Genomic DNA, 56,785 nt, shown 5'->3' on the forward strand with positions numbered 1-56,785 from the left:
GTGTTTTCCTTTAAATAATTGGCCATTCTAATCACAAATGTGTGCAAAAAGGGGCAAATTGTAGCATACAAAGTCACCAAAATGTACAAAAAAGACAAAATTTGGTGTCTAAGCTGGGTAATTGTGGCAAAAATCCTATTATTGACATTTTATCAACCAAACAACATAATGCATGAGAGCCTCACTGCAGTATATTCCATCATGCTTTGAATTATTTGTGTTTTCTTTACATAATTAGACATTTTGACCATGTGTGTGTGCAAAAAAGGGACAAATTGGAGCCTAAAAAGTCACCAAAATGTAAAAAAAAATGTCTGCATGAGTGCCTCACTGCAGTATATTCCATTATAATTTGAATTATTCATGTTTTCCTTCATATAATTACACATTTTCACAACTAAAAGGGACAAATCGGTGCATAAAAGTTCACCAGGGTGCAGAAAGCCAAGCGTCTGATCTCGTCCCCTCTGATAATAAAATGAAACCTACACCCAGGAGTCTCACTTTAACTCCGTCACAACGTTCATGCATGAACTAGAAGCCCTGAAACCTGCTGAATTTATCCCTAATCGGTCGTTTTTAACGGCTTGTGTGGAGATGCTCGTTGGGTTTGTTTACTTGGAGGCATTAATCCGGTAGTAAACACCGCTGGGTCCGGCCTCCGTCACCGTGGAGTCCATGTGACCGCCTCGCTCATCCCCACACCAGCTGCTCACTGCCACCTGGTGGAGCTGGAGGTTACAGCAGTTTAACCAGACCACAGAGGCAACAACAGGGCAGTTTAGTGTTCCTGAACGCACCAGTTACCCTGCAGGAATCTGTCCAAAAACACTTTAAATCAGGGGTGCCAAACTCATTCTAGTTCCACCTTCAGTCCAGTCTGATCTCCAGTAAAACCACAGCAGAATAATCTATGAATACCCACAACTCCTCATGGTTCCTTTGTTTTAGCGCAAAAAAGTTCACATTTAAGGAATTATCTTTTTACTAAACATCATGAACAACCTGAAACTTATGAAGAAAAATAAGTTCAGTTTCAGCAACATTCATCCTCAGCACTTACAAATACGGTGAACCTCTGACCTTTTTGTGTAAAAAATTTAAACAAAACTGTGAAATAAAACCCATTCATCCTCAGTTTATCATTTCCACATTACAACTTGCAGATCACAGAGTGTCTACAAAGGAACACAACATTTAGTCACCTGGAACTGAACCATGGAGGATTTACTTCAGGATCACAACCACAAAAGTCAGATTTAAAAAAAAGACAAAAAAAAGGAGACCCAAAATGATAAAAACAAGACCAAATACTACAAAAATCAGACATAAAGGGACAAAAATGAGACACATGACAAACAATGCTACAAACGACACAAAACAAAGAGGAGACAAAAAGGTTACAAAGTGACAAAAAAATGGACAAACAGCAAAAACAAGACAAAAATATTACACAAATGTGAGACGAAGACACGACGAGACCGAAAATGACAAAAATGAGACAAAAAACACAAGTGAGATAAAAAGGAGAAACAAAACAACAAAAACATGAGAAACAAGAACAAGTCAAAGTATTACAAAAACGAGACCAAATGACAAAAATGAGACATAAAATTACAAAAAAGAGATGCAAAATGACAAAAATGAGACATAAAATTACAAAAAATGAGACAAAATGACAAAAAATGAGAAAAGGAAACAGAACGAAAAAATGAGAAACAAAACGACTAAAATGAGACGAACAAGTCAGACAAAAAACAAGTCAAAAATATTACAAAAATGAGACAAAATGACAAAAACAAGACACAAAACAACAACAGAAGAATCTAATTTTTTACTTTATGATCCAAACAACTTGTCATGGTCTAGAAATGATTTTAAATTTATAGTTTTACTAATTTACAATCTGCAGTTAATGTCTTCTCTGTAATTTTTACACTTTGAGGACTGGATTGGACCCTCTGGAGGACCACTTTTGGCCCGCGGGCCTCATGTTGGACACCCCTGATTTAATTAAACTCACTGGTGCATCGACATTAAATCCACACAGGCGAAGCTAAATCTAAATCTACCTGGAATCAGAAATGAAAGGAAAGCAGGTGATTACACTTAAGGTTTATTCATTGCTGAAATATAATCAACTACTGACTTCTCAGTAAATAATGTGATAGAAATCTACTAAAACTATCATTTTTCTTTAGAAGAAAAACAAAAAACAAGGCTTGACAGGGGTATGAACATTTCATATGCGGATAAAGTGACAGGATGTACTTAAAACTCGTTTTTCTTTAGAAGAAAACAAAAAACAAGGCGTGACAGTAAGAACGTGATTGCGACTCGGCAGAAAGTAAAAGGTAGTCGGGGTGAGTATAAGATTGGCATGAAGACTGATTGGGTTACACACATAAATACATGGAATAGTACATTTGTTTCTATCATGATAGGTCCTTGTCTTTAACACACCGTGAAGTACTGTAGAAATAATCACTGCTAAAAAGAGCATACAAATAACATGAGATAAACATGTGTTACAGTCCACTTGTTTAACCTGTGTTCAATCTCTTGGTATAAAAGCTAGGAATATCTCAAATAAATGAACATCATAAGCAAGGCTTCTCGTAAGTTTCTTCATTTTGGCAGGAGAGGGATCCTTGTAATGCTAATTACCAGCAACTCTGACATTTTATCTATACGTGATTAAATCACTAGGGGATATAGAGCAACTTCCAAATCAAGTTTACACTACAAACGTTCTGGGGATATACTGAATAAACCATCACATACTGTAGGAGTGATTTCACAACCTCAGCAAAGAACTTGACCAGAGAACAAACATGCACTGACAAACTATCAACAAAGGTCTTTGTCCCCGTGTCCCTACTCCTAATAAATGCACTTTACAGTTTAAAAAAAATCCTCAGAGCCTCTAAGTGAACAACAACAAGACAAAAATACACAGCAGAGACGTTTATCATACAGCGAGAGGTGTAGCGGGGCGTCTAGTTATGGGGGAGAGATACATTAGCAGGTCATTTCACCTAAACTCGTCTAGTAACTGCACAGTGTCAGCCAAGCATAGTGTCAATGCACTTAAGGGGTTAATTAATGATCCTATGGAAACAGTCAAAACACCTTCCAATATAACCTGGAAGAAATTCTGGTGATATTTTAGAGGACGCTCTACAGTAGTTGTTAACACACTCACTCTAATAGTCAGATGCAACAGAGACACAAGGCGAATTCTCCCGCCTTTTCAAGTCCCTTTGTTTTCTCTCACTTTCCCGTTTCAGAACAGAGTATCTTCCCTCGTGTTTGAGATGCTCAGTATCTGTATGTTCCCTGCAGGAAAGGCATCTCCTCCGGACCCTCGCAGCCCTGCCTCTCTCCGGGTCTCTTCGCCAGCTTCAGCCTCTTGGCGTCTCCCCGCTGCAGCCCTTTGGCCCGGCGGCGGCACGACACCTTGTGCCGGCGGAGGAGCGCGGCATTCCAGAAGCGAGCGGAGCAGCGGCGGCAGGAGAAGGTCCCTCTGGCCCGGTGCGAGGCCCGGTGGATGAAGGCCGTCAGAGGCCGGTGAGACTGCTTCCCGCAGACGCTGCATCTCAGCCGCTCCTGAGCGCTCGAAGCTTTCCGAGGGTGTTTGACCGCCAAGTGGACCAGCAGCCCAGCTTTACGGGAGAACACCGAGTTGGGGCAGATGGGGCAGCCGAAGCGTTTCACAGGGACTTTGAGAGACGACAGGATCTGCACCTTCATCCCGCCGGTGTTGACCAGCTTGTAGCCGCCACCGCCCGATCCCCCACCTCGCCTGATCGTCAGGCGGAGCGAGCCTTGCTTTTTACTCAGCTGCCCTCGTATCGTACAACTTATCTTTTTCTTCCTTTTGACTCCATCGAATCTGACTAAATCTTGGGATTCCCACTTATTTTCCCTCCAATCTCTCCTGTCGGACTTTTTTTTTTCTTCTTGTGCCGCCTCATGTCGTCGTGCGACAGCTGGACGCCGCAGTCCAGGTGCTGGTGGGACTGGGTGCCTGATTGATGATGGGGATGATGGTGGGAGTGATGGTGATGGTGATGCAGATGGTGATGTTCGGTGGAGGGCAGCTCCGTGAGGGGCTGGAACGGGGCGGTGGTGTGCAGCGTGCGGCTACGGGATCCAGCCGGGTATATGTGCTCTCCTTTGACTCCGGCTGGGGAGTGCGGGTGCTGGGGGGCATGATGGTGGAGTTGGGGGGCAGAGGCTGGGAGTAGGATGGGGCGTTAGAGGCAGAAGACTGGGCCGCTGCGGCGTCGTAGAACAGCGGAGAGTAACCGGTTGGCGGTTGCGGCGGTGGCTGCTGGTGGCTGTGAGTGACCACGCTGAGGTTCTGCCCTCCGTGGCCTTCACCAGAGGGAGCCATCTGCAGCAGGGCGTTGGTGGCCGCCTCGCTCTCCGACGCCGACTGGTTCACATCGCCCCCACTTCGGTTGTGTCCGGAGCCGCCGCCGCCCTCCTGCGGGTTGGACGACTCGGCGCGGGTCATGCCGTGCTGAGACTGCCGGTGTCGGGTGAGGCTGTTGGAGTAAGCGAACGCCTTCCCACACACCTCGCAGCAGAAGAGCTTCTCACCACCGCCTTCGTGAACCGTCTGGTGGTGGGCCGTCAGGTGGAAGTGATGGCGGAAGGACTTCCAGCAAATGGCGCAGGTGTAGAGTCGAGGAGGCGGCGGCGGGGGCTGCGGTTGGGGCGGCGGCGGCGGTGGCGGCTGCTGCTGCTGGGGGTTGGTGTCATGAGGCTTGACGTCTTGAGAGTACGAGTAGTAGGAGGAGGTGCTTGGTGCTTGGTTCTGGCTCCGGTCTTGGGCCACGCTACATTGAGGATTTGGGTTAAAGCTGTTCATGTTCTCCGGAGCCGGTGTGGTGGGCACCTCCTCCAGCTCCCCTTTCTGGTGGAGTTTGCTGTGCCTCCTAAGGCTCTGCGAGTAGCCAAACTCCTTCCCACAGATGCTGCATTTGTAATTCTTCGCCCCCGAGTGGACTGTTTGATGCTTGCTGAGGTGGAAAGCCTCTCTGAAGTACTTTCCGCAAACAGTGCAGTGGTGGGGCTTCTCTCCGGTGTGGATGCGGTCGTGTCTGCGCAGGGTCTCGCGGCGTGCGAACCCCTTACCGCAGACGCTGCAGAGGTGGGTACGAGGGAGCCCGCTGGGCCCCATTCTGGGGGTGTATTGCCTACGTTTGGGGGGCTGATCACCGGCAGCGGGGTCTTTCTTAGCTCTTGGTTTGCGGGGGCGTTTTGGTTTGGCAGTAGGGTTCTGTGGGTTGCTGCTCATGGCCTCCTGACTCCCACCACCTCTGAAATTCTTATCCATACCGGAGGTGGATGAAGGCGAGCCCAGAGGTCCTAAACCGAGACCACCTAGCAGACCTCCTATGATGTCCCCCCTATCATCCCCTCTATTTCCACTGTTACTAGCCGCCGTTATAGCGGAGATTGCGTTATTGACAGAGCTAGTGACATCATCCTCTGAGTCATCCAGGAGGGAGGAGAGGGGCAGGTGGGGCTGCTGCTGCGGGTGGTGGTGCTGGTTGTGGCTCTGAGAGTGTGGATGCAGTGTCGGGGCCAGGGGTGCCTTTCTCAGAGCGGGGCCCGCCATCCCACTTCCACAGGGGGAGGCACCAGAGTAGCATGGAGATGGGTTACCTTGAGAACGGTGGTCATCGTGGTAGCCTGTGTAACGATTCCGAGAGTAGTCAGTGGGGTATTTACCATCTGTTCTGTCCCTGTCATTTGAATTCCCTCCCCTTCCAGACTGAAACAGACCATCACATCCTAAACCTGATTTTGGCTCTCCTTCCCCCACAATGATTACACCATCCTCTTCCTCAGTTTTCCCATAAATAACCCCTCTATTGCTCTGATAAGTTCCCCCTCCTCCATTACCTCCTCCACCCCCTCTGTCCTCACCATCAGTTCCTGTCTTGCTGCCCCGTTGTTTGGGTCCCCTACCTGGCTTGCCGCAGGTGCCTGAGGCAGCATGGTTCAGTAGAGAGGTGCTCTCACGGAAGGCACGACCACAGGCGGGACATCGGAACGGCTTTTCCTCATGTATCTTCTCATGCCGTGTCAGTGACTCTCTACGATTAAAAGCCCGAGAGCAGGTGGAGCAGCCGTACGGGCGGGCGGAGGAGTGTATTACGCCGTGCTGCAGGAGGTGCCCTTTTTTCTTAAAGCCTTTGCCACAATCGGGGCAATGAAATATTTTGTCTGGGCTAGGACAAGAATTGGACGAGGGTTGGGAGGGGGTTTCTTGGGTCGAATGGGGGAGGCTCGGGTCGGGCTGCGCTTTAATGTGAATGGGGTTTGGGCCGGTAGTGGCAGTATTGCTAGTACCTGCTGTGGTTGGCTCATGCATGCGCAAATGCCTGCGAAGGCTCGAGAGGTGAGGGAAGCTTTTGCCACACTCTCCGCAGCTATAAACGGGCTCTGAATCAGACTCTGCGGTGTTGGCTTGCATTGAGCTCTGGTTATCGGATTTAGAAAGGTGGGAATCGTTAGTAACCAGTACTGAGGCAGCAGTGGAAGAGGGAGCAGAGGAGGAGGAGGAAGAAACTACTGATGAGGATGAGGATGATGAGGCGAGAAGGGATGACGGGTCTCCACCCATGTTCGACATACTAACCCCACTACCGATCAAAGCCGGAGGCTGACCGTGACTAAGGCCCCCGTTACTACTCGTGCTGGGATTAGCGCTGTGGCCGTGGCCGCTACTGCTGTTACTGTTGCTTTCAGATTTTCTCTGAGGCAAATAGCCGGCCATAGCCTTTTTCCTCCTGCTGCTACTGCTACCACTACTACTCCCACCTCCGCTGTTCTCCCCTTTGCCATCATCCTTGGATAAGGATAGGTGCAGTGGCAAGGGGAGGGGCAGACCTGCTTCCTGCTGCATCAGGGACGCTATCTGATTGGACGAGAGCACGGGAATGCCCTGGAAGTCGAAGCCGCCCAGTGATGAGGGCTGGGAGCCCGGGTGGAGGGGATGATGGGGGTGGGAATGGGAGTGAGGATGGGACAGGGTGTGAGGTGGAAGCTGCTGCTGCTGGGGGGGCTGCTGTGGAGCCTGCTGTGGCTGGGGGGTGGAGTGGCCGTGGGAGTGAGACGAATGCAAGGCGGGAGGCGGAGCGAGGCTAGTGCTGGGCTCCCCCCCTGTCTGGCTCAACCCCAGCCCTAAGTGGTTATGGGTTCCCTGCTGCACCAGGAACTGCTCTAAGCTAGTGTTAGCAGGCACCCCGGACAGGAAGTACTGATTAGCGGCTAACATGCAACTAAACTGTTGGTGAAGGCTCCGTGCATCAGACTGGGCCCCAACCAACTGGTGTCCCAGAGAGCTGACTGCACTGCTGCTGGGAGGGTTGTTAGAGGTGGACACGGAGGTAGAGGGGGAAGGAGAGGAAGAGGAGGGGCCAGGTGATGCTTGGGGGACAGAGAGGCCGGGATGCAGAGGAGGTGGGGGTGGAGGTGCTGATGTTACTAATCCTCCTAATCCCCCAGCACTCCCACTACTGCTACTTCCCCCGGCAAAGTGCTCAAAGCGGCCTACGCCTGGGTGTAACTGCTCCTGTGCTAGTGCTGCCTCAGACGGGTGGAAAGAGCGCAGGAACTGTGGGTAGCCTGAAGAATGGCTTGAGCTGCTGCTGCTCATCTTGCTTGACTTTGAACGAGAGCTCTGAGATGAGGAAGGCTGTTGTTGTAAAGGTGGGGGAGGAGGGGCACTCATCTTGGCAAAAATGGAGGCAGAATCAGAAAAGGCGTTACCTCTAGACCCCTGCAGGGGGCCCAAGCCAAGTCCAGACAGAAGAGCTCCAGATGACTCAGCCTGCTGCTGCTGCTGCTGCTGGAGTTGATGCTGGTGAAGTTGCACTTGCTGCTGATGCTGTAGCTGTCGATCTAAACCAAGGCCTTTGAACTGGTGGGCCTGGTGCCCACTTAACATCTCTATAATGTCCAGATTGTATTTTCCAAATTGGAACATTTCCCACTCACTGGCACATGGGGGTGCAGGTGCCGAACCTCCAGCGCTTTGAGCGGCAACAAAGATCCAGCACTGACTGGCGACAGACAAACTTTACCCTAAGGGCAAAGGCTACGCTACTGGTGGTTTGAGTCCAGAACTTTATAACTGACGGCTTAACTCTAAAGTTCGTCTTTGCAGATAGTTTATGTCTGGTGCTGCTACTCCCTGTTGATCATCCGCCGCCCGCACTCTACTTCCAAAACGAGTGGGGAAGCTGATGATAAGCTGATGATCAAAGGGTAAAACCAAAGTCTTTTTAGCAGGCAGATGAGTTCCAACTAATTTCAAAATTGCTCAGAATAGTTTTTGTTTAAATCGAGAAGCAGTTCAAACAACTTCTTCTTGTTTCCTTTGAGAATTACTGCGATGACATTTTCCTAAGCAAGATTCCTCATCCGTGTTCAGCCGAGAAGTTCCTATAGCTGAAAACACAAAATCCACAAGGGGATGAAAGTCACAGAGAGGCTATAAAAACTAGCAATTAGTGTAAAAATGTACCAACAGCTAACCCTCACTAACCTGCTGCTAACCCTCTGAACGCTACATAGTTTATGGACGTTTTTTGCCTCTCTAATTTTTCCTCTGTGGCCTGATTTTCCAGCACAATATAAAATTTATAATGCCCAAATTAAAATGCATAAATTTATCTAATTATAGAAATCTATAAATAATGAATTACACTATATATTACTAAACGTAAAATATATAAATATTATATTTAAATAATAAATTCATTAAGAATCTTTTAAATTAATAATCAATTAATAATCACACAAAACAATGTTGAATTTTAGGGATTATTAATTTTATAAAAATGAAATAAATAATAAATTATACAAGATATTAATAAATATCAAATAAATTAACATAAATAGTATACTTAACGAATTAATTATTTAATCAATAATTAATTGCTATTAATAATAAAAATTGTGGCATTTTGGGATTTATTCATTAAAAAATAATAATAAATTACACAAAATACTGATAAATGTCAAATACATAAACATAATATAACATATTTAAATAATAAAAATAATTATTTTTCTAGTTAATCGCAATAATGATCACACAAAAAAGTTTAATTTTGGGAATCATTCATTTTACAAAAAAGTTATAAGAAATTATACAAAATATTAATAAATGTCAAATACATAAACATAAATAAAATATTTAAATATAAATGTATTAATATTTTTTTTAATTATTAATCAACCTGTAACAATAATTACACACAAAAAAGTAGAATTTTAGGAATCGCTCATTTTACAAAAATGTAATAATAAATTATATAAAACTATACTAAATATTACTAGATGTCAAATACATACAAATAAATAACAGTTAAATAAATAAATGTTTAAATTACTGTTTTTAATTAATAATTAATCACTAATAATAATCACAAAAAAATGTTGATTTTGGAGATTACTGATTTCACAAAATGTTCATAAATAATAAATTATACAATATATTAATAAATGTCAAATACATAAATAATATATTTAAATCACAAATCAATCTTTTTAATGAATTATTCATCAAAATGTTGAATTTTGGGAATTATTACTTTCATAAAAACGTAAAAAAAAATAAAGTAAAAAAAAAAAGGAATTCACATCTCCAACATTTTTTCACGTGTTCTCAGGTGTTACCAACGTTTTCATAAAAAGTGACTACATATTTATGTGATATTTCACTACCAACGTTTCTTAATTGATTTCTATACATGTCTACTCTGAAAAAACTGCCTGCAATTCAGATGAAAACTCCCTGAATTTTTGTAGCGTGACTGTTGGTCGCAGCAAATCCATCAAATAGTCTCGATTGTGCTGAAGATTGAAGAATTTTTTTTATTTTTTTTGTACTGAATCTGGTTATAGCAAATGGTTTATTTTTGGCAAATTTTTAAACAAGACCTGTCGAAAAAAAAGGTGATTTTGATTAAATATTACAATTATGAGGTTAAACTTTGGCTTTTTTCCAACAAAAAACATGATTCTTTGTGTGTTTTTATATCATTTTTTAAACGAAAACATGTTAACTGAAATCAAGAATTCAAGCTTGAGGTCTACAGAAATTCCCACATTCTACAGACGTTACAACAGATGAATAAACAGATTGAACACTCTGTGAAACTTACCATGATGCGGTTCTGCTAGACTTGCTGGATAAAAATGCCATGTTTTTTTTTATCGTTATTACTTTCATGTTTACTAAAGAAGTTCTTCACCAGTTTTGCTGTTTATGCATATAGGTGCTCTGAGTGGGCGTCGGTGTGAAAGGAGGCAGACTTGGCTCGCTAAACAAAGCTGCTCTGGAGGCAGTGACACATTATTTTATTATGTTTTTACACATTGTCTGATCCAACCTTTCACCTTTACATGCTGCAGCGGCTCTGTGATGTACATAAATATAGTTGGTCTGCGAGTAGCGCTAAATGTTTACTGAGAACGAAGTGCAGACGGAGAGCAGTGGCGTAAAAAAACATTAAAGCTGTGTGTTTGTAGCTCAGAATTTCTCTTTTAGCTGCTCGACCACTCGTTAAAATTTCTTTAAAACTTCTCAAACTACGACTTCGAGAAGCACAAGATCAAAAAAGTGATCAAACAGGTTCTTACTGCAGTGAAATTTAGATTCTTTTAAGGGTTGTTGGTGACAAAATTTTGTATAAAATTAACAGAAACTGGAAGTTAGAATGAACATTATATTTAAAAGTGTTTCTAATATTTTGTCCACCACATTAATATACATCAGAGGGGCAAAAAATTAACAACACTTTTCAAAATAATGCAGTAAATTGCAGCCCAAATATCCACTTATTTAATAATTCACTCATTTATGTATGTATGTATGTATATATATATACACGAAAACTTTATCTGCAAAAACAGATAACTCCATTTTTATAAATTTTCAGGAAACTTATTTTTTTTAATTGTTTACTTGAGATAATATCAGACTTAGTAGAAAATAGGGCTGGCCCGAAGAGTGGTTTCTGGCCTTCGAATATTCAGGCCCTATTAAAGACGAATATCCGGATATTCGTTCCACCCCGTAACGTCCGACGGGGGGCGGGGCTTGTGGCGGAGACGGCCCGAATATTCGGATCCGTTCGTCTGGTCTCCCGGGTCCACATTTTGTCTTCGTTTTGTCTTCAGTTAAACTGAAGAATTCCCAAACAGTGGAGGTCTTCAGCATCTTGTGTTTATGCAACGAAGTGAAGCGTGACGTCAGAGTCTGCAGCAACCCGGACATTCAGGTGGTGGAAACAAACACGAATAGATGAGCCGAGATGAGCTGAACACGACGGGATGAGCCGAAGGCGAAGGGAAGCGATGAGCTCCGAATATTTTGGTCTGGGGGGAGGAAGGAGTGATCACATAGACATATGTGTATATGTTTATGTGATCACAGGACGGGATGAGCCGATATGGGCCGAAGGCGGAGAGAAGACAGTAACGCTGTATATTCTTTCCGCCCGGTAACGTCCGAAGGGGGGGCGCGAATATTCGGATACCAAAATTAATATCCGGATACCGCCGTAGCGAACGAATATTCGGATATTCGGGTCCAGCCCTAGTAGAAAATACATGACAAAATAGAGAAAAAGTAAATTATTATCATTATTAAACAATAAAAAATAAGTTTTCTGAAAATGTATAAAAATGGAGTTACCTAGTTTGCAAATAAATTCTTTATATATATATATATATATATACACACACACACACACACACACACACACACACACACACACACACACACAGAAATTACTGATTCATTGTATACATACTTTTATCATTAACTTTATATATATTCTTATATTATTGGTTAATTTTATATAGATATATATTTTTACATTACTGATTGATAAATTTAATATATAATATAAAATTATACATATATAATTTTACATGTTAAATTTATCAAATATATAAGTATATTTATATAAATAATCACTAATATAGGAATATGTATATCAATATCAATAAAATTAATCATTAATATAAAATATTAATATAAATATATATCAAATTAATCAGTAATATAAAATATATATCTACATAAAATGATAAGAATATACATAAACTTAATGATATAAATACAAATAAAAGGAATCAGTAAATGGGTTGCAGTTAAATCTAGATTTTTTTTAGGATTTTCAGTGACCAAATTTAGGATAAAATCAACCGTCATGACGACAGAAACTAAAAAGAGGTTTGATGATGATGAATATTCATCTGGTATCAGATGATGTGTGGGAGAAAAGGGCTCATTTCACAGCATAAGAACCATTTAAGGACTATTCATCCACAACTGCTCATTAGGAACAGGAATAAAGGCTTTCAAACGCAGGTCAAAAGGTCCTGCAAAAAAAAAAAAAAAAAAGAGTTAATGTCCATTCAGTTCCAGATCTGAGGTGAGGATGTTTTTAGGCCACCTGCTCTCACTGGTGACTTTTTCTTTTCTGTTCCTTCACGTTTATCTCTAGACAGAAAAAAAACACACACATTTTCAGCTTCATTTATCCTAAAATGAGTCCCGAAAAGGTGAACATAAGTGGGATGTTTTTAAAGGCGCAGCAGAAATCCCCGGAGGAGGTTTAATAATGGAGGTAATTACTGAATATTGTTTTGTTTTCAATGATTCCCTCATAAAATGCAGCTCCGTCAGGTTTATTGTTTATCTCATTTTATGTATTTTCAACAAAAAACCCCCACATATAATCAGTAAAAGTCCATTATTAGCATCTCCAACACCACATCTTACTGTGTTGTCACTTGTTTGTGTCATTTTTAGCCAGCAAAAGCTCATATGTGTTTTTAAAAGTGCTCAAATGGACTAATCTGGGATCAAAATGGTCTAAAACAAGCGTTTTTTTAATGGTTGCAGCTCAACTAAACAGTTTAAAATGAAGATAGAGAAGCTTTTTTAATCAACCTGCTGCAGAAGATATGCAATACTTTACTTTTTCACTAATTTAGCAAGTTTAATTCAACAATACAGGCACAATAAACACATTTTATTTGAATAAATTTGCATAAACAGGACCTGTTTAGCTGTTTGCATGAATTTAAGTTGTTTTTAAGAATCTAAATTTGCAAAAATGTGAATATTCTCTATTTATTTCCTGTTTTGTGACAGTAAACTGAATATATTTGGACAAAACAAGAATTTGAGGAAACTGATCCGCATTTATTCAACATTAATTATTGGATTTGAGTAAATTTTCAATAAACCTGTTGCAGAGGATATGCAATATTTTACTTTTTCACTAATTTAAGGCAACAACAGGGACAATAAACACATTTTATCTGAATAAATTTGCATAAATGGAGAATGTTTAGTTGTCTGCATGAATTTAAGTAGATTTTTAGCGTCTTTTTGTACTTTTTTCGTGCTGTGGATTTAGATTGCATCTCACCTGTTTGAGTCTTACCGTTTCCTGTGCTCGGAGTGATGAAGCTGGAGGGGAGTGAGCTCGAACGCCGTCTATCAGAGCAAGAGTTTCTGCCTCTCATTTTCATGTAAATCTGCCTGGAAAACACACACAGACTGCTGGGATTAGCTGGAGCCGCTAAAAATGATCCAAATTGGCTAAAAAGTTGATCAAAATGACTCAAATTATCTAAAATTAGGTATAAACTGCTTAAAATTACTAAAAAATTGTCCATAATTAACGAAAAAGTGTCCAAAATGTCTCAGTTTATCTAAAGTTAAATACAAATTGGTCACATTGATGAAACGTAAAGAATAAAATTGGATCAAATTTTCCAAAATGACTCAAATTTTCTCCTAAATCTGTCAAACAGTCCAAAACTGGCTTAAAAATGGTCTAAAGTGACTAAAGCAGTCCAAAAATAAGATTAAAAACACATTTTATTTGAATAATTTGCATAAATGGAAAGTGTTGAGCTGTTTGCATGAATCTGAATAGTTTTTAATTATCTAAATTTGCAAAAATGTGAATATTTTCTGGTTTCTTTACTCCTCTGTGACAATACATTGAAGATCTTTGGACTAAACAAGACATTTAGATGAGACAACTTTACTTTTTCATTTATTTAGCATGTTTAATTCAACAATATAGGAACAATAAACACATTCAATGTGATAAATTTGCATAAATGGTACTTGTTTAGCTGTTTGCATGAATTTAAGCTGTTTTAAAGCTTCTAGATTTGCAAAAAGTTGAATATTGTCTGACTTTTTCCTCCTCAAAATCTGTTAAATAGTCCAAAATTGGATTTAAAATGGAGTATAGTGACTAAAGAAGTACAAAATTAGATTAGAAATGATCCAAATTGACTTAAAAATTGACCAAAATGACTCAAATCATCTAAAATTTGGCATAAACTGCTTAAAATTATTTTTTAAAATTTCCATAATTACTGAAAAAGTGTTCAAAGTTAGACAAAAAACACATTATATTGAAATAAATTTGCATAAATGGAAAGTGTTTAGCTGTTTGCATGAATTTAAGTTGTTTTTAAACATCTAAATTTGCAAAAATGTGAATATTTTCTATTGATTTCCTCCTCAAAATCTGATAAGAGTGCAAAATTGGATTAAAAATGGTGTAATGACTGAAGAAGTGTCCAAAATTAGACTAAAAATGACTTAAAAATTGACCAAAATGACTCAAATTACATAAAATTAGGTATAAACTATTTAATAACACTAAAAACCTGTCTATAATTACCGAAAAAGTGTCCAAAATTAGACGAGATCAGTGAACAAACCGGCAGTAACTTCTCTTTAGCGTCTTATTTCGCAGCCTCAAAACATGCTAACGCTGCTAGCCTGGCGCGCGAGCCGAGCTGACGGGATTTCGCCGTTAACGGCCCCGGTAGCGGCTAAGAGCCGTTATACCGGCGCTCATCCTGCGTAACGTTAATCCGGACTGATGTTTACCTTCGGCTCCGGTGGCGGGGCCGCGGCGGGAGGGATGCTGCGGCCTGTCACGCCTTCTTCTAGCCGCCGAGCCGAGCTAGCTGCCGTCCGTGTCTGCGTGCTGTTTTCCAGTCGTTAGCCGGAGCCATTTTCACTGATGCTGCCGCCGCGCGGGGACGGCTCCGGGTTTTCCGCTGCACGCCCGGACCGCACACGGCGGCCGCCCGCTCTCCATCTCGCTGCTCGCTGGACCGGGAGCCGCCGCTCGGACGTCGGTTCGGCGGAGGGAGCTTCGGACGGCGGCTGGCCGGGAATGTTTTTGGGTAAAAGTGAGTGACGTGTGCTCCCTGAACATCGGTCCTTTCCGGCCCCGCTAATGGTTCCGGGGCTCAACGGCGGAGGCACCAGGAGGCACAGGCGGGGTTCAAACTGGGCTACACCCGACCGGCACGTTCACCCCGTCCGGTCCGGACCGGCTCCCTGCACCCGAGGGCAATTTTTTACCCCGCTGGGAGTATTCAAAGTTAACCGCCCCGGGCTCCATAATGTAGTTGAACCTGCAGGCCTGAAATAACAGTTTATTACAAATACACGAAATACAATAAAACAATGAATAAATGCAGTGGAAAAGGGAAAATTGTCAATGCAGAACATTAAAAAGGTTCATTTTCGTTTTGTGTTTGTCACGTTATGTCCTGTTTTTGGTGTTTTCTTTCTCACTTTTGTCATTTTGTGTCTTGTTTTGTAATTTTGATTATTTTTCATTTTGTGTCTTGTTTTCTGTTTAATTTCTGTTTTGTGTCTTGTTTCGTCATTTTTGTTTTGTTTTTGTCATTTTGTTTGTTCTTGTTGTCATTTTGTCTTGTTTTTGTCCTTTTATTTCTTGTTTTTGTCATTTTGTGTCTTCTTTTTGTCACTTTGTGTCTCATTTATGTTGTTTTCTGTCTCATTTTTGTCATTTTTTCAGAAAACATTCATTGGCCTCATGATCACTATTATTAGAATGCTGGTTTCATAACTTATTGCATGCTGTTTGTGCAGATGTCGGTCAGAAATAGTAAATAATGACCCAAATTCAGGCAACATCTCCATTTAGAGATGTTTTTCCTTTAATTTGTCCACATTATGTCAATTATTTTACCAAAAAATACAGATTTTACACATGAAACGAATGATGAGCTATTGATTTAGTCATTTTTGTGTCTCGTTTTTGTTGTTTTGTTTCTTGTTTTTGTCGGTTTGTGTCTTTTTGTTGTTTTCTGTCTCATTTTTTCATTTTAGATAGATACTTTATTAATCCCGAGGGAAATTCAAGTGTTCAGCAGCTTACATACAACATATAACAATTTCTGTCTTGTTTTTGCCCTTTTCTGTCGTGTTTTTGTTGTTTTCTGTTTCGGTTTTTTTGTCTTGTTTTTGTCTTTTGTGTCTTTTTTTCATTTTCTGTTTCATTTTTGTTGTTTTATGTCTTGTTTATGTCTTTTGTGTCTGGTTTTTGTCGACAGGAACAGAGTTAAAGGTTTAGTCTGACATTCTGAGCGTGTGCGGACCTCCTGCTGGTGAAAAGTGTAAATTAGAGAGGAGCACTGTGACGCTTGAGAGACAGCGAAAGTCCAAAAGCAAACATAATATGTCCTGTTTACCTGCTGCGGGGATTATTTCTGCGTCGTACATCTCAGTGCAATAAGTTTATTCACGGGAGGTTCTGAATATGAGGATGAAGCAGCTGACAGCATCTGTAAATTAGACTTTTCATTTCAGCGTATAGCCTCAGCGTGGTTTATACAACACCTCACCAACCTGCTGAAGGCTTTTCGTTCACATCGCTGCTGCTGCTGCTGCTGCTTTGACCCTCAGAAAACATTCATTTGCCTCATGATCACTATTATTAGAAGGCCGGTTTCATAACTTATTGCATGCTGTTTGTGCAGATGTCGGTCAGAAATAGCAAATAATGACCCAAATTCAGGCCACGTCTCCATTTGGAGATGTTTTTCCTTTAATTTGTCCATATTAAATAAATTATTTTCCCCTAAAATACAGATTTTACACATGAAACGAATGGTGAGCTATTGATTTTGTTGTTCTCTGTCTTGGTTTTGTCTTTTGTGTCTCGTGTTTGTCGATTTGTGTCTTGTTTTTGTCATTTTCTGTCTCATTTTTATCATTTTGTGTCTATTTTCTGTAATTTTGTCTTATTTTTTCATTTTTGTCATTTTCTGTCTTGATAGAAGCTGTGTTTTTAATAGATTTTTATAATTTTAGGCAGTAAATTGTTTTTAAAAAATCATTAAATAGTTCAAATCCATCATTAATATCTCTAACACAATGTCTGGCTTTGTTTGTCTCTTGTTTATGTAATTTCCAGCCAGAAGAAACCTGTTGTTCTACTAAAAAATAGCTTTAAATCAAAAATTGACATGAGGAGAAACAATTTTGGTGTTTTTTGTAGTCAGTAAGTGACGAGAGAACTACTATACCATCTGGTCTACCTTTAAAGTGGACAAGAACCTGATAGAACATGGTAAAAAAAAAAAACAGGAATGTTTAGAAGGAGACAAAAGCTGCATTTTCTCTAAAAAAAAAATGGACCCACTTCAACAGATGTGAACCATTTTAGACCCGACATTTTAGTAAAAATGTAAAAAAGAAATAGCCAAAACTAATCATTAACATCTCTAATATAACATTTTACTGGGTTTTGTCTTTTGTTTATGTCATTTCCAGACAGAAGAAACCTGTTAATCAAATACAATTGACTAAAAATCGAGATTTTGCACAGGGAGGAAATAAACTGATCCTTAACTGTTTAACCTATAACATATTTTGCATTTAAGGGTTTTTGAAGGTTCCTAAACCCTCTATATTATAAATATTTTCATCCTCAGGGACGATAAATGCATCAAAACTTGCCGCTGTTCCAATATGCTGATGACACTGGATTATTTAATTGAGTTGTTTTGTTCAAGATTTTAAATGAAAATGCAAAGAAGCCCTCTCTAATATAATGTCTGACTGAGTTTTATCTCGTTTATGTCATTTCCAGTCATAAGAAACCTGTTTCTCGAGTAAAAATTCACTATAAATCTAAATTTTTAGCATGAAGAGGAAGAATGTGGAGCTTAAATGCAGGTTTAAGTTAAATCGTGCTCTAAAAATACTTCAATCAGGAATTAAGAACATTTAAAAGAAAGTGCAACAATTAATGCAAGAAGTCTCACACGAAGCCTTGTTGTTTTTTCCCACCAACTTTATTATACAAATTCTGTGTAAGTCACTGTCGTATCCAAGGGGATCAATGCATCAAACAATAACAAAAGGGTCGATTTGAAATTTATAGGCATGAAAATAAATCCATAATTTGTAATGGGTGGCCGTGAACCCTCCGCGCTCTAAATGAATTCATAATGGTAAAAACTGGCACCATATTCATTCATTTCCGTCTGAAAACGAGCCTCTTGACCTCCCGCCTTCTGAAATAAACCGGCCGAGGAGGTTCGTGACAATAAAAAGAGACGACAAAATGCTATGAGTTCGGCACTGTACAATTCATTAAATACTAACACAGAGGTTTTTTATTTATTTTTCTTAGAATCCTCAAATTAATGTCACTCAAAATATTCTGATTGTACTAGCTATACAAAATACGATACTTGCACAAATTAGATTAACCATTTATAAAATCGCGATGATGATGATTTCGATGGATATGGCTTGTGAGATTTTACAGACTTTGCTACAGACCTTTTTGTGGCTCTATTTTTTTTAAAAATCTAATACTACTGTATGTCATCTGTCCTATTTCCCTGAAAAAGACACTCGAAGCGTTCGGGGTGTCCGTCCGTCTGTCTCCAACCTGCGTAATAAACATTCATCCCAACACTCATACGTTTATGGCGTCGCGGGTTCTGCAGGCGGAGAACCCTCGGTGAGTCCTAACCGTCCCTCGCTGGCTGTTTCACCTACACTCACATCTAGAAGGCTGCAGATTGTTTTCGGCGTTTTTGAGTGGGAAAAAAACCGAAGTCGTAAGGCCGATGTCGAGGCACACAGCTGGAGAGTCGACCGGCAGCGACCGTTAAAAATCCGGGCCTCTCTGTGGAATGGAGCTGGCATGCATCAAGATCTGGAATGTTCTAGAAACGTCGTGACCAAGATGTATGGAAAGAAAGACCGACTAGTCGTGAGAGTTACCTTAAAAAACAATAAACACTTAAATCCCACCAAGTAAAAGAACATCACACCATAAGATAATTGTTAATAATAACCATAACAGTTATAATAATTATTAATAATAACACTCCATCATATTCAGAACAACTACACCGAGCACTGTGTATAGGAAGATTGTCCAAATGTGGAATCTGTCTTCAGAACCGAGCTGCGATTATAACCTCTGATAGAAAACTAAAGAAATCCTTCCATCTGTCCGTCCGTCCGTCCGTCCGTCCGTCCGTCGACCAGCTGAATGTAAACCTCGGGGACACAAAGCGTCCGGTGCAAATATCAGGGGGGTAGAATTGTGCAAAAGTTTAGTCTCCATCTTTGAACTGTGCTTAGATTGCTCTTTTTTGTTGTTGTTGTTGTTGCACACAGTAATACTTAATACATCATGACAATATCAACACAAAATCAATAGAAAGAGATAGCATTTATATGGACCACAGATATCACAGACTACAGTATATAGGATAGGATAGCCCTTAGTATTGAGAAGCGTTGTTATTGATGGTTTTTTCTCTTTTCTATTTTTTTTGGTTGTTTTTTTATGGGGTTTTTTGTGTTTTTTTTAACTGGCTGAAGTGCGTTATGATACAGCAGGTCTTGGTGTCGAGGACGGGAAGGGCTTCCTAACCATCCGAGTCTCTTATGGCACTCGCCGCCGTGCAGGAGGAGGCCTCGGGTCGCCCTCATCCTGTACAGAATCTCACTGATAATCTGTCACCTGGCGAGAATAATATCAGTAATACAAGAATAAATCAGTGATTGTCAGACCAGCTTACCCTGTGCTGTTTTTTTTTGTACTTCCATAAATGGCTTTGAAGGACAGTTGTGTAAGTGCAACCTCTGCGTCACGTCTACTCATTTGTGCTCTGTAGAAAAACCTTCCAACCTACATTAAAGCCTCTTCGTCGGTAAACTGAACACTTTCGTCTCTCGGTTCTGTCAGATTTTTCAGTTTCTGCTTGTTTTTTAGATGGCTCTGTATTATTTGGTAGCCCATTGTTTGTACAGGTAGGTCCTGATCTACAGGTGGGAACTCACCGGATCAGGGCGAGCTCCTCTGGGGGTTTCAGCTAAGGTCACATGGAAAACGAGGCAACCCAGGCATCGGATCGGCAACGTGGGCACGTCACTTCAAATCGGAACCGGCCCACGCTTTGTCTGCTCGCTTTGAAGCAACAAGAGTCAAGTTGAGTCTGAGACCTCCAGAATCCAGAGTAAAGTTCAGGTCCAGTTTGTAAATCGGTGAGCAGACAGTTCAGGTCGGCGGTTCTGAATCTCTGTGATATTAATATTCCACACAGTTCTCTATCTAATATGGCTCCTGAGTACTTCTTTAGAAACATATATAAAAACTAAATATGAACGACACTCCTGATTCCCTCCCAGTCAGTCTCTCTGAGAAATGGCACCGCTGTTTATGGCAATATGGCGAATTCGGTTACAAAATATGGCTGATGTACTGTTAGGCTATCACACAGGCGAACCGCTGTTCCCCTTCCGAGAGCTTTAATCTGATAATATTCAAGCTATTTAATTACAATTAACACTAATCTGAATAAAGACATGATACTGGTACTATTATACTTGATACTTCTAGTTTAGCTGTAGATCTAGTTGTTGAACTCACACCGTCACCTCATTTTTACTCCCCGTCCTGATGCCCTGGCTGCCTCCGCCGCTGCCTGCTGACCCCCCGCCACCGCTGCTGCCAGTGCCGCCACCTCCCGGTATGAAATGTAGCTGCTCGATGGTGTTCTGCCTTTTGGCTGCGAAAGCCATCCTCCTGGCGCTGTGGCCCCCCAGTGTTCCCGTTCCCATGACGACCCCACCAGACCCGGGCATCTCCCCCGTCCAGCCCATCCCTCCGCTCATGTGGCCGGTCATGGTGGCGTTGCTCCGCTCCTGCTCGCGCCCGGATGTTGGGTGAGAGTTCATCTTGATCATGTGGTGGCGGTCCAGGGAGGGCGTGGCACAGACGTTCTGCTGGGACTGGGCCTTCTGCTGGCGGGGAAGTGTGGGGACGATGCCGCCCGTGTGGGCGTAGGGATCCACCACGCCCATCCCGCCCAGCCTGTCCTCCAGGTGGTCGGGGGACATCAGCAGCCTATCCTCCCTCCGGTCGTCCCTCCGATCGTCCCTCCGGTCATCCCTTCTGTCGTCCCTTCTGTCGTCCCTTCGGTCGTCCCTTCGGTCGTCCCTTCGGTCGTCCCTTCGATCGTCCCTTCGGTCGTCCCTTCGATCGTCCCTTCGGTCGTCCCTTCGGTCGTCCCTTCGGTCGTCCCTTCGGTCGTCCCTTCGATCATCCCTTCGGTCATCCCTTCGATCGTCCCTTCGATCGTCCCTCCGATCATCCCGTCGGTCGTCCCTCTTCCTGGTGAGCGTCTGCGTGTTGGAGTTCTTGTTGGAGGCCGCCATGGCTTTGTAGTACTGGTGCTGCTGGTTCTTGGAGAGCCGCGACAAGGTGCCGGTGTTCCCGGGGACATCGCCCATGTTGAGCAGTTGGTCGGTGGACTTGACCTTCCTCGGCGGCTTGGACAGGGTGTCGTAGTTGGGGTTGAACTGGGGCTCGGGCGGGTCCAGGGGGTATGGGTTGGGGGTGGGCGAGGCAGGCATGCCGGAGGGCGGCGGCGGGATCCAGGGGCGGGCGGCATGCCGGGGGAGGGTCCCTCTGCCGCTCAGGGTGTAGTCCCCGCCCCAGTGGAGGTGGTGCTGGGAGGACTGGAGGGCCGGCTGGGCAGTGTGGGGACGACGCTTGGTAGTGCAGTAACCAGACGAATATTCATCCAGACCTTTCTCTGGAAACCAAACAGAATCAACCCATTTATCAGCACCGAAAACACAATCAGAACACAGGGTGCCATTAATTAGCTGCACGGTGGCAAAATGAACCTTTAAAAGTGCACATGGTGAGTTGTGCTGACGCTATAATTAGCATTATGTTCATTTTGAGATAAGATAAACTAACGAAAGCTAAGCTAAACTGAGACTACTGTTGGTGCCATAACCAGACACATGGAGACCAAACAAAGTCAACCCGTTTATCAGGAGGTCACTTCAATACGTAGACGGTCGCAAAATTAACCTTTAAAGTGCAAATAATGAGTCATGTTGATGTTATAATTAGCACTGTGTTGAATTTGAGATGAGACGAGACGATGTAAACTAAGCTAAGCTAAGCTAAGCTAAGACTTTATTGGTCGTGCAGTATCCAGATGAGTATTCATCCAAACTATTCTCTGAAAATCAAACAGAATAAACCCGTTTATCACCCAGAAAACACAATTAGAACAAAGGGGGTCATTAATTAGATGTATGATGGGAAAATGACCCTTCAACCCTTTGATGAGCAGCATGGGCCAAAAGTGACCCAAATCCAATGGAAAATGGATATGTCTTGACCCACACTGCACATCAAAGGGTTACAGTTGCAAATGGTGAACTGTGTTGGCATTATAATTAGCATTATGTAAATTCTGAGAGAAGATAAGATAAGCTCAGTCAACCTAAGACAACCTAAGCTCGGCTAAGCTAAGCTAAGACCTTACTATTGGTGCAGGAACCAGACGAGTATCATCCAGATCTTTCTCTGAAAACCAAACAGATTCAACCCATTTATCACCCAGAAAACAGAATCAGAACAAGGGGGGGCACTTCAATACATGCATGGTGGCAAAAGGAAAATGTATTGATGTAAATAATCCCTTAAAGTCACAAATGATAAGTTGTGCTGACATTATAATGCTACACCAAATTAGCATTGTGTTAAATCTGAGACAAGATAAGACTTTATTGGACAGAATTAACCCGTTTTTCACCACCAACCTAAGGGAATCACTTAATTATGTGCTTGAAAATGTATTGAATTTGACAAAAAAGAAGTTGCAAATGATGAGTCGTGTTGACATGACGTTGACTAATTGCACCAACTTATCATTGGGTTAATTTTGAGATCAGACTTATTCTTCCTTTCTCTGGAAAACAAACAGAGAAACATCTTATCGCAGCAGAACACAGAGGATGAACAATTAGATGCACGGTAGCAGCAGGAACCTTTGAAGATGCAAATGGTGAGTTGTGTTGACGTGATATTGTGGGTAATTGCAGCAACTTAATACTGGGTTTAATTTAAGATGAGATAATATAGAGAAATAAAAAAAAAGACATAACATAAGAAATGCAGAAAAGCAACAAGCTACGTTTGTGAAACACAATAAATGTGCTAAAATAATTGAATCGATTAATTAACTCCAAGGCAACGGGTCCACTTGGTACAATTAGCCTTAATGAAGAGCAACTACACTAATTAAAGCTGCAACTATTGATTATTCCCAGTGTTCAATATTTTTGGTTAATTGATGAATTGTTTGTCTTTGAAGTGCCAAAATGGAACACAAAAAAATAATTTTTTTTGCTGCTGTTGAACTGCAGTCAAAGAATTTAGACTGTTTTAACTGAAAAATTACTTAAACCTATTAATGGATTGTCAAATTATCATTTGTTGCAGTTCTACAAGGAAATTAGCGCATTTTGAGTCTTTTGATCCTTCTCCTGCTTTTACAGTCTACACAGGAGCACTGTTCTGCATGTTTTTCTGCTTTGGAGACATAATTTCATGTTAAAATATTGATTCCAGCTGTTATTTTTTATTGTTCTTGAGCTGAAACACTTGTTTTTAGGGCTGCAATCACAGAATTTAGATGGTTTTAACTCAAACTCACTAATTGATTGCTAAAGTACTGATTATTTGTTGCAACTCCACAAGGAAATTGGCGCATTTTTAGTCGTTTAATGCTTCTTCTGTTTCAACAATCCACACAGAGGCACTGGTTTGCATGTTTGTCTGCTTTGGAGACATATTTTCATGTTAAAACACTGATTGCAGCTAGTATTTTTATTGCTGTTGAGCTGCAATCACAGAATTTAGACTGTTTCAACTGAAAAATGACTGAAACTGATTGATCAATTGCCAAAGTACTGATTATTTGTTGCAGCTCTATAAGGAAATTGATGCATTTTGAGTTTTTTAATGCTTCTTCTACTTCAACAATCCACACATAAACTCTTATCTGCATTTTCTCTGTTTTGGAGACATAATTTCATGTTAAAACTCTGGTTCCAGCTATTATTTTTATTTCTGTTGAGCTGCAATCACAGAATTTAGACTGTTTTAACTGAAAAATGACTCAAACCGATTAATTGATTGTCAGATTATTGATTATTTGTTGCAGCTCTATCGGGAAATTGGTGTAATTTGAAAAGCACTAATCTGCATGTTTTTGTGCTTTGGAGACATAATTTCATGCTAAAACTTTGATTCCAGCTGCTATTTTTATTGCCGTTGAGCCGAAACACTTGTTGTTGTTTTTTAGAGGAGTTTTTTCTAAAACAGCTGCTCTGGGAGGGAAGCTGCAGACGGAGGCGACTCACCGAGTCGTTTGAGCGACGAGTATCGGTTGAGCTCGGGCTTAGTGGCGCTCTCGTAGGAGGGTGGCAGCTGGGCCAGGTTGTGCAGGGAGTGGTGGAAGGAGGGCTGGGACTTGGTGTTGTTGTGCTTGCTGGAGAGCAGCGTTCCTCCGGCCGCCAGCTGAGCGTTGTTCATCCGAGGTGTTCGTTCTGCAGGGACGAGACGGCGGAGTGTTAAATGAGATCTGCTCCTCTGGATGGGAGAGATTTTAACTTGCTTTCAGCGCCGATGATCGCCGTCATTGTGGGAATGAATGGGACTGCTCGGGAGCTCCAAACCAAGCTGAATGAAGTAAATGAAGCATCAGAGCGATTACGTGTAATTTACATGGAAGCCGGCAGCTGCTTACCGATGGTTGCCGTGTGTTTGGGGCTGGAGCCTGACGAGTGGATGAAATTGTGCTGCAAATTGCCCACTGCAAGTCAAAAGAACAGGAATTTTAAAAAACATGAAATTCAAAAAAAAGCTCACAAAATGGAAGTCAGGCAGGTTTTAGCTGAAAAGATCAAGTCAGCTGCAGATCTGGCTGCATCACAGCAACACGCATCTGCACATGTTTGTGTATTAAATTAAAAATGGTGAACGAACTGCATCTTTTCCACCAAAAAATAACCAGAGAAGCATAAGATATTCACATTGAAGAAGCTGAAATCACAGAATATAGACTGCCTTAATTAAAAATGACTCAAACTGATTAACCGATCAGTTGTTTGGTCTCAAAAGTGTGGGAAAATGTGGATCAGAGTTTCTTTAAATGTCTTGTTTAGTCCCAAGACCTTCAGTTTACTGTCACGGAGGAGGAAAGAAATCAGAAAATATTCACATTTAAAGAGCTGAAATTACAGAAATTAGACTGTTTTTAGTGGGAAATGACTCAAACTGATTATCAACACAGCAGATTATCAGTGAATCGATTAGTAGTTCTACAAGGAAACAAGGAAATTTTGACATTTCAAAAAGTGACGTATTAATGAAAAAACAATTAATGCTGCAACTAAGAAATGAGTCATTGTACAATCTTAACCTTAAAGAAACTTGCACTTTACATCCTCAACAGTCTTTTTTCTCTACTGGAAAGCACTTTGTTGTGTTAAATGTGCTGCATATGTGACTTAATAATTATTTCTAATGCCAATTATTTCATTATGTAATTTCAAAATAACTGATTCAAGGATTAACCTAAAAAATTCTAAAATCTTACAAAATGGTGCAAAGTTCTTGTCAAATGCCTTGCTTTGTCCCAAAAATCTTCAGTTTGGTGTCACAGAGGAAAGAAACCAGAAAATATTCACATTTAAGAAGCTGAAATCACAGAATTAAATAGTTTTTCATTGAAAATGTACTCAAAACCAATTAATTGATTATCAGCATAGTGGAAGATTAATTTATTTAATCAATTAAATGATTAATCAGTAAATCGTTGCATCTTGACTGTTGATTTTGAGATGATTATTTTCCCTAATATTATAGGATTTTAATCTTAAAATTTAGACTTCTTGAGGAAATTCTTTACACATATGATATTTCTCGACACATCACTATTTCCGTTATTCTGTCACTTGATTTCTGGATTTACTGATTTGGGGACAAAAATTTCACAAAATTTGTCCCCCAATGTCTTGTTTTGTCCAAAGGTCTTCAGTTTACTTACATAGAGGAGGAAAGAAAGCAGAAACTATACACATTTACAAAGCTGAAATCACAGAATTTAAACTTTTTTTCTCAAAGAATGGTTGGAGATTAATCTAATTAATCGACTAAATGACTGTATAAGAATGTCCGTCTTCCAATTAGTGGATATGAGCACATGCACAGTGATGAATAAGCATGAAAAATAACATGCTATTTATTATTTTTCATTCTCTACCTGATCAACTAACTCTTGATATGCGTCCACAATCAACACAGAAGCACTATTCTGCATATTTTTGACATAATTAAGTTAAAGTTGTTGTTTTTTTTTAGCTCACTACTAATCAGAACTCCTGTTTTATTCTGTCTCCTGAAGGATAATGCTGCCTCCATGCAGAGAAGCACAATGAGCCTCGGCGCTACAAAAAGCTGCGATTGTGCCCTAAAGCTGCTCACATCTGTTGTCCTTGCTGGGCAGTCCCGGGGCGTACAGGTTCTTCGGAGGCCTCCCCAGCGTCCCCTGACCGTCTGTCACCGCCAGGGCCACACTGTTGTTCCTCTCGTCCTGCTGCACCGGACTCGACTGGTGCCGCAACATGTCCACCAGGGCTCTGAACACGCAATGAAGCATGAGACAAAACAGGCGATGAACGCTGTTTCCTGCACACAACGTCACGTCAGGTTCACACCGTAGGACCTGCACTGATCTTATTACAAACATTTAGACATTTAAATCAATTACAAACGTGTGAAGCTGCTGAAGCCGCTCAAAGCAACAAAAACCATCAATTACTGCTGCAACCATGACCGTTGATTAGTTCCTGCTTTGATCGATCAGCTGTTTGGTCAGAAAATGGTGATAAAATGAATTGTTTTGTCCAAAGATATTCAGTTTACTGTCATAGAGGCAGAAAGAAACTACATTTAAGAAGCTGCAATCACAGAATTTAGTTTTTTTTTTAACTATAATGGTCGCTGATTAATGAAAAAAAAAAAGTAGTGCTGCAACTACCAACTGAGTAACATTGTAGAATCATAACCTGAATACTTAAACTTGATATCTTTACTGAGTTGCTTCAAATGTGGTGCAAAACTAAATTGATAATTATTTCTAATGTCTATTCGTCTGTCAATTAATTTTTGGATGAACTGACATGAAAATGTCAGAAAATTGTGCGAATTTGTCCTTTTTTGGCCAAAGATCTTCAGTTTACTGTCACAGAAGAGGAAATAAACCAGAAAATATTCACATTTAAGAAGCTGGAATCACATAATTTAGACTGTTTTTATTCAAAACTATAATAATTGGTGAGTAATGTTTAAAAAATTAGTGCTGCAACTAACAACTGAGTAATACTGAGGAATCTTAACCTTAATATTTAAACTTGTAAATTCTCAACACCAATCTGATTTCTATTTAGTTGCTTGAAATTATGCCAAAAACTGATTTAATAATTATTTCCATTGTCTATTATTCTGTCAGTTAATTTCAAGATGAACCGATCAATTGTTTGGTCTCTAAAATGTCAGAAAACGGTGAAACACGTCCTGTTTAGTCCAAAGATCTTCAGTTTACTGTCATAGAGGAGGAAAGAAACCAGAAAATATTCACATTTAAGAAGCTGGAATCAGAGATTTTAGACTGTTTTTATTTAAAACTATAATAGTTGGTGATTAATTGAAATAGTCGACAACTAATCAATTAATTGTTGCAGCTAAAAACCATAATTAATGCCGCAATTAACAACTAACATTGCAAGGTATTAGGCTTAATACTTAAACTTGTAAATGCTCAAGACCAATCTGATTTCTCTATTTAGCTGTTTAAAATGCTTGTTTATTGAATATTTTCATTCTTTATTATTCTGTCAGTTAATTTCTGGATGATATGATCAATTGTTTGGTCTCTAAAATGTCAGAGAATAGTGAAAAACGTCTTATTTAGTCCAAAGATCTTCAGTTTACTGTCACAGAGGAGGAAAGAAACCAGAAAATATTCACATTTAAGGAACTTAAATGACAGATTTTTTAATATTTTCATTCAGATCTAGCAGTTAATTCTTTGAAAATCACAGATTGTCTTTTAAAAATTGGTGAAACTGAATCAGAAACTGTCAAAATAATTATCGATGAAACAGTTAATCGCTGCAGTTCTTCAAGTTATTTTGATTTATTTATGATGCGGATGGTGCACACTGATGGATAAATGTAAAAAATAACACACTATTCAGTATTCTTCATCCTCTAATCAACCAGCCAACTGTTCATATGCATCTAAGAGCATCTTCTCCCACCAGACAGAAAACTGTGACCTGCTCAGAAACCAAAGTCCTGATTGCCAAGGCTGCAGGCCATGCATGAGCCGAGGAAGCCAAGAGGAAACCAAAACAGCCATGATTCCTGCAGCAGCCACTCGGTGGAGATGAAATATGTTTCAGCTGATGACTAATAACAATATTCTGATTCCAGAATGATGAATCTGGGCCATTTATGGAGCTCTGCAGACCTAATTTCATCACAGTGCCGGTGTCAGATGGAGCTAGAGCCTCACCTGGGCATGTTCAGGTCCCTCTGCTGGGCCTCCTGCTGCACCTTGTTGAAGACCACCTTGATGCCCACGGCCACGGCCACCATGAACACCACCACGCCGCCGATCACGAAGCCGGTGTTGTGACTCTGCAGCTTCAGCGGGTCGAAGTCGGGCTCGTTGGTCAGCTCCTCAGGGATGATCATGGTCTCCGTCTGCGGCTTGGCCCAGTCCGGGGAGTGGTAGTTCCTGCAGCTGTCCTGGTCCAGCTGCCGGCTCCGGTCTGGGCAGCAGAACCGGTAGTGGCAGGTCCCGCAGCAGTACAAGTAGGTGTCTTTGGAGCAGTTGAAAGCGCTGTCGAAGTGCCCCATCACGTCGTAGTAGCCCCGGCACACGTCCATCCACAGCTCCACCATGCGGGGCGGGATCGGCGCCACCTGGGCGGCTCCCAGCGGCGGCGCCAGGGCCTCCGACGAGGTGACGTTCTTGGGGAACATCACCTGGGGGAGGGGCCTCCGAGGCGTCTCCAGGACCCCGTCCGGAGAGTCCGACTCCGGGGTTTTGGTCCGGCCCTGGAGGGCGGCCGGTTGGATGGCGAGGAGCAGTGAGGGGCCGGCGTCGGGCAGCCGGCTGGGGGGCTGAGGAGGGGGGGACGCTGAGGTCTCCACCACGGTGGTGAGGGGGGCGGCGAGGAGGGAGAGCAGGGAGACGGCGAGGACTCGGAGATTGGTGGTGGGCGTCATTTTTACATGACTAAGACATCTATTTTCTGTTGTTGAGTCAATGCAGCCACAACGCTGTATCCGCTAGTTTAACCCACTAAAGCTGAAGGGTTCCTGAGCTCATTCAGGACGGAGCCGGCCGCTGGAAGTCTGTTCTCTGCTGCCGTCAGTGAAATAATAATTACAAAAGGTCGGGAGCGATGGAGCTGCAGAGGGACAAACACTGGCAGGATGCTTTTTAGCAGTTCTGCTATTAAAACCTGCAGGAAAGGAACTGTGGAAGCTCCAGAATGTACGATTAAAAAAAGGACAAACTGGGAACAACGATCTCGCTGCTTTTCAGTCCAAGAGGAGGTGAAGCTATTCTGAGTGAAATGTGGCGTTCGGGTACATTCCTGCGCTGGTCGTGGCACTTTGATGTAAACACTTTGCTCGCTCTTCTGTACATTCAGACTGGGCACTTATTTAGCAAATCTGGGGGGGGGGGACACGCATTAAATCTGCGTTTATGTCGTATATTTGGTGCTTTCTGCTGCTGTAAACAATCAGTGAGAGTCTGGGACTGTGGCCGATCGTAAACCGGCCCTGCAGAATGAGTCAAACGTCAGGATGTTGAAGCTTTCAGGCACACAGTGTCACTCAGTCGGATCTCGGATTCACAAGTGAAATTCGCCTCGGAAGAAATATCACTTTTTGTGCGGAGAGGAAATATGTAAATGGCGTGGAGTTATTGTGTCGGAGGTGTTGGGCAATAATAGACAGAGGCAGATCTGTCTCCCACAGAAATTATAATTACATGTAATTATCAGAACGTCCCTATCTGTGGCGGGGGATGTAGGCACAGACCGGGAGGATGAGGGGGGGAGATGCCACCGCCGCCGGTTTCGGTTACGAGCTCCTCTAACCTTCCGAGGAGGGAAGCAGCAGCGGTTTCTCCTCTGACTAATGTTCCGAAAAGGTTCTCCTGGGGGGCCACTCTTTTTCTTCTTCTTGTTCTTTTTCTTATTCCTGCAGAAATCACAAAACAGGACATGAGAGATTAGAAACCTTACCCCTGCTCCCCCCCTTCTTTGTATTGAAAAGAAAGAAAGAAAGAAAGAAAGAAAGAAAGAAAGAAAGAAAGAAAGAAAGAAAGGGGCACAAATAATGCAGGGTTTGAGGGATTTAAACGGAAAAAGCAGAGAGCGATTGTGGCGAGCGGGAAGAGCCAGAGGTATAGATGCAGAGACGACCGTGAGTGGGAGGGCGGTGTGTGGGTGGCACAGAATCAAGTACATTTCTCCCAGCAGCACTCACCAACACAACGCCACACAAACACTGTGCGATCAATTAAAGGGCGACGCCGTGCAGCCGGGCTTTTTGCTTCTTTATAATTTAAATGTGTGTCAGCACAGTGTGAGAGACTTCTTCTGTTCCCTGCTCGGAGCTCCTTCTCGTTTCCTTCCCTTCTCCTCCTCCTTTTCTTTCTCCCTCTTTTCCCTGCCTCTCTCTTGTCTTTCTCAGATTCAGTGCGTGGGTTGAGGCAGCTAACTCTCTCAGAATAGCACTGCAGCTCCTGTCTGTGCTGCTGAGTGCAAGAAAAAAAGGGAGAAAAGGCAGTCCGATGCTTCTGCAGCCAGCCAGCAGAAAGGACTCCACATCTGCCAGTCTCCAGAAAGATAATTAGACAACAGAAACACACAAATCAGTCCTCTAAAGCAGACAAGCACGAGCAGATCTGTGCTCCTGGACGTGTTTTTTTGCTTCCATGCAGAGGAACCAGAGGGAGAACAGCACATTTCAACAGGTGTCAGCTGGAAATAAAACAAAATGGCCTCTTTTATTCCTCCTCCTGCATGTTGGAGAAAATCAAAATTAAAATCAAAATAAAAAAAAACAAGAATAAAGATGCGTGAAAGACTTTATCTGCTGCGCAACCGCATCCATAAGTTTACGCTTTATGGACATGACTTGCATGTATCGGGAGAGCGTGCGTGCGTGTGCGTGGGTGTATCCGTGCCGGTGTGTGTGTGTGTGTAGTTCGGCTGCATGTGTCGGTGTGTTAATATGTTCCTAATGTCCTCCTCTGATGGACCAAAGTGCCGGAGAACATGTCTGCGCACAAAAGACGCAGCGATGTGGCGCAGCTTCAACACACGCACGCAACAGCCGCAAAAAACAAAAAAACTAAAACACACGCACACACGGGGTTTATCGTGCACAATCACGGACACACACACGGCGACACACAATCGGTTTTTCCTGTCTTTTTTGCGCTAATTGCAGCTGTTTCAGCGGAAGGTGCGGAGCGTCGTGTCTTACCTGCGCCGCTGCTGCTGGACGGATGCGGGGAGTCTGCGCACTGTTGCTGGCTCTGCTGACACCTGTTCTGGCTCCTCACCGGTTCCGCTCCGGTTCGTAATCCTGCAGAACTCTCTGATACATGCGCTGAAGCTCCAACAGTCCGCCTTTTCCCCTCCTCAGATGGTGGAAGTTCGGAGCGCACCGAGGCGGGCGCTCTGCTCCATCTCCAGCCGACAAACAGGCTCCGCCGCTCGCTGCGCCTCCTGGCCTCACGGAGGTCCGCCGGTGGGGGAGCGCTGTGATTGGTCGCTCAGACTGGTGCTGCTGATGCTCATTAGGCCCGATTCAACCGGTGCTGCTCACCCGCCAAAAGAACCACCGGAGAACATCTAAGAACATCTGGAAGGAGAGCAGAAGAAGAAAAACCGGAGCGGAGAAAGAAGAAGTTGGAGAATCCAGGAAGACCTCCAGATCCAAGGGGAGGGAGCGTGCGTGTGATTCCACTGTGTGTGTGCGCGTTTGTGTGTGCGGGAGAGAGAGAAACACACACACACACACACTCACACACACTCAGAGAGACACGGTTGCCACAGCAACTGTGTCATTATGTTGGTGGCAATTATGAAAGCGATGAAAACGGGGAAGGGGAGAGGATTGGCGCAAAAAGCTCCAACACTGGAGCGAGAACGAAACTGTCAATTAGACTCAGACCTACACTGACAAGGAGGAGGTGGGAGGAGGAGGAGAAGCAGGAGGAAATGAAGGAGGAGGTTCAAGAGGTGCAACAGAAAGAACCAGGGGGGGAGGAGGAGCAGGAGGTGAAGAAAAGGGAGAAGCAGGAGGTGGATGTGCTGCAAGAGAAGGAGCAGAAGTATGTGGAGGTGCAGGAGGAGAAGGTAGAAGGAGAACAGGAGGAGGAGAAGCAGGAGGAGAAGGAAGCGGTGCAGGAGGTGGTGCAATTGAATCAGGAGGTGCAGTAGAACTAGGAGGTGGTAGGAGGAGGAGAAGGAGTAGAAAGAGAAACAGGAATACAGGAGGAGGTGAAGCAGGAGGTGGTACAGTAGAAGCAGGAGGAGAAGGAAGAGGTGCAGTAAAACCAGGAGGTGGAGGAGTAGGAGTAGAAATGGGAACAGGGAATACAGGAGGAAGTGAAGCAGGAGAAAAACAGGAGGAGGAGGTGAAGGTGCATGAGGGAGGGGGTTAGGGGGAGGAGCAGGAGGTCAGATGTTTTGTCCTCCTCAGATGTGCAGCAGATTTTTACAGGATGAATCACAGAAACATCTTCTGTTTGTGACAGCAGCAGGATGCATCAGAGCTGCTCCTTAACGCTGCAGGAGGAGGAGCAGCTCCTCCAGGAGGAAGGTGGAAGGGTTTAGTGGAGCTCCAGGTGTCTGAGAAGAGGCCTGATAACGACCTGCTTCCATCTGCTGCTGCTGAAAAAAACATGAAAAATGCTTCAGGCAGCAGAATAATGGACTAATCTGAGTAATTTAGGAAATAGTCAAAAATATTCAACCGATGTGACGTCCAGTTTGAAATATTACATGAAATAAATGGATTCCAGTCAAACAGCCTCATTTTGTTAGCCTAGCCGCACTAGACCCATTCTGAAGACGCAAGGGTCTAGGAACGTTCGACAGGGAGGGAGGCGGCTAAAAGGTTGTCTATCAAATCACTCTGCAGCAGTTGGGTAGGTATACAACCAATCAGCAATGAATAGGCTGACGTAGTTCCTAGAGCGCCGGAAATCAGAGGATGCGGTAGTTCGGTGAAGCCTTATTTATACAGTCAATGGGTGAAGCTCAAGTATATTACAGACATGTTAACAGAAAGATTATTCAGAGTCGGTGCTAATGGAGCTCAACGACTGTTGTCGTTTTGTTGTCGACCCTGGCAGAGAATTAAATTCGTTGCCGTGGGTTGTCTAGCGCGGCTAGGCTAGTTTTTTGGAGAAAATTTGCATCAATTTGGAAAAATCTGAGTAATTTTGCAAAAAAGTTTTAACTCACTTCAGACAGATTTCAAGTCATTCGGAGTTTTCAGTAATTTTGCACAAAATTGAAAACATTTTTTTTTACTTCATTTGCGACCAATTTTTATTCGTTATTTTGTAAAATAACGAATAAAAATGGTAAAATACTACATTAACTCTAGTGAGACTCATTTAGAGCAGATTTAGCTGCAAATGTTTCATCTATTTATACAAAGTTTGAATAATTTTGCATAAAATTTTAACTAAATCAAATTTTAACTCACATTTTCAGTAATTTCTGATATTTTAGACACATTTTGACACGTTATTTTGGAGAAGTTTGATTTTTTTGTATAAATTTTCAGATTTTTGTGATTCTGAATTTTTGTATTTTGGATGTTTTTAAATTAATTATTTAGAACAAATTTAGATTTTTTTGGACAAATTTTAAGAAATTTTTGGTAATTTTGGAAAAAATTTACCTCATTTTGGACTTATTTAAAAATTAATTTTGGAATATTTTTGAATCATTTCAAACAAAACAGTAATTTTGTACAATTTTCACATCATTTTGCACAAAATTTCAGAAATTCTGTCCATCTTTGAACTTGTTTTGGACATTTTTTTAGCCGTTTACGGACAAATTCTGAGTCATTTCTGTCGGTCCTTTGGGTGGTTCTGGATCGGTCTTGAGCCATTCTTGACATTTTTAACTGATGGACAGGTTCTGAAGACATTTAAGTTATTTTGGACCATTTTTGGGTCACTTTAGTAATTTGGGACTTGGGTCATTCTAGATCAATCTAGAGATCTTTAGTCTTAATTTTTTTAAGACTGTAAAGATCTCGATTGTTTTTGATTATGCGATGCTTTTCACTCACTGCACACGTCAAATAAAAGCAAATAGGAGCGTTTGTTTTCTCATTTCACTTCTGGTATTTTATTAATTTAAATAATTTAAAATGGACACAAAATATCCAGCCAACAGTCTGCAGTAACAGAGTTTCAGAGGCACCTTTTCCATCCACATTAAGACAGCGCTTCAGTGTGTTTCCTTGGGAAATGTAGACCCGGCGTGCGTTCAGAACTGTGAGAAAACCTGCCCCAGAAACCCTGAAAGTGCAACGAGACGAGTCCGGCCGAGCGCTGGAGTCCCCCATCGGTCTGAGCTCTACGGGAAGCAGGCGGAGTCACATCACAGTATGCTTAACACAGAGAACAGAGGATTTTTGTTTTGTTTTTCATATAAAAGTTACCCTGTTCCCTTACAGCCACTGATCTACGTCTTCACACACGACCACGAGACAGCTGAATATGGATATGTCAATTAAAAACGACTTTTGAAAATACTGGACAGTGAAACAGTTTTAGAAAAGAATCAGACAGACTTCCTGCTCTCTGCTGCTAACTCCTTCCATACCTTCAGTCAGATCTAAACATGAAACAGGAGGCTTTTAGGTATCGAGGATCATTTAATTTGATGAATCCCGGTTTGGACTGAGCAGTACACAGTACCATCACAGCAAACTGAGCAGAGACGCCGTAAAAAGATCCAGTCTGAGACCACAGGAGTCTCACTGAGGGACAGACGAGCGTCTTTCGTTCGTAACAACTGAGATCTCCGAGGTGAAAGTGTTTCTGTTTCTGGAAAAAAAGAGGAGGATTGTGTCCGTTGACGTCTTCCGGTATGGAGATAATTAACGAAGCCGTGATGGTGAGGCGAGTACAAAGGTGACGGTCCGGGTCGGGGTAGAAAGAGTCAGAAAAAGGGAACAAAAACTTCGTCAGCACACTTCGATATTTATATTTACACTCTCACACTCGCACTCATACGCACTGAGGATCCGGCCGAGGTATTAAAGTCGCCTCAACGCTCGCTTTTTATCCGCTTTCTTCTTCCCCGCTACGTTGCTGCTGCTACTGCTGCTGCTGTTGCTGCAGGTGGTGCTAGCTCCGTTAGCGCCGTTGCCCAGAGCCGCCGGCACCGGCGCCGCGCTCGGCCCCGCCCTCTTCGTCGGGTCGCCGGCGTGCTTCTTGGGCTGGGGGCCGTCGTTGGGGTCCTGAGGGGCCCCGGACGTACCGCCGGGCCCCCCCATGGCGTGGATCTCTGTGAGCAGACGGGCTCTGGACTCGTACTCCGCATAGTCCTCCAGCAGCAGGCGGCCGGCCTCCTCGTTCAGAGCCGACTCCGGGTTCGGATGGATCAGGAGACACTTGATGGTCTGAAGGGAAGAGAGGAAAAGATCCGTTAAGATCTGTTACTGGACAGGTAGGAAGATGAAAAACGTGTGCAGCCATGGCACGACTGCAATGCTAACTATTAGCATGTCAATGGGGTTTCTCATAGGAATTAGCATCAAGCTAGCAGACCTTGTTTTTACGTGTATGTTGTTATTTACTGCGTTTGTTCTATTTTCAATTTTACAGCATTTCATTCTGTAATTTTTTGACAATTTTTTTAATTAATTTTGGAAAACTTTTGATTCACTTTGGACAAAAATTGAGTAATTTTTTGAAGCGTTTTACTCAAAACAGACTAATTTTGCATCACTTTTGAGGAAAAAAATGTCAATCTGGAAAATTTTGTAATTTTTTGACAGTTTTTAATTTATTCTGGAAAATTTTTAACTCATTTAGTACAAAATCTGAGTAATTTCAGGAAAAGTTTTACTCATGTAAAACTAATTTTGGTCAAATTTTGCATCACTTAAGGAAAAATAGGTCATTTTAGGGAAAAAATAATCTGAGGATAATTTGGACAAATTTAAATTTTGAGTCATTTCGGAAACATTTTTAGTCATTTTGGGGGAAAATTTAGTAATATTAAGACCTTTTATGGCAAATTTTAAATCATTTTGGACACATTTTGCGTGATTTAGGAGGAATTTTTGAGTAATTTCGGAAACATTTCTAGTCATTTTGGGTGTAAATTCAGTAATAATAGACATTTTCTATTTATTTTTGGCAGGTTTTTAATCATTTTGGACAAATTTGAGTTACTCTGGACTGATTCCAAATCATTTAGGACGGATCTTAACCCTTGAAAATGACCGATTCGTGGATTTTATACCGACTTCAGGACATGTTTTGGATAAATTAGTTTACTGGCTTGTGTCATCTGATGTAAAAGGTTGGATTATGGCCGTTTTTTGTGGATTCTTTTTTTCTGTGTGTAATAATAAACCCGGAAATGTGAGTCGCGCTGTGTGCGTTGAAGCCGTGTATAGAGAACGGATGGATGAATATTTGTTTTTGTCGGACAAATGTGTTTTTCTCACCCGCTGTGGTAATCACATCTGAAAGTGGTTTATACCGGCGGATTCATGAGAATCTAAGCTTTCCATCGGTGTATAGTGTTTGTATAAATTCCTATGCAAATGAGTAGGTGTACCGCCGGTGGTACACTGAAGCTTAAAGGGTTAACTCTCTTTGGAAAAATTCTGAGTCATTTTGGGAACATTTCTTGTCATTTTGAGGGAAAGTTTAATAATAATAGACATTTTCTATTTATTTCTGGCAAATTTTGAATCATTTTGGACAAATTTTGCATTATTCAGGAGGAATTTTGAGTCATTCTGGAAATATTTCTAGACATGTTGGGGAAAAATTGAGTACCATTAGATGTTTTGGGCAAATTATTAACAATTTTGGACAAATTTCAAGTCATTTTGGAAGGATGTGGGTGATTTTTGTGTATGTTTTGCTGACATCCAGCCAAAATGCCCCATGATGTGCATCAGATAAACCTCTGAGGCGTGCTAGGACACATGAAGGAACGATGACGGAGCTCGTCTGTTCCTGTCAACAGACATAAAACAGTTCCTTACCAGCAGGACGTGTCGCAGGCCCAGCTCTGCCTTCCAGTCCCTCTTCAGCACGTTGACACAGATCTCTCCCTTGTGGCCCACGTTGGGGTGAAAAATCTTGGTCAGGAAATACCCCTTGGGTGGAACAGCAGGGAAGTCCTTCCCGAGGACCAGACGCATTCGGAAAACGCCGCCAGCAAACGGAGTTCCCTCTGTCGAAGCATGAAGAATTGATCAGGGAGCAGGACGGAGAGGAAAGAGGGTCAGAGAAGATTTACAGCAGAAACACCGTTAAACACAGCTAGATTCAGAGAGAACACGGATTACTGCACTGTTCAGTTTTACAGTTTGGAGTCGGGTTAGATCAACTGTGATTCATTTCTGCTATTTCAACTCATTCTGGAATCATTCTGCACCAATTCCAAGCGTTTAGGACGCATCTTAGCTCACTTTGGACAAAATCTGAGTCATTTTTAACACATTTTCCATTATTTAGGAGGAATTTGGACATTTGAGTCACTTTACAGTGGCTGTACACACATTTTACCGTGTTTTGGACACATTAGGAGTCATTTTAGAGAATTTGTGATTATTTTTTGCTTAACTTTCAACATTCTGTCCCATTGTGGACAAATCTGAGTCGTTCTGGAAAAGTTCCAGCTCATTGAGAACGTATTCTAACTGGCTTTGGACACATTTTGAGTCACTTTGGACAAATTTTGAATTATTTAGAAGGAATCTGTGAGTCTTTTGGACATTTGAGTCACTTTAGAGGAGCTGTAATTTAACAATCTGTAAAATAACAGATAAAAACATTATTTAATATTTTTGAAAAATCCTTAACATTCATATTTTGTGTCTTTCAGGTAACAGCAAACACCTGTGAAATAACACCTGTTTAAAAAACAACAAAAAGGGAAATTTTAAGGTAAAAATGTAAAAAACAAAGTTTATTTTAAAAAGTGTTTTTTCTGTGATTTTACTTCATGTTATGTGTAATTTAATAAAACTGGGACAATCTGGGGGCTGCACAGTGCCGTAGTGGTCAGTACTGTCGCCTTTCAACAAGAAGATCCCCGGTTCAAATCCCGGCCTGGGATCTTTCTGCATGGAGTTTGCATGTTCTCCCTGTGCATGCGTGGGTTTTCTCCGGGTACTCCGGCTTCCTCCCACAGTCCAAAAACATGCTGAGGATAACTGGTTACTCTAAATTGTCCGTAGGTGTGAATGTGAGTGTGATTGTGTGTCTGTATATGCAGGAATGGGATCAGCAAGTTCTGATTCCAGCGGAAAGTTGTTGATGGGGGGGGTGATATGTGTGCGGCGGATCTGCAGAAAATTCCCATCCCTGGACTCTACACTTCACGGTGATTCGATTACAGGACTGTACATGACAGCTCTCACTGAGTGGCAGCTAGCATTCAGCGCGGTGGATATTAGCAGCCGTTCGATATCACGACTGGCCGACCATAAACATACCTCACCCCCAAAAAAATGTTCTCCTCGAATTTAGACGATTCACAAGAATGACCCTGGCAACGATAAAATCCGCAGAAAATTCTCATCCCTGTATATGTAGCCCTGTGACAGACTCCAGCAGCCCCCATGACCCCAGTGAGGATAAAGCGGTCGGTGGATGGATGGATGGATGGATGGATGGATAGAGGATGGATGGATGGATGGATAGATGGATAGATAGAGGATGGATGGATGGATGGATGGATGGATGGATGGATGGATGGATGGATGGATAGATAGAGGATGGATGGATGGATGGATGGATAGATAGAGGATGGATGGATGGATAGATAGAGGATGGATGGATGGATGGATGGATGGATGGATAGATAGAGGATGGATGGATGGATGGAGGATGGATGGATGGATGGATGGATGGATGGATGGATAGAGGATGGATGGATGGATGGATGGATAGATAGAGGATGGATGGATGGATGGATGGATGGATGGATGGATGGATGGATAGATAGAGGATGGATGGATGGATGGATGGATGGATAGATAGAGGATGGATGGATGGATGGAGGATGGATGGATGGATGGATGGATGGATGGATGGATGGATGGATGGATAGAGGATGGATGGATGGATGGATGGATAGATAGAGGATGGATGGATGGATGGATGGATAGATAGAGGATGGATGGATGGAGGATGGATGGATGGATGGATGGATGGATGGATGGATGGATGGATGGGACAATCTGTAAGATCACTATTTTTCCTGAGGTTTGCCGTTTTGTTTGTTGTTTTTGTCATTTTTTTGTCTCGCTTGTGTTTTTTGTCATTTTGTGTTTTACTGTATTCGTTGTTTTGTGCTTCGTTTTGTAGCTTTGCGTCACTTTTTGCCACTCTGTAACTTTGTGTGTTTCTTTTTTGTGTCGTGTGTCATTTTGTTTCTCGCTTTTGTCGTACTGCGTCTCGTTTTTGTGTCTTTTTTACAGTAAACCCTCTCTGGTTCAGGTCCAGGTGACTAAATGTTGTGTTCCTTTGTAGACACTCTGATCTGGAAGTTTAATGAGGAAATGATAAACTGAGGATGAATGTTGGTGAACCTGAATTTTCTTCAGTTTGTTCATGATGTTTAGTAAAAAGAGAATCCCTGAAACCAGAGGAACCATTGGGAGTTGTGGTTATTTCTCGGTTATTCTGGTTTTATTTCACTGGTCCGGTCCACTGACATCAGACTGGGCTGAACCCCTCCACCACAGAGCGTCTCCTACCCGGTCCTTCGATGGCCGTGTGCAGTTCTGTGATGTCTTCTTCGCTGGGGTAGATCTTGATGCCCTCAGGGGGGTCTGCTGCTAACGCTGAAACCTCTTTGTAGACCAAGCGAAGAACATGAGGGGGCAAATTCTCCACATTGGAGTTCTGGAAGGAGACAAAAGGAAGAATATTTCCAGGAACACGCCGAGTTTCTTCCACACATGCAGCTAATGAGCAGAAAAAGAAGATTTGTTGGCAAAAGGAAATCAGTTTTGAGGAAATATTTCAGCTGCAGAAAGGAAAATATCGACCAAAAGCCGTTTCTCCACACCAGGAAACTGCTGGTTGGACCATTGAAATCCCTGAATGAGACACAAAATAAAGCCATCCTGATGTCTTTGTCAGTGTTCAGCCTCCGTTTTTCGCTCTGATATTTCGGATGCAGATGCACTCCTGCAGTGATTAATTCTCCCCAAATGGAATTATTCAAGTCATCTGCTAAAAATCCCTGAATTTTTTATCAGATTTCAGACAAAAATAAATAACCCAGTGTCAGTTTTTCCAGCATCATGCAGCCTGAGAGCTTTGGAACGCTCCTTTCTATCTGCCGACACACAAACAGTTTGTGGGTTTTTCTGACAGATATCGCAACTTACAGTGAAATTTAAAACAAAAAAGTATGAAATGCACCCAAAACGGTTTTTAAATTGTACAGAACATGGATGAACTATAACAAAATAGAGAAAAATCTATAAAAACCTGACATTGTAGGAACATCTAAGAGTCATTCCATCTCATTTCAACAAATCTGAGGAAATTTTGTTGCATGACCTCCTCTGATCATCTCCAAACTTTTTTTTTAACTATCCCAACATAAGAATAGATTACTTGCAAAGTTTTAACATCATATGATTGCTATTTGCTAAGTTATAAAATATTTAAATCCCTATTTTTCCACTCGGAAATTGATATGTTAGGTAGAAAGGCTTGATTTAGGAAGATAATACTGGGAACTGACTGATGATATAGACTTACAAGTGATCTGAAGGGTTCAAACACCTTAACAATAGAGCAGGAAAAAAAAAATTGGAATGAATATACCCATTTCTCTGTGGTACAGGGCAATTTAAAAATTTGGCGAAAATGGCATTTTTCAAGAATTTAGGCATTTTTTTCACAAATTTTAATAAGTAACAAGGTTCATATGTTATAAAAATCTCAAAGTACCTTAAAAGTTCTCTCTAACCTAAAAATATCCAAGAGCTAGCTAGTCTCCTTAGACCTCAAAACGATGCCTATTTATGAAACAGACTGAAAAACACCATACATATATTGGCACAGAAACCAATGTGGGACATGGAGTAGAAACATGAAACTTTGTCTGTATAACAATAAACATCCGAATAATTGATATCTGAAGTATCAACATTGTTTCTTGAATCCTTCATGGCCAATTTAACCAAGAAATGCACTATGTTTTATAGGCGTTTTTTTAGGAATTCTAACTAATATATTGCAGTTAAAATGAGTTATATTGCCTTAGGTCCCATGTAAAACATGTAATTTGTCCCCAACTTATCACACCACTATTTCTGTCCTTTGAACTGCTTGAATTTCTCTGAAATCAGGCCATCATCTGCACCAGATATGTGGTACTGTCCACCACGGCGTGTTGAAGGAGCAGTGATTGGACAGAGGATGTGGGCTGTAGGCACCCACACTACGTCATCCTTTCTAGGCCATGTGAACTTCTTGCTGGGACCTTTTGGGTGCATGAATTTCACTTGCAAATCTTCAAATTCAGCTGATAAGTCAAATACGATACCGAGGCTGTCCTGAGAATGCAGTCTGGGAGTGATGCCATTTCTTCTTATTCAGTTACTGTATGAAAGACAAAACAATGTCTATATAATAATTAACTTCAGATATGCCCTTTGTAACTTATACTACGATGCTGATGCTTCAGATTCATCTTTCATCTTTAGTTGGTCATGTAAATGGTTCCTAAAAACAAAAACGAGGATCAAAATATATAGTAAATTGATTCAGCAGTTGCTCATCTTTGGCACAAGAAACAAATATGAAAGTAAGTTCACACATACTTCACACATACTAGTTCCTCCAAAAAAAATTTGAACCGCGTACCATGTATCCCACATGCACTTTTTAATGCCTAAAGTTAGGCTATTTTGGGTCTACACCTGAGTTCAACAGCCTATAAATCAATAAATAAGCTTTATTTTAATGTTTTAAAACTTTTACCTTATGCAACTTTCATTAGTAAAGAAGAAAATTCATTCTTTCAATGTCTTTTCACAAGAATAAGTCCTAAAATAGAGGCATGAAAAACCCAAAATAAAGTCGCCCATGAAATAATAAGGATATTTTGGGAAATTCCACAGTCCAGTATTTTTTTATTTTCATTCATTTCTATACTTTTCTCACCAGAAGGGTAAAAGTTTTGGAAGGGGAAAAAATTCTGACCATGTAAAAGGAGTATAAATTGCTTTTTTTAGTAGTTTAAAACCCTAAAATCATAGGCGAGGATTAAGTTTGGACTGACTATGGGTATTAGATTAGATCATTACTGCTTATACTGTATGTTTATAACCATAATACTTTGTATTTGTTCATAAAATTACCCAAATAAAGCCCAAAAAAAATTTTGGGAGGATCTGAGAAAGTGGTGCAACAAGCATTTGTTGAATTGACATGGAATGACTCCTAAGCAGATCTGCAACGATTAACGGATTCATCGTCAACTATTAGACAGTCGAATAGTCTAAATTCTGTCATCACAGCTTCTTAAATGAGAATATTTTCTAGTTTCTTTGCTTCTCTATGACACTAATAAACATCTTTTTGTTTTTTAATCATTGTACAATCCAAATAACTAATTAATTACTTCAGAAAATCATCAACAGTGAAAACAACCGCTAGTTTCTGCATCAATTGAAGTAAGAAGAAGAAAAACAAACCCCGGTCCTGATTCATTCTGAATGTTCTGGAATAGTTCTAATTTGATAATTTTGTCATTCTGCATTTCGCTTTATTCATTGTTTTGTGTTTCGTTTTTGTCACTTTGTAACTTTTTCGTGTCGTTTGTCTCATTTTGTTTCTCACTTTTGTCATTTTATGTCTCATTTTTGCAACATTTGTCTTGTTTTTGTCTGTGTTTTGTGTTTCCTTTTTGTCTCGCTTGTGTTTTTTGTCTCATTTCTGTCATTTTGTGTTTTGCTTTATTCATTGATTTTGCAGTTTTGTTTCACCAATTTGTTATTTTTTGTTTCGTTTGTCAGTTTTTTCTTTTTTTTCTTCTGTCATCGTATGTCTCATTTTTGTAATATTTTGTCTGACATTTTTCTTTTGTCTCATGGTTTTTGTCATTTTGTTTCTAATTTTTTGTCCATTTATGTCTAATATTTGTCTCCTTTTTTGGTTTTGTTTCATGTTGTTTGTCAAACTTTTTTTGTATCATTTTGTGTCTCATTTTTTCTTGTTTTTTGTCTGACTTGTCTTTTGTCATTTTGCATATCGTTTTTGTCATATTGTTTCATGCTTTTGTCATTTTTTTTGCCTCTTTGTAATTTTTTTGTCTAGTTTTTTGGTCATTTTGTTTCTCACTTTTGTCATTTTCTGTCTCATTTTAGTAATATTTTGCCTTGTTTTTTTGTCTTTTATAAAGTAAAATACTATTTTATTCAGCTGTAGATAGCTGTGACTAAATGTTGTGTTACTTTGTAGACACTCTATCATCTGGAAGCTGTCATGTGGAAATGATAAACTGAAGCATAACGTTGTTGAAATTAAACTAATTTTTCTAAACAAATTTCGGGTTGCTCATGACGTTTCGTAAAAAGAGAATTCCTTACATGTGAACACTTTCAGAATGTACTTTTTGCACGGAAACAAAGGGAATATGTGCATCAGTTGTAATTTGCGTACTGGATTGTTTTAATTTGCATTTCTGATTTGAAATCAATTCATTGAGCAGCTCACATCTGTTTTAAAGCACACTAGAGCAACCTGGCATCAGGAAAACCCTCCATCAGCATCACTGGAGATCCTCCCTGATTATCTCTTATTCATACTCCATTAAAAACACATGATAGTTTCTATGTTTGGCTCATTTTACTCATATTTATGTTGTATTTATGTGCGAACTGAGCCCTGCTGCCGTTCTGGTTTAGCTCCAAAGTTTCCCCATTCACAGTAGCTTGTTGACAACCTCTACTGGAGTCACACTAGTCCTTATTTTAAACTAAAAACCTTCTTATCGTGACAGCCAGATTACACAACAACATTAGCAAGAGGACCATAGCTTTGGTTAGTCAGTAGGTAACTTTACGTTAGCATCGTTAGCCTAGCTTCATCCAGGTAACGTTACAGCTGCTTTAAAATGTGTCGTACAGCGGTAATTACGACAAAAGTGTTCGTTAAATCGCGTTAACATAGACGGCGATTGAAATACTGACCAGAAACTCCAGTAAATAGACGCAACCCAAATAAATACACATTTAAAAAAGCATCGACGGCTGGCGACGGCTAACCAGCTAACAGCTAGTCCCGTTAGAAACGAGAACGGAGCTCGGTCCTCGGTCTTACCATCTTCAAAAAGCCGATCTGCTGGGCGGGTGGAGGTCCGGCTGGAGTCGGAGAGAAGGAGCCTGATCCGTTAATGTCTCGAAAAAAGTAGATTTGGTGGAAACTTCGCCGGCTCTCGCTGCTTCTTTTCTTCGTTACGTTGACACAGGAACAAAAATACGATCCACAGTTTAACCTACTGCCACCGACCAATGGGCGCCTTAGTGACATGAAACGTCACAAACACTGAGCCAATCGTAATGCGGTATTTTCGTTACGTCACGGCGGGGAGCCCTATCAGTCCGAGAGAGTGAAAACTATGAGCGATGACTGGCGCTGATTGGTCCGTTTGAAAAACGCACAGCCCCGATCAATACTGGAGACACATCGGTTGTATTCCACACAATATACCGATGTTGAATTGAATTAAATGAACGTAGATGTGCAGTAAAATAACAAGAATGTTCTCCAAACTACAGGGAAATAATAAACCTGATCGTAGAGATGTTTATCTTGGAATCTAGAACTGAAAACTTAAACTTTCATGAAACCTAACATTTACCTTGAAAGTATTCAACCAGTAATGAGTACAGCCTTGTGAACTTAAATGTGAAAAGATTATAAATTTAACCACCTCTCAATAACTGTATTGAATCATTTAAATATAAATACATTATAAAGACTATACAAAAATTCAGCCCAAGGTAGAAACTCAAAGAACAAAAGTGAATCCAGCTGTGATCAGTGAAGCTAAAATGAGTCCAGCTGTGATTTCCAACCATAAGCATAAAGAAAAAAACGGCCATTGTGCTTCACTGTCAGGACTATAGATCGACTGTGGTAGTCCTGGTCGGGTTTACAGAAAACATCTGGACTCCATCTGAGCTCAATGAAGTTATGTTGGTCTCATTATCCTTCAATGAGCAGCAGAACTCTATCAGTGCTGGAACTATGGACTGGGTCTATCTATGTCTGCATCATGGCTCCACATGGAAAAGAACTGAACAGAGGAAGACAGATTTTTTTCTTCCTCTGTTCAGTTCTTTTCCATGTGGAGCCATGATGCAGACAGACTGAGAGACTCAGCAAAGATGAAACAGATCCAGGAAGATCAGTGATCAACTAAAAACCAGAGAAGCACAGATTCAGCAGGAATCAGGAGGTCTAGAAGGAGTCATAGTACCACTAATCAGGAGGTCTAGAAGGAGTCATAGTTCCACTAATCAGGAGGTCTAGAAGGAGTCATAGTTCCACTAATCAGGAGGTCTAGAAGGAGTCATAGTTCCACTAATCAGGAGGTCTAGAAGGAGTCATAGTTCCACTAATCAGGAGGTCTAGAAGGAGTCATAGTTCCACTAATCAGGAGGTCTAAAAGGAGTCATAGTTCTACTAATCAGGAGGTCTAGAAGGAGTCATAGTTCCACTAATCAGGAGGTCTAGAAGGAGTCATAGTTCCACTAATCAGGAGGTCTAGAAGGAGTCATAGTTCCACTAATCAGGAGGTCTAGAAGGAGTCATAGTTCCACTAATCGGAGCTCCTAAAATGACTCCACAGACACTGAACTATTTTCTCCACCCAGCTGTAAAAACAGACTTCAGCTGCTTCAGACTTGGATCAGGGGTTCTCCATGGAAACCAGAGTTAGTGTGAAGCTCAGACAGTGTGAAGGAACCTTCAGAACATCAACCTCTATAGACAGAGGACCAGAACTAAACCTGGCTGCTGCTCAGAACTAAACTTCCAGATGAAAGTGATGATCTGGATAAAAGATAAACCAGTACAGAACCATCACTCCTGTGTTCTAATGCTACATTGTGTTAGCTAATGGTGTTGAAAGGCTCATTGATGGTTAGAAAACCCTTGTTCAGTTATGTTAGCACATGGATAAAAGTGGGAGTTTTCATGGAAAACATGGAATTGTCTGGATGACCCCAAACTTTTGAAATGTAGTTCATATATAAAAAAAACTCCTTCCCTGAAATCTCTGAAATAAAATGTGTATATCTCTTGTTTTTTTTTCCATTTTATTTTACTTGTATAAACATCTGTGTAGAGCTAAAACAGACCTTGTAAATACACTCAGGATGCGTCCAAACCGAGGCTGAGGAGGGAACGTCACTGAACTGCAGAATATTTCATCAGTGGAGAGAATAATTTGACTGATACACAGAAAACTGAATTTGAATTGCAGCTTATCTGAAAGCATCCAAATGGAAACTTCAGACGCAGCTCAGCGGAGAAGATAAAGGCCGACGTTCATAGGAGCAGACGGACGACATAAAACAACAAAAAGCTTCGTTCTCCGTCATCATGCAAACAACAGCCAGCTGGTTTCTGCTCACAAAACACCAGCATTCACTGTAAATCAGCAGAACACGGTGTCTGGAGGCTGTTTTTGAAATGTCTGTAATGTTAATTCCAGATATTAAATGTTAAACAGCTTGTCAGAAACCATAAGGGTGTCCACCATGAGGCTCGTGGTCCAAAAGTGGTCCTCCAGAGGGTCCAATCCGGCCCTCAAAGTATAAAAATTACAGAGAAGACATTAACTGCAGATTGTAAATTAGTAAAACTATAAATTTAAAATCATTTCTAGACCATGACAAGTTGTTCTCATTTTTGTCATTTTGTGTCTCATTTTTGTCATTTTGCGTCTCATTTTTGTCGTTTTCTGTCTCATTTTTGTCATTTTGCGTCTCATTTTTGTCGTTTTCTGTCTCATTTTTGTCCTTTTCTGTCTCATTTTTGTCGTTTTGTGCCTCATTTTTGTCCTTTTCTGTCTCATTTTTGTCGTTTTCTGTCTCATTTTTGTCCTTTTCTGTCTCATTTTTGTCGTTTTCTGTCTCATTTTTGTCGTTTTCTGTCTCATTTTTGTCCTTTTCTGTCTCATTTTTGTCGTTTTGTGCCTCATTTTTGTCCTTTTCTGTCTCATTTTTGTCCTTTTCTGTCTCATTTTTGTCGTTTTGTGCCTCATTTTTGTCCTTTTCTGTCTCATTTTTGTCCTTTTCTGTCTCATTTTTGTCGTTTTGGGTTTCCATTTTGTCTTGCTTTTGTTTTTTGTCATTTTGTGTTTTGGTTTATTCATTGTTTTGTGTGTCGTTTGTGTCATTTGTGAAATTTTTCTGTCACTTTTGAACTTTTTTGTCTATTTTTTTTGTTTTGTGTTGTTTGTCTCATTTCTTGTCATTTTGTGGTTCATTTTTTGTCAGATTTTGTCTTATTTTTGTTGATTTTTGTCTACCTTTTTTCGTTTGTCTCATGTTTTTGTCGTTTTGTTTATTGTCTCACTGTGCTGTCCATTTTTTGCTGCGTTTCATACTTTGGTCATTTTTTGTCTCATGTTTGTCCATTTTTCGGACTTTTTTGTCTCACCTTTTGTCTCTTTATTCCTTTGTTTCATGTCGTTTGTCTCATTTTTTGTCGTTTTGTGTCTCACCTTTGTCGTTTTGAGTCTTGTCTGTGCCGTTTTGTGTCTCGTTTTTGTGATATTTTGTTGTTTTTTGTCTCTTTTGACATCCAGACTTTATTGTACTTCGTCTGGAAACAAAAGAATTACAATAAATAAATAAATTTCAATCACAAATAATCATTCAAAAGGACATTATTGATTAATTCCAGATATAAATGTTAAACAGCTTGTCAGAAACACCCACAACGTCATCAGAAATACTAAAAAACAAGAAGCTCTGTGAGACTGAACAGATGCTCTGAAGCTGCAGGAGAAGCCTCCTTCGCTGCACTGAGGACACAGTGTTCCTGCTGAAATTGCTCTTAATACCTGCTACCGAGTTCAGTAGAATAAATGTGAAAGACGCTGCGATGATTCAGTTTACTACCCAGATAAATATCCAGCTTTGTCACGACTTCAGACGTTCATTAACACACACATGGAGATTAAGCTTCAAACAAAGCAGGAGCTCCTGTTGTTTTAGAACATTTCAGGTCATTGAGCGTTCAGGATGTTATTAATAAATCATGCATCAGGATAAAAACCTTCATTATATTAGGAATCCAGACTCACCTCAGTAAACAAATAGAGGCTGATTTTCAATATGAAGCTCCTGGATGTGATGTTTTTGGAGTCCTTCGAGATATCAGCTGGTCAAAATCTGTAATTATATTTATGATTGTGTTTCTGGATTTATGTTTGACTAACAGGCTGGAATTGGAATAAAACACAGTCAGACATTGTGGAAATGTAATGATTGAATATAAAGGTCGTGAGCGTTTTAAATGTTTTGTGAGGATGTAATTGTGCAGTAAATTATTTATGTATGTCTATATTAGATACAATTGCCCTATATTAGTCATAGTTGCTATATATGTATATATAATTCGATGTACAGTGATACATTCAGATTGTTTTTTGGAAAGTTTATTTTGAACATTTTGACATAAAAAGAAAACTACAACAAAAGACAATACAAAATGTGCTCAAAAAGGAGCGGGAAGAAGTCAAAGTTTATCTAGTATAATCGCACTTCTTCTTCGGAATGCTCCCATTTCTAAACAATTGTCACAATAACAATAAAAGTAATAGTGAACATGATTTATAATAAACGTACACCAATATGTTCGTCTACATTGTTACGAAAGGACCGAACAACAGCAAAACACAACAGAAAGACTCAACTGATAATATGCATAAATAAAGAAAATAAATAATTAAAGAAATAAATATTTAATAACAGTAACCATGTTATTTAATGTAGATGTAATAAAGTATGAATGTAATAAAGTATGTAATAAAGATAGGGACTACTTTAAAATATTTAGAATGTTTTATAATCTATATTAGGGAATATTTATTTCCTAATGGCATGTGTATTTATTTCAGGATTTTATTGATATTTATTTCATGGGGATTCTTTAGTTATTAATGTATTGATTTTTTGTAATGTATTTATTATCGATTAAACTGCAGATTATGAAATACCGGAGCTGAGCACTAGAGGGCGCCGCTGCACCGCGTCTCTCAACCATTAGCTCCATCAGTGTTTAACCCATAGACTGTATACAACCCGTTGGTTAGTTAGTAGGTTAGTTATATAGCGGTAACTAACCCTCCTCTCATCCGAGTAGCACTGAACCGGTCCAGCTCAATAAGGTTAAAGTGGAGGTTTCCCATCGGAAACCTGTGAGTCTGTAAAGGGGTGTGACGACGACAACAACAACAACAACAACAGCAGCAGCAGCAGCGGCAGCAGCGTTTCCTGGATGTAGCTGTCCGTATCCAGCATCAGTTTACCGGAGAACCGCTTCATCAGCAGGTCGGTGGCTTCATTCGCCCGCTGCTCGAGGGATAATTCTCCGGTCTTCCCAGACTGTCAGCGGCTAAACTCTCCGTTAAAATCAGAGCTCTGGTCGGTGTAGCCGCCGCCGTTAGCTCAAGTTCCAGCTAGCTGTTAGCATGCTAACTAGCAGCTAACTAGCATGCTAACAGCCAAGTGGAACTTTAGCTAACGGTTAGCTGTTAGCAGCTATCCGTTAGCATGCCAGCTGCTAACGCTGCTTTGTCTTATTTTTCTTTTGTCTTCTTCTTTAGTCTTAGCATGAGCGAAGGAGAAGTGTTCCATGAGAAGCAACGACTGGAGCTGTGCGCGATCCATGCCCTGAACAACGTGCTCCAGGAGCGGGTGTTCACCAAGGAGACGGCCGACGACATCTGCAAACGGTGCGGCTTGCGTTCATCCGGAGGGTCGGTGTGTGTGGAGGGGAGGCTGGGAGTGTTTCACAGCAACAGCAGGAGCATTTAAACTGCAAATACGTCAACTCGCAGGCCGGTTTTTAATAGTTTTATTTTAAAAGTAGTTTCTTAGCCACGAGGTATGTAGTTACAAATTAGTTTTATTGTTATTAAATCAGCTGTTTGGTTAGAAAATGTTGAAGAATGTGGATCAGAGTTTCCTAAAGTCCCACATGACAAATGTCAGTTTTAATTGCTGACTGTTTTCTGGATGAATGGTCTGTTGTTTGGTCTCTAAAATGTCAGAAAATGGTCGTAAATGTCAATCCATGTTCCCAAATGTCTGGTTTAGTCCAAAGTTCTTCAGCTCACTGTCACAGAGGAAAGAAACCAGAAAATATTTATTAATCTGAAAAATGTGACTGTTTTCTCTTTAAAAAAATTGAAGCTCTGACCCCACTAACACAGTAAAACTGCACCTTTAGAGCCAGCCTGAGGCACACCTGTGCAATAATCAGCATCTTGATCTGCCACACCTGTGAGGAGGATGGATTAGTGCTCAGTAACAGATTTAGACAAATCTATGAACAAAATTTGAGAGAAACAGACCTTTTGTGTTCATAGAAAAAGTCTCAGAAGAGTTTACATCTTTGTTCAGTGTCCTTAACCCTGTAAAACCCACAGAAAGACAACATCAGTTTTATCCATCCATTATATATATAATTTCTGCAATATTTTTCCGGATGTGTTTTTATTTTTTGCTCTTTTTTGCTCATTTTCTTCTATATTTGGGTCTTACAGGGTTAATAAAGTCCAGATGTCAAACAGTTTTCTTCATTTATGGTGCTGTAGCTCCTCTTTCTGAGGTAAGCCAGTATCTGCTGTAAATCTAATATTTACCTCTGGGGTAGAAGAGCAGCGCTGAGCTTTCAGACAGCAGCATCTATTGTGTTCATCTAGCTGCTGTTTTCAGCCTCTAAACATGAGACTGGATGAGTCACGATGCTTCTGACAAACAAAACACATTTACCAGAGCAAACCGGAGAAACGCAGCGCTGCTAAATGGATGATTGTGTGGGAGGAGGCCAGACCGTGGAGACAGAAAATGACGACGATTGTGGCAGAAAGAGGAGCTTCCCACGTCCCCGCAGCGGTGGGATTCAAACTGAGACTTTTTGTTTTAAATCTCTGCAGGTTGGCGCCTCAGTGTGTGGTGAACCCTCACCGCTCAGTGCTCGGTACCGGAAACTATGACGTCAACGTCATCATGGCGGCGCTGCAGAGCCGAGAGCTGGCGGCGGTGTGGTGGGACAAACGCAGGTGAGTGGGATCCATCCATCATCTGGATTTAAGACCAATCCATAAAGCGTGGCCAAAATGAGGTGAAATCCATCCCACATGACTTAAGTTTATCCAAAAAAATTACTTTATTTTGATAAATTCTGACTCAGGTAAAACTTCCAGAAGCTCACAGACAGATTTAATTCGTCCTCTTTGACTGCAGGACGGTCCAGAGTCTGGTCATGTCCAAGGTCCAGGGCTTCATCCTTAACGTCCCGTCTCGGGTCTCGCTCGGCATCGTCTCGCTGCCTCTGAGGCGACGCCATTGGCTGGCGGTCCGGCAGGTGAACGGTCAGTACTACAACCTGGACTCCAAGCTGAAGAGTCCGGTCTGCATCGGAGGAGAAGCAGAACTCCGGTACGGAACCAGAACCCGTGTCACATGGGTCTGACATCAGCGTTTGTTTGTCTCTGGGATCAGATCTCAGCTCACTGCTCCTTCTACGGTTCTGTTTTATTCATCGCTTTTATACTCATCTGGTCCAGTTTTCATCTTTTTATAAAAAATCCTCGATATTTACACAAAAATCCTTAATAATCACTAAATCAGCTCAAGATTGTTGATGTTAGACTGATCTAAGATGAGTTAAAAGCTGTCCAAAGGGACTCAAAATTGTCACTTGAGACAGTTAAAAAATTATTTTAAATGACTTGGAGTTGCATACAATGTCTCCTAAAAAAATAAAATAAAATGCTGCATTTCTAAAAAATAAATAAATAAATAAAATGCTACATCTCCAAAAAATGCTGCATTTCTAAAATAAAATAAAAAACAAATAAAATGCTGTATTTCTAAAAAAACAAATAAAATGCTGCATTTCTAAAACAATAAAAAATAAAAATGCTGTATTTCTAAAAGAAATGCTACATCTCCAAAAAAAATGCTGCATTTCTAAAATAAAATAAAATGCTGCATTTCTTTAAAAAACATCTGAATTTTTTTAAAAAACAGAACAAAACCTGTATGTGTTTGTGTTTCTGTATTTCAAAAATATATGCAGCATTTAAAAAAAGTGCTGCATTTCTGAAATACATAAAATTCTGTATTTCTAAAAATGAAATAAAATGCTCCATTACTACCAAAAAACAATCGCTGCATTTAAAAAAAAAAGTTGCATTTCTAAAAGTAGAAAGCCCCTTCAGAGAGAACAGTCCTCCTCCAAAGCTGCTCATTCCTCCACACGGCGTCGTCAGAAATGCAGCGTTTGTTTATGGAATGAATGAGCAGCCTTGGAGGAGGACGGCTCTCTGAGGGTTTTCTACTCTTTATTCTAATAAAGTTTTGTTCGTTGTTTCTCTTCAGGACGTTTCTCAGCGAACAGCTTTCTCAGGACGTTGCAGAGATGCTGCTGGTGGTCCGGAGGGAGGTGGAGGAGGACGGATCGTGGCTCAACGCTGACAGGAAGTGACTCCTTCAGACAGGAAGTGACTCCTTCAGACAGGAAGTGACTCCGAGTAGCATGACGGAAGAAGAAGAACTCCTCTGGGAAAACGACAGACTTCTTCTTTTTGTTTTATTTTTTAAACAAACACCTCGTTTTGAGAAAAATGTCTTCAGGGAATGCACTAAAAATAATCTCACAGAGGAAAACCCAAAGAGAAGCAGAGGAGAAGTTTTACTCCCAACAGCTGCTCGATTGTCTAAGTCTTTCTCCGTTTTCCACCCGACTCTCGGTACGATTTGAAGCCACTTTCTGCTGCAGGAACCCGTTTAGCTGCAGGAACGTTCCCAGTAGAACCTCATTTATTTAGAAACGAGCTCTAAATCTAACGTTAAACTCTTCAGGTGACTTTCCTTTATCTTCTTTTTGCCATACAGTGGTGCTCAGAAGTTTACATTTCCTGGCAGCAATAGTGAAATATAGTTCCTTTTTTTAAAACTAGAAAATGTGTTTAATCATACAAACATTTTCTTTCGTTTAGGGCCACACAGTTTTATTTGCTCTGATGGTTCATGTTTTCGTTCACGAACATTTTGCTGATTCTGTCAGAGAATGTAAACGTCTGAGCTCAGCTGTAGATTCTGACACGACAAACCTCCGTTGTTCTGCTTCTGGAGACGCAAACGTCTCATTTTTCAGCAGATTTTGCTGCTTTTATGTCCAAAAACGTTCATTTAGTTAGTTGACATAAATCTAGTCAACAGTTACCAAAAACTTGTCCAGAATGATTCGATTATTGTCTAAATTATGTCAGTTATGGATGAACTTGTGTCATTTTGGACAGATTTCACCGACTTTCAGACACAATTTTGATAAATTTTAGGAATTTTAGAAAAGTTCAAGTTAACATTGATTAGAAAATGCCCCAAATGACCCAATTCTCATTAAAAACAACAAAACGAGTTCAAAATGACTAAAACTGATGTAAAATTCCTAAAATGTGCTCAGAATCAGGAGAAATCTGTCCAGCATGACCTCAGTTTATCCAGAATACATCAAATATTGTCCAGAGTGACCCTAATGACACTAATTCAGGACAAACTGAGCTCATTCCAGACTCATTTTAGAAAAGTTTTAGTCATTTTGGACTTATTTTGATTATTTTTTGATGAGATTTGGGTCATTTTGGGCATTCTTTGGTAGTTTTATTTACCTGAACTTTTCTATAATTCCTAAAATTTGTCTCAATTGTATTAAAAAAGAATCAAAATTTGTCCAAAATGGCTAAAACTCGTTCAAAATGCATAAAAAATTGTACAGAATGATCCTGATGTCACTAAATTTTGGATAAGCTTTTGTAATCTTAGACAGATTTCACCTCATTTAGGATTTTTAGATCAGTTTTAGTCATTTTGGACTAGTTTTGGCTCCTTTTTGATGAGATTTGGATCATTTTGGGCATTTTTTAGGACTTTTGTTTACCTGAACTTTTAAAGACGAACATTTAAAGGACTCTAAAAAGTGAGAAAAACATTCATTAATCGCATGCTACCGAGCTAATCTCCAAAGTACTTTAGTTTTTCTTGTTTTTCTGCCTTCAGTCCCCACATTTATTAGTATTTAAATGTTTTATTTTCTGCACAAACAGCTGGAACTTTGCGAGTTCCTGCGGTGGATTCTCCTTTAGTTTGAACACTGGGACAAGAACCTGAGCGGTTCGTCTGATGACACTTTATAACCGACGGCCTCTAACTCTCTATGCACTGCAGCTGGACGTCTTGTCTCCTACAGGTACCTGAAGGCATCGCCCCGTGAGGCGTTGAAGGACCACGCCGCTGTTTCTGCAGGTTTTAATCCGTTTACTGCACATAAAAATCCCGTTTTTAGAGATTTAAAGTCCTGTGATCCACCACAGCGGACCTCCTGCCAGCTTTTGTTTCACTTTTTGTTATTATCGTGTGCTGAAGCCGACGTCGCGTTCGTTGTGACGGATCACCTCCAGAATCAAAGTTTAATCCGACGAGAGCAGCAGCTAACGAGGAGTTTTACTGTCGGTTAATTAATCAGCTGTTTGGGCTCTAAAACGTCAGAAAATGGGGAAAAGATCAAAAGCTCAGATTAAAAACAACCCAAAAAATGTGAAGTTTAATCAAATGAAAATGTTCAAGTTTTCATCAGATTCTTAATACTGAGAATATCTGATGAAGTATAAATGTATAGACTGGAACAGATAAAAGTAATGATCATATGAGAAGTTGATGTTTTCTTTAATTCTGCTGTCAGGGCTGCAGCTAATGGTTGTTTTTCTGATGGGGGGGTTTGTCTCTAAAATGTGCCTCAGAGTCTTGTACAAAAATATTCAGCAGATGAGGAAAAAAAACAGAAAATATTCACATTTAAGAAGCAGCAACTGGAGAATTTAGAGTTTTTCAATCAAAGTAAATCAGCTGGCAGTAAGTCGTTGCAGCTCTACAGTAAAACTCCTCTTAGTTAAACTTTTTAGGTTATTATTGTGTAGAAAGGTGCAGAAACGGCGGCTCTGACTGTATTTAATAACCTCTGTTTGTTCCTGTTGATCTATGCATATCCAAAACCAGAAACACACTAGTGACTAACTCAGAGGTTCCTAATATTAAAGCTTATTTATAATAAACATTTTTGTTTTCAGTACAAAGTTCTGATGTGTTTTCTGTAAATATGAGCCTCAATAATCTGCTGTTTAATATTCCAGATTCTGTAAAAGAAATCTCTGAAAGTATCTGATTTATTAAGTTTTATATGTGTGTGTGTGTGTGTGTGTGTGTGTGTGTGTGTGTGTGTGTGTGTGTGTGTGTGTGTGTGTGTGTGTGTGTGTGTGTGTGTGTGTGTGTGTGTATCTACACTATATTGCCAAAAGTATTCGCTCACCTGCCTTGACTCTCATATGAACATCAGTGACATCCCATTCCTAATCTATGGGGTTCAATATGATGTCGGTCCACCCTTTGCAGCTAGAACAGCTTCAGCTCTTCTGGGAAGGCTGTCCACAAGGTTTAGGAGTGTGTTTATGGGAATCTTTGACCGTTCTTCCAGAAGCTCATTTGTGAGGTCACACACTGATGTTGGACCAGAAGGCCTGGCTCTCAGTCTCTGCTCTAATTCATCCCAAAGGTGTTCTATCGGGCTGAGGTCAGGACTCTGTGCAGGTCAGTTCAGTTCATCCACAGCAGACTCTGTCATCCATGTCTTTATGGACCTTGCTTTGTGCACTGGTGCACAGTCATGTTGGAAGAGGAAGGGGCCAGCTCCAAACTGTTCCCACAAAGTTGGGAGCATGGAATTGTCCAAAATGTCTTGGTATGCTGAAGCATTCAGAGTTCCTTTCACTGGAACTAAGGGGCCAAGCCCAGCTCCTGAAGAACAAGCCCACACCATAATCCCCCCTCCACCAAACTTTACACTTGGTACAATGCAGTCCCACAAGTATGGTTCTCCTGGTAACCAC

At 40.9% G+C, this 56,785-nt stretch overlaps 4 protein-coding genes across 5 annotated transcripts; 1 reads left to right on the top strand and 3 right to left on the bottom strand.

The window, feature by feature from the left end:
* Nucleotides 1–2,100: 2,100 nt before the first annotated feature.
* On the bottom strand, nucleotides 2,101–15,405 carry si:dkeyp-69b9.6 (uncharacterized). Its single transcript, XM_022199713.2, is given in 4 exon segments — nucleotides 2,101–3,969; nucleotides 3,971–8,472; nucleotides 13,494–13,591; nucleotides 14,969–15,405. Coding segments are annotated over 2 exon segments (4,686 nt in total). The 5' UTR covers nucleotides 8,009–8,472; nucleotides 13,494–13,591; nucleotides 14,969–15,405; the 3' UTR covers nucleotides 2,101–3,321.
* Nucleotides 15,406–18,176: 2,771 nt separating this feature from the next.
* Nucleotides 18,177–32,364, bottom strand: LOC110954940 (uncharacterized). The gene is made up of 6 exons (XM_051956838.1): nucleotides 31,821–32,364; nucleotides 28,822–30,527; nucleotides 26,727–26,881; nucleotides 24,988–25,053; nucleotides 24,602–24,787; nucleotides 18,177–21,969 (listed from the first exon to the last, which is right to left on the bottom strand). Exons 2-6 carry the CDS (start codon nucleotides 29,538–29,540, stop codon nucleotides 20,798–20,800), a joined length of 2,298 nt encoding a protein of 765 aa, XP_051812798.1. The 5' UTR covers nucleotides 29,541–30,527; nucleotides 31,821–32,364; the 3' UTR covers nucleotides 18,177–20,797.
* A 2,322-nt stretch (nucleotides 32,365–34,686) lies between these two features.
* Nucleotides 34,687–45,097, bottom strand: ube2s (ubiquitin-conjugating enzyme E2S). Its single transcript, XM_022199712.2, has 4 exons — nucleotides 44,914–45,097; nucleotides 40,326–40,473; nucleotides 37,602–37,792; nucleotides 34,687–35,996 (listed from the first exon to the last, which is right to left on the bottom strand). Exons 1-4 carry the CDS (start codon nucleotides 44,914–44,916, stop codon nucleotides 35,631–35,633), a joined length of 708 nt encoding a protein of 235 aa, XP_022055404.2. The 5' UTR covers nucleotides 44,917–45,097; the 3' UTR covers nucleotides 34,687–35,630.
* Nucleotides 45,098–49,864: 4,767 nt separating this feature from the next.
* josd2 (Josephin domain containing 2) lies at nucleotides 49,865–55,975 on the top strand. 2 transcript variants are annotated; one of them, XM_022199711.2, is made up of 5 exons: nucleotides 49,865–50,255; nucleotides 50,438–50,566; nucleotides 51,773–51,898; nucleotides 52,083–52,277; nucleotides 53,223–55,975. In XM_022199711.2, exons 2-5 carry the CDS (start codon nucleotides 50,445–50,447, stop codon nucleotides 53,326–53,328), a joined length of 549 nt encoding a protein of 182 aa, XP_022055403.1. In that variant the 5' UTR covers nucleotides 49,865–50,255; nucleotides 50,438–50,444; the 3' UTR covers nucleotides 53,329–55,975. The 2 variants fall into 2 exon arrangements, with proteins under 2 accessions (XP_022055403.1, XP_022055402.1); XM_022199710.2 differs by having other exon boundaries at nucleotides 49,865–50,162.
* The last annotated feature ends 810 nt before the right edge of the window (nucleotides 55,976–56,785 follow it).

Source organism: Acanthochromis polyacanthus, chromosome 12 (assembly GCF_021347895.1).
Source record: "Acanthochromis polyacanthus isolate Apoly-LR-REF ecotype Palm Island chromosome 12, KAUST_Apoly_ChrSc, whole genome shotgun sequence".
Classification (NCBI taxonomy): domain Eukaryota; kingdom Metazoa; phylum Chordata; class Actinopteri; family Pomacentridae; genus Acanthochromis; species Acanthochromis polyacanthus.

Excerpts from the sequence above, each read along its gene's own strand:
- LOC110954940 (XM_051956838.1), bottom strand. The coding sequence starts at position 29,540 with ATGACGCCCACCACCAATCTCCGAGTCCTCGCCGTCTCCCTGCTCTCC. Across the intron at positions 26,882-28,821 it reads AGGGACCTGAACATGCCCAG|AGCCCTGGTGGACATGTTGC; the intron begins GTGAGGCTCTAG and ends TTGCGTGTTCAG. Across the intron at positions 21,970-24,601 it reads CTCGTCGCTCAAACGACTCG|AGAAAGGTCTGGATGAATAT; the intron begins GTGAGTCGCCTC and ends TTTGGTTTCCAG.
- ube2s (XM_022199712.2), bottom strand. Across the intron at positions 37,793-40,325 it reads CACGGCCATCGAAGGACCGG|AGGGAACTCCGTTTGCTGGC; the intron begins GTAGGAGACGCT and ends ATGCTTCGACAG. Across the intron at positions 35,997-37,601 it reads GCCTGCGACACGTCCTGCTG|ACCATCAAGTGTCTCCTGAT; the intron begins GTAAGGAACTGT and ends TCTTCCCTTCAG.
- josd2 (XM_022199711.2), top strand. The coding sequence starts at position 50,445 with ATGAGCGAAGGAGAAGTGTTCCATGAGAAGCAACGACTGGAGCTGTGC. Across the intron at positions 51,899-52,082 it reads GTGTGGTGGGACAAACGCAG|GACGGTCCAGAGTCTGGTCA; the intron begins GTGAGTGGGATC and ends CTTTGACTGCAG. Across the intron at positions 52,278-53,222 it reads GGAGGAGAAGCAGAACTCCG|GACGTTTCTCAGCGAACAGC; the intron begins GTACGGAACCAG and ends GTTTCTCTTCAG.